Below are 72,089 nucleotides of genomic sequence, written 5' to 3'. Positions count from 1 at the left end.
CTTCACCCTTATATCATGATCCTTATGATATTTAGTTGTTTGCCTATCTACCTCGCCATTTACTGGTGAGACCAGGGACCCAGACTTGGTCATTTTGGTGTCGGCAGTGCATTACTCTTTGCACAGAGTAGATACTCAGTAATTGTGGAATTGAAGAAGGCCTCAGGAGGCGGTGGTTGTTTTTAATCCACACTGAAGAGGCCAGGGTGGTGTGTTTTCTTAAGGGTGAGAGCACGCAGAGAGGAGCAAACAAATGCCTGAGCATAATCCAGTGTAAGAAGAGAAGCAGGCTTCAGCTCCACCGTGTTTCTATTTTTACAGAATTATTTTCCTCCAATTTATGTTAAAAACTATTTTTTTCTGTTGGTTTGAACTTCCTTTTACCCAACTTTGACTCCTTTCAGCTAGTGAATGAGTCAATTTCTTTGGTTCCTAAAATATTCTATATTACCTCCTTCATCAAACAAATAGTAGTACAGATTCAATTTTGAAAACTTCTAGTATACCCTTTTGGTTCCCATTCCTCATGTTTCCTCCCAGGTAATTTATTAAAATATTTTACTGTTGTCGGGTAAATGCTTTGGGCTCAGAGGGAGCATTTCCTTAAAAAGAAAAAAAGAGAACCTAGTATTTAGGAGTTTTTTACATTTAATTTTTATAGAGATTATACAGTCACATAACTTAAAAACTTGAGAAAGTACACAGTGAAAACTCCTTCCTGTTCCATCCCCTCCCAGGTAAACTTTATTATTAGTTTCTTGGATATCATTCTAGAGTTTCTATCTGTGTGTAAGCAAATACAATATATATGCATGGCTTATTTAAAAGGATGTCTTGAAAATAAACTGCTCATAAGGTTGATCTGTGTGAACATGCCCAGTGAGCTTATAACTCCTAATATAGTGGAGTATAGCATATTTTTCTCTGGTGGTTACATCCAAGGTCTTTTCATCAGAGCTTGTAAAAATAGAGGGTCAGTAACCCTTGTGAAATTGCTCATGGTCATAAGTAAATTAGTAGAGTGCCTTGTACTTTATTCATCTTTAAGCAGTTATGTTCAGATGAGGAATTAATAGTATGAGTCTTTAATCTACATCTCTAACCCTTTGGGCCTTTATTTGACTTTGAAGTGTATGGGTTTTAAAAATTGCATTCTGAGCATCAGAATGAGAATTGCTATTTGTTTACTTTTAGATGCCTGTCTTAGATGTCAAGCTGAAAACAAACAAGAGGATTGTGTTGGTATGTTGTAATTTTGTTCTCTTGCTTTTTCAACTGAAGGTTTTCTCTCAGTGGGGATGTTTGAATTTGCAATTAAGATTGACTTTATCAATACACAAAAATAAACTGTAAAGCAGTGATCCATTATTAATATAAAATGTGTTGGTTCTCAAATGGTCTTAATGGAATTAATCTGTAAGTCCTTCAGTTGCTTTAATTGAAGAGAATTGGTTATATATTCTAGACATGGGCATGGTAAACATTTTGATAATCAAAAAAAAAATAATTCTTTTCTATTAAGAAGAGTATAAAATAAGGAACTTGCCAAAACATCCTCCAAGTTTTGAGTATGTTACAGGTTAGTTTTGGTCAGTCAGGATTTTATTCTAACAAAGCATTTCAGTATTCAATATTCTTTTATCATCCGGTATTTAACTTTTCTACTGAGGTAAAAACAATTCTAAATCTCAAGATTTTTTTGGATGTAGTTTATAGAAAGTTTGTTAAATGTTATTTACATCTGGGACTACAGAAGTTGTCTTAGGGCAAATATTTAAGCAACTCAAAGGTTTTTATGTCCCAGTTCTTGAGGTCATCACTTCTAGATTGCTATATAAAAGTGTTTAAAGATTTTCCTGAAATGAAAGGTTACCTTTGTGTTTGTGTGATTTACATACAGCTTCTTAATGATTTATGTAGTTTTGATAAAATCCTGTTTCTTCCTCCCAAAAGACTTAGAATGAGTCCCCTAGCTTCCTACTCCTACAACCAATTTTCACAAAAAGGTTTGTTTCCTGTTTTTTTTTTCCTATTTCTTTTATTGTTCTGTTATAGCTCAGTTGGTCAAGCAAGGGATAAATGAAGCCCATGTTTGAGATTGTATCCCAGATTATGGGTGATTTCCCTTGGTTAAAATTTTTTCTTCGATTCTGTTTGTTTTAAAAATTTTCATTTGGGAATTGTGAGGTGTAGGCCAGCCTTATTTGATCATAGAGAGACCCTTTTCTTGAAAGAGACCTCTCTTTCAAAGCCAGCCACTTTGAAAATTCCATTCTGTTTGTCACGTGAGGAATTGCACTGCCTGTGGATGACTTGACACAGATCCTCACCACTTCCAGAAAACAACTCATTAGAGGTACAACTAATAATGTTTAGAAGCCTGTCACCTGTTTATAATAGCCTGCTATGAGCTAAAAACATTTAAAATTCATTATATCTTGCTAAATAAAAATCAGGAGGACATTTTTCAGTAAAATAAAGACCCACAGGTCTCCAGAGTCAGTGCCTGACTGAGGTAGTCTGGGATCTAAAGAAGGCTAAAGTCTTTTAATCTCCTAACTTGAGAAAGACACCATGTGGAGCTATGTAGGAACTGGGGGCCACCACAGCACCCACAGATTCTAAGCAGTGATGGAAAGTTCCCAAGCACAGTGGTATATCTCATTTCTTAAGTGTAATTTACATATGTAAGGTTCTATATCTTTATAGCTAGAAAAAATTATTTTGACCAGTTAAGCATCTTTGTTCAATATTATGAACCCTAATTATTACATAATCTAAAATAAGCTAGAATTTTGAGCTCGGTAATTTAAATTGAAATATGTAATGTCACATATTCTTTTTTTTCTTTCAGTCGTCTGGGGAGAATGTAATCATTCCTTCCATAACTGCTGCATGTCCCTGTGGGTGAAACAGAACAATCGCTGCCCTCTCTGCCAGCAGGACTGGGTGGTCCAAAGAATCGGCAAATGAGAGCAGTGGAAGGTGTTCTTTGTGCAGTTGTTCGGAGCCCTGGTGGACCTTGTTATCAGGTGCCCTACAAAGGCTAGTACTCTCCAGGGGGCTAATTCTTTGAATCGGAGGCGCTGGATCTGCGGTCTTTTGGGACTCATCAGAGGCATGGGTTAGCCTTTTTCAGTTTTATTTGCAGAAATTCTCTACAATTAAGAAGATAATTTATTAAAGATGGTTTTTCCTACCTCTGTGGTATGTGTCTCACACACTGCTTATAAGTGCTATAAAGGAGAGAACTATAAATTGAACAACGTTTATAATTTACCTACTGATATCCAAGGAGCTATGGAAGCAGTTCCGTTCAGAAGAGAACTTTTTGCATGCTTATGGTTGATCAGTTTTAAAAAAAAAAACAATGTTATAGTAACAAATAAAGTGCAGTTTAAAACCCAACTCTTATCCTTAATCTGTTCCTAATATTTATTTTTGGCAGGGAGGGGGATGATTCATGGAATCTTTATTTGATATTATGAGAATTTAAAGTTTGGACCAGTGAACAGGGTAAATAAAATTTAACCTTTGGTTGTATGAGATTTCAGTGGTGTTCTACGTTATCATCCTCTGTCTCTGACTCATCAAGAAAACCTAGATCTGCACTCACCTCACTGTTCAATTACTGAGTGGTAAAGGACAGAAGTATTTTCAAGATCTAGTCATATTGCGTTGTAATTTAACTGTGTTTTAGGTGGAACGTTAATGAGGGGAAAATGTTTACCATTGTAGCATTGGATCAAAAAGTTTATTTTATCACACGATGTTTTAATAAACGGTTTATTCTGTTTACCTCATTTGAATTGTCATTATTGCAATTTTATGCACAACCTTCAACTTAATAAGCTGATTTGTCAAGTGAATGCTTTTGTTTAATTTGAAAAAATATTCATTTGCTCTTTCATTGGTGGTAATAAAATTTTAACTTTATTACCTAGAAACATAAGTGTAAGAAAATACTTAAATTTTATCAAACCAACTCACATTCAGTGGAAGTTATCAAGGAACAATTTGTGAACCACAATTTATGAACCCATGAATTTTTCCATAATAGAGGCTACTGCTATGCATTTAAAAAACCAAAATCTTAACCATTCACTTCTGCAGTTTCAACGTTTGCCAATCTGAATCTCTTTGAATCTAAGGAATGTGAATACATAAAAGAATATTAAAAATATAATAATTAGGACTTCCCTGGTGGCACAGTGGTTGAGAGTCCTCCTGCCGATGCAGGGGACACAGGTTCGTGCCCCGGTCTGGGAAGATCCCACATGCCGCGGAGCGGCTGGGCCCATGAGCCATGGCCGCTGAGCCTGCGCGTCCGGAGCCTGTGCTCCGCAACGGGAGAGGCCACAACAGTGAGAGGCCCGCGTACCGCCAAAATATATATATATAAAATTAAAATAAAAATTAGAATTCTGTATGCCTTCACCTTGCCTATTTATTTCTTGTAGATTTTGCTTTATTATCTTTTTTTCACAATTATCTACTGAAAGAATTAATCACAGTATACAAATATGTTTGGACCATTTGAATGTGTTTCTTGTGCAGTAAGCTGTTTTAGCAGCTCTTTAATCTTTTTAAAAGGTTGTGTCTATAAAATGTGAACTAAATATTTGGCTTTGCAATGGAGAGAAATAGAATGTTGAGTTATTTCTGTCAGTATGACAGTATGTAAATGAAATGTAAAGGATGGTGGTAATAAGTTGATTTTCCACACGGCAAAACTGCAGGTCCACCGTCTAACAAAGCTCTGTTTCTATTACACATCAGCATCTGAGGGTAGAAGAGGAGGGACTGGGACAAAGCAGCACTGATCCTATACCCAACCTGGGATGATATCAGCTCATTTGCATAGCCATCTGAAAGTTCAGTACACATTGTTTCATCAGAAGGAAAATGCTGTGACATTTATGAATTCCAATGCAAAGCATTGAACCGGTTTTTCTTTCCATTTGATTAAACAATGTTGAATTTTACTTCACTAGTGTATTGGAAACACATTTGTCATCTTTGGCTGTATAACTTTCCATCTATGCAAGTTGCATTCTTGTATTAACAGCTGACATCTAAGTAAATCTCACCCTACCAAACCCCCTACTTCCTTTTTATAAAAAAAAAAGTCCCATTTACTATCCTGAAGTGAAATTCATAAATATATCTCCACACATAATTAAAATGCATACAATAATAATTGTAATATAAAGTAGAAATAAAAGGAAAGTAATTTATAATTCATTTCTTTTTCAGTATGTAAATGTTTGAGCACAGTTACACCAGAAGACATAATGAAGTAGGCTGATGAGTGCATGCATGTGTGTGTGTGTGTGTGTAGTGTGTGTAATCACTACACGAAGACAGCAACAATGTAGACTATTGTGACTCAGAAACATGAGGAACATTTCCATTGATAAGACTTTTTTTCCCCCAAAATGGTGAACTGTGCTAGTAAAGTTCTGAACAACACAAATTTACAATCTTGATTTGCAATTTAGTTGCATATTTGGAAACCTCAGTGGATTTTAAAGTGATGCAGAAATGTACTTTGTGTTTTTATGGAAAAAGAAGTTAGGTTCTAGGCTCAGATAATAATAAACAGACTTTCTACTACATGAATGAACCTTCGAAAGTCGCTCAGGGTGCTGAACCATGTTTCTTCATGTGAGACTGTCTCACACGTTACAAGACACCAGAATTCCCTGGCCTCTACCCACCAAACACCAGTGGTACCATCAATCTTTGTGCCATCCAAAGAGAACATTTCCGAAACATCCCTTTTAGAGGTAGCATAGGCTGTTTGGGGAGCAACGGTTTAAGTGCTTGTACAGGCAATTACATACTTTGCTGCCACTGTCCTAATCCTAATATGACACACACAATAATTTTTTTTAAGTATAAAGGGTTCAGAATTTTGAATAACTGCTATCCTAAAACGAAGAGTTCATAGAGCCAAATCTTACAGATCTGTGCCCTCTTCTCTAGAGGTGTGAACAGCTGTTAAATTAGCGTTTAATACCTAGGACACACATATGATGGTGAATACTCACTTTAGGCTTAAAGAAGAAGCCTAAAATTGTTTTATAGAACTGAAGCTAATGTAGGAGGCTTTACGATCAGAAAAAAACATTTTTTTAATTGTTCCTTTAGAAGTTTGGTAGACATCTGATAAGAAAGGTAACTGTTAAAACAATGCTTTGTTGCTTTTTTAGAATATTGCCAAGGGCTAAATTTGGGTAATGCTCTGAAAAGAAAATGAGAAAATTTCCATGTTTACTTTAGTAAGCCCTTGTTTTAAAAAATACTTAAAACGTTACTGATTTGGATGTAAGGAAAATTGGAATTAAAGTACAAATAAAATTTAAGCTATTTTATATCGGATGTCTGAATGATGTAACAAAATACATGAGAAATGTTTACATGATCGTTCCTCTTTTGCCATCTTTTTTTTTTTGGCCATGCCACGCGGCATGTGAGATCTTTGTTCCCCGACCAGGGATGGAACCTGTGCCCCCTGCAATAGAAGTGCAGAGTCTTAACCGCTGCACCATCCCTCTTTTGCCATCTTTATGTCATTCCATTTCTACCACGGTTAGATTTTGTTCAACAAAATATGTCTTACAGGAAAAGTATTTTTTCTGCATTTTGCTACTCAGTTTAAAGGCTGAGAGCTGAAACTCTAGTGCCAGGATACCTGGATTTGCATCCCAGTGCCACCATTTATTTGTGTGACCTTGAAGTTACTTGACCTCTCTTTACCTAAGTTTCCTCATGTACAATGTAGATAATAATAATAATACCTACCTTACTAGATCATTCTGAGGATTGAAGATGAAATGGATTAATACACACGTAAAACTGACAACAGTTTCTGGCACATAATAAGTGCTACTGTTGTTACTTCATTTTAGTCATTTTTGGAAGCTCCTCTAATAGAAGTGGCACTTTAAAAATAATGTGTTTTTAGTTATGGGGTAAAGCACTCCTAACTCTGCTCAACAAAAGTTTTGTAAGAAAAAGTTAATTGTAAACATGTTAGATTACTTGTAGCGCTATGAGATTTTGTGGAGGATGGTAATGAGGCCTTCATGACTTGCCTGTTACATGTTTTTCTAATCATTCAGTCAACATGATTTCCAGATTTTATATTAAGGAAAGGTCCTAAATGTTGAGCTCTATTTTTAATTTTAGGTGTCCCATCTTAGTAGAAATATTTCATCAGACCTTGCAGATATGAATATAGCAGTACATTTTTAAAAATTTTATTGAAGAATTGTTGATTTACAATGTGTTAATTTCTGCTGTACAGCAGTGATTCAGTTTTATATATATATATATATATATATGTATGTATAAAGTTCCCTATGCTATACAGTAGGACCTTGTTGTTTATCCATTCTATATATAATAGTTTGCGTCTGCTAATCCCAAACTCCCAGTTCATCCCTCCCCCACGGCAACCACAAGTCTGTTCTTTATATCAAGCAGTACATTTTTTGACCACTTGATTTTGGAGATATCCACATGTTTAGAAAATCAGTCTTTTTGACAGCCCTCGGTTTTTATCTTGAAAGACTTTCAAAGCAGGAATAAGCTTTACAATCAATCTCCTGCTTTCTCTTGTCTACGCACTGGATAAACCTGAGTCCGTGGCTAGAACTCACCCTGCTTTTCCTAGGTTGGCGGCAAGCAAGCTGTCCTAAGTGACTATAGCTGCCATATAGCACAGTAGTAAGATGGCAATTCTGGAGCCACTCAGCCTGGCTTGGAATCTCAGCTCCATCTGTGTGATATTGCACAAGGTCCTTAACTTCTCTGTGCCTATTTCCTCAACTAAAATGGAATCATAATAGTATCTACCTTATAGAGCTGCCATGAAGATTAAATGAATTAGTGCATGTTAACTGCCTAGAATGATGCCTGAAACAGAGTAGGCACTCAATAAATGGTAGCCATCATTATAGATCACTACTGCCACTGCCAATCTCTGGCTTAATTAGAGAATGGCCTTTCAGAAAGGTATATTGCTTGCAGTGATGCTTCTTGTAAGAATCCTGATGTTTGTGTGCACCTATAACCTGTAAAGAACTGTCAAGACGGGTTTTTAGGAGAAAGGTTTTCAACCTTTCTTTCTTTTTTTTTTTTTAATCCACCTCAACACATCTGAAAAGCACATTTCCATCAGTAAAAACGGGCCCTCCCACAAAGATTCCCAAAAAAGTGTGTGTATAGCAAACGGGCAGGGAGGAGAGTTAGAAACAACTGCCCAGATGAAAATCTCAGGTAAAAAACTTGGAACTATTTTAGCACAGACGAAATGTTCTATGCCAGTTGCATTTTATCCTAGACTCTAAGGAGAAGCCTACTAACTATCTAAATTTATTGGAACTTATATCGAATATGTAACTAAATTCTCTCTACCAAAATTTTAGTGTAATAGAATAATCAGAATTCTTGCCAGACCACCAGGGCTGTGACTTTATAAATCCAAATACTACATAGCATAGAAGAAGCTTTGCATGGTTGGTATACAGTCATCTAAGAATTGTAGCGATTCTTAGACCCTCCTTGTAAATTAACCCCTGCAGTGCTAACCCCTGCTCTGCTTTTTCTACTTTTATAAACATTATATATATATATATATGACATTACATATTGATAGTAAAATGGGATTATTTATTGCTTGCCATAACAATAGAAGGAATTTGAATACAAAGAAGTTTGCTGTCTTCAGATACGACAGGGCCTGTTAGGGAATGTTCGATTTACAATGGAATTGTGGAGTGGAATGTAGTGAGCCTTCTAAGAGACATGCAGTGCTCTGGGAAGTAGAAGGGACAAAACACATTCTCCTGCAACGTATACAGTACAGTCAGCCCTCTGTATCTGCGGCTTCTACGTCGAGGATTCAACCATCCAGGTCAAAAGTATTCTCAAAAAAAAAAAAAAAAAAGGTTACAGAAAGTTCCAAAAAAGCAAAACAAATTTGTCATGCACTGGTAGTTATTTACAAAGCATTCACATTGTGTTAGGTAGCATAAGTAATCTAGAGTTGATTTTAAGTATGAGGAGAATGTGTGTAGATTCTATGCAAATACCACACCAGCATCCTCAGATTATGGTATCAGGCGAGGGTCCTGGAACCAATCCCCAACAGATACTGAGGGATGACTGCGTATGCCTATGAGGATCATTTCTTGTGTGGATCATGAAAACACATTTCTCTTTTATTTAACAGTATATGATACGTATGAGCTCCCTAGCATTTCTGGGGCAAGAACAGGCGGCCCCTTAAAGTAGTTGTTCATATTGCCGCCACATCCTTGCCCACCAACCTTGCCGTCAGTTCTATCAACACCCCACACACCCTCATGTTTGCCTGGTGGTACCCTTCTAGGTAGGGCAATGGGAGAAAGGGGCCTGCCCATTGACAAAAAGACTCCCTTAAGGAAGAAAATAACATGTAAAATCATTTCTTTCTTGAAGGGTATAGATCTGTGTTATTGAAGAGTGTAGCCACTAGCCAATAAATTTAAATTAATTAAACTAAAATTTAAAATTCAGTCCTTTAGTTATACTAGCCACATTTCAAGTGCCCATCACATGTGGATGGTGGCTTCCATATTGGATATCACACAGAACATTTCCCTCATGGGAGAAAGTTCTGTTGGACAGTGCAGGTGTAGATCATCCAGTTATGAGGTATTTCTATCAGAATTAAGGAATAATGGGAGCTTCAGGCATATCAAATTCCGTTTTAAGTGACCTTCCACCTTCCCTTTAAAAGATTATCTCTGGGGCTTCCCTGGTGGCACAGTGGTTGAGAGTCCGCCTGCCGATGCAAGGGACACGGGTTCGTGCCCCAGTCTGGGAAGATTCCACATGCCGCGGAGCGGCTGGGCCCGTGAGCCATGGCCGCTGAGCCTGCGCATCCGGAGCCTGTGCTCCGCAACGGGAGAGGCCACAACAGTGAGAGGCCCGCGTACCGCAAAAAAAAAAAAAAAAAAAGGATTATCTCTGGAAACTAGAATGCTGAACATGAACCTTATTTTACTAACTAAATCTTATCCTTGACAAAGAAAGAATTAAACATTGTTTTTAATTTATTTTATTGTAGTTGATTTACTGTGTTATGTTAATTTCTACTGTACAGCAAAGTGATTCAGTCATATATATATCGAAAATATGAAATATTTATATATATACATATTCTTTTTCATATTCTTTTCCATTATAGTTTATCACAGGATATTCAGTATCGTTCCCTGTGCTATACAGTAGGACCTTGTTGTTTATCCATTCTGTATATAATAACTTGCATCTGCTAACCCCAAACTCCCACTCCATCCCTCACCCATCCTACCTCCCCCTTGGCAACCACAAGACTGTTCTGTATGTCTGTGAGTCTGTTTCTGTTTCATAGAAAAGTTCGTTTGTGTCATATTTTAGATTCCACACATAAGTGATATCATATGGTATTTATCTTTCTCTTTCTGACTTTGTTCACTTATATGATAATATCTAGGTCCATCCATGTTGCTGTAAATGGCATTATTTCATTATTTTTTGTGGCTGAGTAGTATTCCATTGTATATATGTACCACATCTTCTTTAACCATTCATCTGTGTTTTTTTAATAAATTTATTTATTTCATTTATTTTATTTTTGGCTGCGTTGGGTCTTCATTGCTGCATGCAGGCTTCCTCTAGTTGCGGTGAGCAGGGGCTGTTCTTCGTTGAGGTGCATGGGCTTCTCATTGCGGTGGCTTCTCTTGTTGCAGAGCATGGGCTCTAGGCGCATGGGCTTCAGTAGTTGTGGCTCGTGGGCTCCAGAATACAGGCTCAGTAGTTGTGGCACATGGGCTTAGCTACTCCATGGTATGTGGTATCTTCCTGAACCAGGGCTCAAACCCATGTCCCCTGCATTGGCAGGCGGATTCTTAACCACTGCACCACCAGGAAAGCCCCTAACCATTCATCTGTTGACAGACATTTAGGTTGTTTCCATGTGTTGACTATTGTGAATAGTGCTGCAATGAACATTGGGGTGCATGTACCTTTTCAAATTATAGTTTTCTCCAGATATATGCCCAGGAGTGGGATTGCTGGGTCATATGGCAACTCTATTTTTAGTTTTTTTGAGGAACCTCCATACTGTTCTCCATAGTGGCCGCACCAACTTACATTCCCACCAACAGTGCAGGAGGATTCCCTTTTCTCCACACTCTCTCCAGCATTTGTTTTTTGTAGACTTTTTTGATGATGGCCAAGAATTAAACATTTTTAAACCTTTAGCTGGTCAATTTATTGTACCTAGGGGGGAAAGACCCAAATACAGAACTTCAAAATTATTTGAAACACCCCAGTATTAAGTATAAAAAAGATTGTTGACAGTTTCCTGTTCTTTAAGTTTTGTAAGAGTTTCTTATACCTTCAAAATTACAATATTTTAAACTATAAATTCATGTAGCTGCTTTTGTGTCCTTGACAGAGTTATAGCAACCAATCAACCAAGGGTGATTTTGCACTGTAAGGGACATTTGGCTATGTCTGGCGACATTTGTGGTTGTCACAACTAGAGACGGGGTGCTACTGGAATCTAGTGGGTGGAAGCAAGGGATGGTGCTAAACATCCTACGGTGCACAGGACAGCCTCCCACAGCAAAGGATTATGGGGCCCCAAATGTCAATAGCGCTGAAGTTGAGAAATCCTGGTTAATGCTAATTTATATACATTTTTATAATATTTTTGAGAAGTTGGAATTCCCTATTAGAAACTTACTGAAATATGGTCAATAACAATGATAAAACTTGCCTAGCACTATGTACCAAATTCTCTTCTAAGAGCTTTACATGTATTAACTCATTTCATCCTCACAAAAACTCTTTTCCATTATCATTAACTCTTTTTACAGCTAAGGGAACATAAACACAAGAGGCTAAGTAACCCGCTGCTATGGACTAAATGGTGTCCCCCCAAAAAATTAATTTATATGTCCTAGTCATATGGGATTGATGGTCTTGTAGGAAAAGAAAGAGATCTCTCTTTCTCTCTCTCTATCTGTGTCTCCTTCCATCCTGGCACCCCATATGCACCGAGAAAAGACCATGTGCACACACAGCAATGTAGCCATCTGCGAACCAGCGAGAGCCCTCACCAGACACTGACCCTGATGTCACCTTGATCTTAGACTTTCCAGCCTCCAGAACTGTGAGAAAATAAATTTCTGTTGTTTAAGCCACCCAGTCTATGGTATTTTGTTAAGGCAGTCCAAGCTAAAACACCTGCCTAACTTTACAACACTAGTAAATGAAAAGCAGGATGTGAATCCAGGCAGACTAGTTCTAGAATCTGTGTTTCACCACTAGCTTATATTGTCTCAAAAGAATACTTCATTTGAATATATTTTTCTCCAAAATTGCTTTTGTAAAGTTTTTTCACATATTTCCGTTTTCAGTTCTGTGAAGACACACGCATACGTCTTTATTCATAGTTGTAGTTTAGAGCTGTATATTCTGTGTTTTCAAGTACTGGCCAAGCCATTTCATTGTGTTCTGTACCATTTCATAATGTTCTATACCATTTTATTGTGCTCTGTATCATTTTACTGTGCTCTAGTATACTGCTGTAATATCTGATCTAAATTCAAACATTCAAAAGAGGTACAACTATTATGTATAAAATAAGTTGCAAAGATATATTGTACAACACAGGGAATATAGCCAATATTTTATAATAACTATAACTGGAGTATAACCTTTAAAAATTGTGAATCACGGGACTTCTCTGGAGGCGCAGTGGTTGAGAGTCCGCCTGCCGATGCAGGGGATATGGGTTCATGCCCCGGTCCGGGAAGATCCCACATGCCGCGGAGCAGCTGGGCCCGTGAGCCACGGCCGCTGAGCCTGCGTGTCTGGAGCCTGTGCTCCGCAACGGGAGAGGCCACAACAGTGAGAGGCCCGCGTACGCAAAACAAAAACAAACAAACAAACAAATTGTGAATCACGGACTTCCCTGGTGGTGCAGTGGTTAAGAATCCGCCTGCCAATGAAGGGGACACGGATTCGAGCCCTGCGCTGGGAAGACCCCACATGCCATGGAGCAACTAAGCCCGTGCGCCACAACTACTGAGCCTGCGCGCTAGAGCTTGTGAGCCACAACTACTGAGCCCATATGCCACAACTACTGAAGCCCACACACCTAGAGCCCATGCTCCTCAACAAGAGAAGCCACCACAATGAGAAGCCCGCATGCTGTAACTAGAGAAAGCCCGCACACAGCAGCAAAGACCCAATGCAGCCAAAAATAAATAAATGAATGAATAAATAAATAAAAGAGTAGGTGCATATGACAAGATCATTGGTTAAAAAAAAATAATGTATTAAAGTGTTTGGTACATTTTTCATGAATGCTCAAACAATACTGAAGCAGGTTATTACTAGATTTATCAATGTTTTAAAATTTGGTTCCCATAGTAAATAACATGGTGAAAAATGTTAAGCCCTTCTGTTCATGTAGAAGTATAATTATGTCTCAATACTTGGAGTTCCTTGAAAAACTTATGTCGTTAATAAAGGCAGTTTCGATAAACAGATAATGGTGCAAAATATAAAGAATTAATTTCATGTTTGGTCTGGTATCCTCTTTTAAACACTAGTGAATCAGCTGGCAATACATTTGGCAGCAAATAACAGAAAAACTGACCACACCGGCTTAAAAAGATAGAGGACAACTGTCTCAAACAATAAGAAGCCGAGGGCAGGAAGTCCAGGGCTAGTAGAATGGTCGGCAGTGCCATCAGGAACCAGACTCTCTCCTTTCTGCTCTTGACATCTTCATCTTAAAATCTCATTCTCGGGCTTCCCTGGTGGCACAGTGGTTGAGAGTCCGCCTGCCGATGCAGGGAACGCGGGTTCGTGCCCCGGTCCGGGAAGATCCCACATGCCGCGGAGCAGCTGGGCCCGTGAGCCATGGCCGCTGAGCCTGCGCATCCGGAGCCTGTGCTCCGCGACGGGAGAGGCCACAACAGTGAGAGGCCCGCGTACCAAAAAAAAAAAAAAATCTCATTCTCATGCCCTCTCTTTCACAGTCCCAGGATGGCTGCTGTTTTGTATGCCTCGTATTCATATTTTTGGAGAAATGTGAGGGGGAAAAGGATATTTTTTCTTTAGCAAGACTTTGACTTCTACTCGGGAAGGGCTGTCCTTCCTAGTGTCTTTACTCTATTACTCATTGGCCAGAATTATGTCACACAGCCCCTTCTAGACGCAAAGGGAAAGAGAGATGAAGTTTGGCTTTCCAGCTGTTACAGTAGAGGGATAAAAGAGGAAAAGTAATTGGGAATAGGTGTTGAATGAATCAACCCATATTATCTGCCACGATTCATGTTAGCAAATAACTTAACAATTGTTTATAGATGGGGAGTTGCTGCTACATGTGAAACCATGCCCCATAGGGTTCACAGAAGCTGGGGACTAACAGAAATTCTTGAGCTTGTCTTACAGAACAGCAAACAAGGGAACAGCTTGTTAAAAACCCCTCTGCTTGTAACCTGCCTTTACTGGTTAAGCACGCTTTAGTTTTTTTTCCTTAATTGCCTACCCTCCAAGCTTCACACAGCCTAGGTAACCTATCACAAGAGTCATTAACCACCCCTATAGATAACACCTCTGACCTATGGGTTGCTAGTAACGGGGGCTTAAGTTGTTTTTTTAGGAAATTGGAGTCAGCTCTTGTCCAATTTGAGCCAGATAAGACTGGTTGAGATCACCGACCTCAAAACTGGGCCTGCACGGGTGTCCCATAAATGACCTTTTGATGTTAGAGGGCCAAAAACTCCACCCTCAGACCATGCTAAGCACCTCCATTTTTGATCATGCATCCCACGAAGAAGCATGTAACCCAGATATACCTGCACAGAACACTGATTACCTCACTGTTTCTCTACCTCCAGTCACCTTTCTCCATGCCTAAGACCACTCTGCTCATTTATCCCATAAATATCTCAAGTCCCTCGCCTTCAGGGAGGCAGATCTGAGACTTGTTCTCATAGACTCTCAGAATTGGAAAGGATCTTAGAGATCATTTTCTCTCTGAAATGACATCTTTGTGTTTATGTTTTTGTTGTTGTTGTCTTGTTTATAAATTTATTTATTTTTGGCTGTGTTGGGTCTTCGTTGCTGCACACAGGGTTTTCTCTAGTTGTGGCGAGCGGGGGCTGCTCTTCGTTGCAGTGCATGGGCTTCTCATTGCAGTGGCTTCTCTTGTTGAGGAGCACAGGCTCTAGGCGGGTGGGCTTCAGTAGTTGTGGCTTGTGGGCTCAGTAGTTGTGGCTCATGGACTCTAGAGCACAGGCTCAGTAGTTGTGGCACACGGGCTTAGCTGCTCTGCAGCATGTGGGATCTCCCCGGACCAAGGCTCGAACCTGTGTCCCCTGCATTGGCAGGTGGATTCTTAACCACTGCGCCACCAGGGAAGCCCGTGTGTTTATGTTTTTAGATATGCTGACTTGTAAAGCAAAAAAATTTAATGAGACTTTAGTACATGTCCATTATGACACAAATTTGGATAGTCTAATAAAATTGTATGTCTCAAAAATATAACTCTATAAAAAAAATCATGTTGTACAGGCTGTAACACCACTTTTATATATTTTCCCTAACTTTAATTTTATGCAGAGATTATAGAGTAATTGGTCTTTGTATTTTGAAACTTTGAACTAAAATAGCACATGGAATCTTTTACAAATAAAAACGGTTACTTCTACAGTCATCCTGAGAAATTTAAAGTGTTTGGAAAGATATAAATCTAATGCTCTTACCTAGCTATCTTATTTCTGCCTTCACTGCCTTCCTGCAGAACATTCAGCTTCTCTACTAAAGAACATGACCGGTCAACAGAATACTGCCTGATGAGGCCATATTACCAACAACAGCTTAATTAAGGAGCTGGATATTGGGCAAAATAATTGAAAAGATACTTCAAAAAAGAAGATATACAAATAGGCAGTCAGCACATGAAAATATACCTAACATTCCTCATCAGAAATGCAAGTTAAAATTGCCATGAAATACCTCTACACACCCTGTAGAACAGCTCAAGTTTAAAAGACTGATAACACCATGTCTTGGTGATAACACCATGTCTTGGTGAAGATGTGAAGGCTCTGAAATTCTCCTCCATTGCTGGTGGGAATGAAACATGGAACAGCCATTTTGGAAAACAGAAAGCAGTATCATAAAAAGTTAAGTATGCATCTATCCTACGACCCAGCAATTCTATTCCTAGGTATTTGCCCAAGAAAAATGAAAACATTTGTCCACAAAAAGACATAGATGAATTAAAGGAGCTTTTTTTCATACTTATACTAGCGCCAAACTGGAAACAACCCAAATGTCCATCAACAGAAGAATAATGTTCTATTCATAGAATGAATTGAATAGCAGGAAAAAAAAAGGAAAAACTGATACATGCTACAATATGGATGAATGTCAAAACATTGTGTTGAGCAAAAGAATCCAGTCATAAAAGGGTACTTAACTACGTGATTCTGTTTCTACAAAGTTCAAGAACAGGCAAAACTAAACTGCAGTGTTAGAAATCAGAAGAATGGTAGCTTCTCAGCGGGGCTATTGACTGGAAAAGGCATAAGAAAATTTTCAGTGGTGATAGAAATGTTCTATAAGTTGACTTGGGTGATGGTTACGTGAGTTTATACATTTGTCAAAACTCTTCAAACTGTACATTAAAGATCTATACATTTTACTCTATGTAAAATAAACCCACATGTAAAAAGAGAAATGGGGACTTCCCTGGTGGCACAGTGATTAGGAATCCACCTGCCAATGCAGGGGACAGGGGTTCGAGCCCTGGTCCGGGAAGATCCCACATGCCACGGAGCAACTAAGCCCGTGCGCCACAACTACTGAGCCTGCACTCTAGAGCCCACGAGCCACAACTACTGAGCCCACATGCCACAACTACTGAAGCCTGTGCACCTAGAGCCCGTGCTCTGCAAAAAGAGAAGCCACCACAATGAGAAGACCGAGCACCGCAACGAACAGTAGCTCTCGCTCGCCACAACTAAAGAAAGCCCACGCGCAGCAACGAAGACCAAAACACAGCCAATAAATAAATAAATAAATTTAGAAAAGAGAAAGGGATATTATTATTTAAGATCACAGCCAACACCCTTTTACATTTGCTACTAAGTGGAAAATGCATTAATGGTTGTTCCATTTGTCTTATTGTTCAACTCTTCAAGAAAGCAGTCAAATCAAAATAATTGTGTTTTCTCATCTTGTTCTGGTCCCCTGTGGAGGTAATCTGAGAAAGCTCCTTGGAGTTCATTAGAAGGGCTACATTTTCAAGAAGTTTAGCAAAATGCAGAAGAAATAAGTAAAGCAAGAAGTGATTTTTTTAAAGAGCAAACGTTTTATTCTTTCCAACTCTCTTCTAGAATGTTTCTCAGGGTTTTAAATGTACAAAATCTTAGAGCTGCCCCCTATTATAAGATGGAAATTTTAGGGTAGCCTGAAATTCTTCACTGAACTCTAAACTGAACAACACTAACTCTGAACTTTTCTAACAGGCTTAGATCTTCTTAGGGATAAAGATATGGATGTGCGTCTTTCCCAGACCTTATGGTTAAAATAGCCCTTGACAGCCCTGAGGCTGTAGTTTTGGGTTTCTGTTGGACAGATGGCCCAGAATTGAGGTTTTATGAGTACCTACAGATAGCTAATAAAGCTTAGGAATGCTGAAGTCCCCCCAACTCCTCCACAGCCCTGCTGTTAGGTCCTTTAGGCAGATGCAAAGTCAAAGGAGTTTCCTCTTAAAGTCCTTATGAGGTCTCCACACGCAGCCCTCAAACCCATCGTCTAACCATGTGAATACTCCAGGCCCTCCCAGCTCAGGTCAGACCAACCCCCTGCCAGCTCCTCCTCCGTGGGCCAGGTGGGAGGGGCCCAAGGTCTCCAAATGAGACCTCTCTCAACTCTGGCCACAGTGGTCCAGTGGGAGCTCCAGCTCTAGCACCCTGCATGCACCCCTCCCTGCCTGGAAAACTCAGAGTCTGACCACCATCATCTGCTTTGAGACGGTCAATCTCACCCTGCTCTTCATCCCTAGTCAGTGCAAGAAACCCAGGCTTTCCCAGTCACCTCGCATTCTCTGAAATCTAATCCGAAGTAGTTCTTTTATTGCAGTACGCGGGCCTCTCACTGTTGTGGCTTCTCCCGTTGCGGAGCACAGGCTCCGGACGCGCAGGCTCAGCGGCCATGGCTCACGGGCCCAGCCGCTCCGCGGCATGTGGGATCTTCCCGGACCGGGGCACGAACCCGTGTCCCCTGCATCGGCAGGCGGACTCTTAACCACTGCGCCACCAAAGCCCCCGAAGTAGTTCTTTAAATTCCCTTTTATTCCTTCGTCTCCCACCCCTCCCCAACTTCGGAAACTCTTCCTCTGTGCCCTCTGATACTCACACCAAAAACATCCTCCATCTTCATCCTTCTCCAAAAGTTCCTTTCACTTTCTTATTCTCGCTTAAACCTGCTTCTCCCCCGAGAACACTGCTCCTTCGGCAACCCTCCTGGTCCCTCATACCGCTGGACCTGGCAATGTGGGAGATGTCTTCATTTCTCTCTGTTGCTGCTTCCCTCCCTAAAACCACCCAGCTTGCACTCTCATGTCATTAGACTCCACTGCTCACTAATGGCCTCACACTGTCACTCCCCTTTGTTGGATGAAGATGCTAGCTCCTGGCTCTCTGTCAGTCTCTCCATCACTGCTCTTTGGATAATTCTTGGTGATCTCATCACTCACATGAATGATGCTTGTAATACCCTGGTTTCTCAACCCCCTGACCTCCTCTCCTCCAGTGATCGTGTGCTCTCCACCCCTACCTTGGCTTCTCACTCCAGTGGTCACACCAGAGCAAAACTCCTCAAAAGAGAAGCTTACGCTGCCAGCTTCCAATTTATCTCCTTCCATTCCCTATTGAACTGACTCTAATAAGGGTTTCATCACATCACTCCATTGAAACTGCTCTTGCCAAGCTCCCTAGTGACCTTTAAATTGCAACATTTTTTGTTTCAGTATTTTATTAAAATAGCATATTTAATTGCTATTAATCAGAACTGTATTAACTTTGTCTCCCTCGCCACCGCCCCCAGCCCCCCGCCAGAAGATGTAGCACAACACAGTAGTGATTGCAAATATCCTTGATCATGATAAGCAACAGAAATATTTCAAAGTCAAATCTGCTAGTAAAAACTAGACCTTGGAAAAATTCTGAATTAAAGCTCTCTTGAACAGAATTCATTTATCTGCCCAAAGAATCAATGCTGGTGTGCCACCCAGCTGACAATACTACTAGGTTAGTTGGTTGGTTGGTTGGTTGGTTTTCCTTTATACATAGCATAACTTCTCATTTTTAAGTACCCACTTTTATAAGTAAAGTCAGTATCTTTCATCCCACTTAATATTCCTTTTCAGCTTCACAAAGAAACCAATAAATAAAACTGTCAACGACAGTCAGTTAGTTCTTCAATCCTTATCTCGCTTGGCCTACCAGCAGCATTTGTCACAGCTGATCACTCTCTTCCGGGACAGCCTTTCTGCACGTGGTTCCTGGGTTAGCATCCTCTGCCGGCTTTCCTTCTTCCCCACTGCCCTCTCCCCCTCCCCCCCCCCCAGGGCTCAGTCCTCAGCCTTCTTCTCTGCTATTACCCCAGTGTGTTGCATCCAGTCCCACGGCTTTACATGCCCTTTATATGCAGGGTGACAATGAATATCTCCAGCCCAGGCCTCTCCCCTGCACTCCAGACCCATAGATCCAGCAGATTAAGATCTCCATTCGGATGCCCCATAGGCAGTTCAGATTGAACAGGTACAAGACTGAGTTCTTCATCTTCCCTGAAACCTGCCCCTCCAGAGGATTTTCAGCTGAGTTTAGGGGAAATTCATCCTTCCAGTTACTCAGGCCCAAAACCCCAGAGTTCACCCTGTCCTCTGTCTTTCTGCCACACCCCACATTCAACTCAGGAACAAACCCTCTTACGGCCTCAACTGACCTCTCATCAGAGCTACTGCCATAGACTCCAAATTGATTTTGTTTTTACCCTTGCCCACTTCAGCCTATGATCCTGTTAAAACGTCCATCCACCATAGCATTCCTCTGCTGAAAACTTCCAGTGGCTTCCAGCTCTCCCACCTGAGCTCAGCCATCTGCCAACCCGCCAGCTGAATTCAGCCACTGAGTGAGACCAGCAAAGAGCTGCCAGTCAAAGCACAGAACCCTGAGAAGTTCTAAGTCATTATTTTAGGCTATGAAGTTTTTGGGTAGTTTGTAACACCACCATTTAATATATTATATATTTTACTTATTTTGTTTATTGACATTCTCATCCACTAAAATGTAATGTCCTTATGGACACTATTTTGTTTACTGCTACATACCTAGTGCCTAGAACAATACTTGACATATGTCCTATCTATCTATCTATTTACCTATCTTCTCCCTCTCTCTCTCTCTCTCTCTCTACCTGTAGGATGAATGAATACACAGATATATAGGTGATCTATTATACAATATTATATAAGTTACAGGGGTACAATAGAGTGATTCACAATTTTTAAAGGTTATATTCCATTTATAGTCATTATAAAATATTGGCTATATTTCCAGTGTTGTACAATATATCTTTTAAGCTAATTTTATACCTGATAGTTTGCACTTCCACAATAGTCTTTTATGTTCTACTAAAAATAACTTTGACTTTTACTCCCTTGTTTCACTCTTTATAACCACAAGAACTTTTTCTTGCTGTTTCCCACATTTCCCTCACTTACCAAATATACGTTTAGTGGACTTTATTTTGCTTTTTTTTTAATTTTTTAAATTTTTTTTAATTTATTTTTTTTTTATTTTGCTTTTTCTTTGTTAACATTATATTGTTTGGTCTTCTCTAATAATCTCTTAGCCTTCTTTAATAAAATCTCTCACTCTCTGGAAAGTTGTTTATAGATGTTTAAAATCTCATTGTGTAAACACATACAGTTCATTTTCTTTTGTCCATCTGCCATGATCCATTTCCAAATCGAACCTCTATCGGGAAGTATTTTCTATTTCCTTCAAATATACCAATTACTTAATTTTCTCTCTCAGCTATTATGGCTCTTTAAGAATAATATCCTCTGTTATGGGTGTGTAGTCATTATTAGAACAATCAGATTCTTGTTTCGAGAGGAAGATATTTATGTTATACCAGATTACGGATCCTAAGGTTCAATATTTATGAATTTAATTTATGATAAAAACAAGAGACCTTAAACAAGGCCTACAGATTCTTTGGGCCTTTTGCAACTTCTTCTATCCTAAGTAGACTCAAAAGCAAGATTTCTTGGTATGGCTTTTAAAGAAGATCAGGATTCCCGTTGATGAAAGGATTTTTTCCTTCAGATGCACAGTGACTGTTTCACTAACAATTGCAGTAGAGCTGAACTAAATGCTTGGTGTTATACCATGACACCATGTAAGCCTGAGAACTAGAAAAGCTGCCATTTTGGCAGGAAACAAAGCACAAGGATCATTTCTGTGTGAAATCCTAGTTTCCTCCAGTCCAGAAGATCACTGGATCACTTCACACAAATGGAAAATCACGTGGTAAATTTCGCCTTCCTCACTAGACGATAAGTTCCATGGGGGCAGGGACCACATCTGCCTTGGCTCTCCACTGTGGCCACAGCCCCAGCACAATGCCAGGCACATGGGAGACCCCAATAAAGACATGCTGGAGGGAGGAAGAAAGCAGGTGGCAGGGACCTTATTCGTCATTGTACCCCTACAAACTGGCTGTGATTTCTGACACACAGTAGGTGCTTATTCAATACAATTCACAATAATGTTCACAGTAGGTGAACATTATTCAGTGTTCTGAACAAATGAATGCAGGCACAAATGTTTTAGAATAGCAGTTGACTAGGAGCAAGCAGTAATACATACAGGCGGATAAACAATTTTAGGATAAGCTAAATTGGGCTGGGTAATAAAGAAACTCCCCAAATCTCAACAATTAACACATAAAAGTTTGTTTCTGGATATGACATTGTATCAAGGAACTATTGGGAACTGTGTTGGGGGGACAATGGCATAATAGTCATGCTGACCATCGACCTGTTTGTTCTCAGATATGTCCTCTGACTTTGCCCTTCTCTGAATCTGCATCTCAGGGGGCTCACCTCCCAGCCTCCCTTGTTGTATCAACCTGCTAGGACTGCTAACAAAATACCACAGAATGAGTGGCTTAAACAGCTGAAATTTATTCTCTCACCTTTCCGGAGACCAGAAGTCCAAAATCAAGGTGTCAGCAGAGTTGGTTCTTTCTGAAGCCTCTGTGCTGTGCTTCTCTCCTAACTTCTGGTGGTTGTCAGCAATGTTCCTTGGCTTGTAGATGCATTACTCCAACCTCTGCCTCTGTCTTCACATGGCCTCTTCTCCATGTGTCTCCTCTGTGTCTCTGCATCCAAATCTCTTTCTCTCTCTTTTTTTTCTTTTTTTTTAAATAAAGATACCAGTCATCAGATTTAGGGTCAACCCTAATCTAGTATGACCTCATCTTGACTTGACTGCATTTGCAAGCTCCCTATTGCCTAATAAGGTCACATTCACAAGTATTGGGTTTCAGGACTTGAACATATCGTTCAATCCACTATAGTTCCCCTCATGGTTCCATGGCCCATTGGGTGTTTGTGGCCCTAGGCTCTGAGAACACACCTCCTCCAGCCCTAGGGGTGGAACCAGCCTTCTGTTAGAGCTAATCTCTGAGCTGCTTCACCAAACCCTGTTTGTTTATGTTACACAAAATACATAATATATATGTATGCGTATGTACCTATATAAATGTATATTATATATACCAAAGTATTTACAGATACAGTGACATGGGATTTTCTTTAAAATACTCCAGCAAAAAAAAGGGCTGGGGAGAATCCTAAGGTAAGCTGTGGACTTTGGAGGATTATGATGTGTCAATGTAGGTTCATGAATCATAAGAAGAGTACCACTCTGGTGGTGGGATGTTGATAATGGGGGAGGCTATGCATGTGTGGGGACATGTGGGAACTCTGTACCTTCTTCTCCATTTTGCTATGAATCTAAAACTGCTCTAAAAAATTTAAGTATTTAAAACAAAACAAGGGGGTGTTAGATGAAAGTGAAAGAATATTGGGACAATGCTAATAATGCTGATGATAAAGTTGAACGCTGAGCATATGGGAGTTTCTTTTACTATTCTCACCACTTTTATGCACATTTGAGATTTTCCAAAACAAAAAGATCTCTAAAAATGGTGTGATAAAATGGTGATTTATCCCTTATAGAATTTTTACACTTAGTTCTATGAAAATATCTTGTGTATGACTCCTTTCTCACTTCACTAAGAAAACCTCAATTGTCTGTAGAACTCTGTTGAAGGCAATTCAGTAGGCCTACCACTGGTCTTACTATTCAATATTTCAATCTAAAAGACAAGGTGCTTGAAAACTAAATTTCTGTGTGAAAATTCTGTGACTACATTGAAACAATAAAGTTTATCTAGCTCCACCTCTTCTCTCTTTAGTATCTGTGAATTTTAACAAGCAAGGGATATCCTTGATTTCTTCAAATTAGTAAATGTGAAGTGTGGTCAGCTGTGGTTGGAAGGATAAGACCCTTTTGCTTTTTCTTCCAGTAGAGGGCTGCTACTGAACAAAAAAAGCAAAAATCTTTACTATGGAAGGATTTCAATCAGAAGTTGAAGAACAATCTGGGTTCTTTGGGTGTCCTAATGCTAACATATTCATCTGCTTCAGAACTTAACACTGCTCAAAATACCTTCTGGTTCTGAGACCACATAATACCAAACTCTATAATTTCATAATTCTTGAACCTCAAATATGTGCTATTGGACCATGCAGAGAATTGTGCATTGTAAAGGATGGTCATGTTCTTCCTAGAAACCTAGCTTTACATTTTCCTCAACCTAAGGTGTATTTTCAAAATTAAAAATCCTCAGAAAGAGAAGCAAACCAAGCACACCCTATTACTAACCATTAACCTAAACTTCCTAAAAAATGTTCTTTGTGTTTCAGATGTTGTATGACATCAGAGCATTTTAAAATGTAAGAACATACATGTCATAAATAATGCTTTAAACCACATGATACAAAATGTAATGGAAGACCTGGCTGGGTAAAGAGCATTTTTTCCTTTTCTTTAGGTTACAAAATTAGACATAAAAGATACTAAAATATTTTCATTGTTTTTCTTCCTAGCATCAAAGTTGTTTTTTCTTTCAAACTGAAATATCTCCTCTTTTCACATGACAGAGTTTAGTCTTCCTTTTTATGGCAGAACATAGTAAATCGCTTAGTTGCAATAGTTTGTTGTTCTAAGTCTTGCATGTCACTTAATGAATCTGATCTCCCTGTCTTCCTGCTCCACGGGTCCCCACAGCTTTCCAAGGTCATGTGAGACCCTGAGTTGGCAGCTTTATGCTAGATGGGCACGGAACCCACCTTCTTCCACATTGCTTAGGTATCTCCTGTCTCCAATCTGCATATCAGAAAAGCATAATTCTGGATCAGGTTTTGATGATTGATAGTCATTATTTAAAAGTGAGGGACTTCCCTGGTGGCAAAGTGGTTAAGAATCCACCTGCCAATTCAGGGGACACGGGTTCAATCCCTGGTCAGGAAAGATCCCACATGCCGTGGAGCAACTAAGCCCGTGTGCCACAACTACTGAGCCTGCTCTCTAGAGCCCGGGAGCCACAACTACTGCAGCCCGCGCGCCTAGAACCTGTGTTCCACAGCAAGAGAAGCCACCGCAATGAGAAGCCCTTGCACCACAACAAAGAGTAGGCCCTGCTCACTGCAACTAGAGAAAGCCTGCGCGCAGCAACGAAGACCTAACGCAGCCAAAAATAAATAAATAAATAAATTTATTTATTTATTTTAAAATAAATAAAATAAAAGTGATACTTTGATAAAAAGTATTTTATCAAATATTTTTTGATCACTTCTTTGTGCCAGGCACTATTTGGCATTTAATTCTCTCAAGAACTTACTCAAAACTCAACACTGATATAAATGAAGTATAACTTTTAAAAATTGTGAATCACTATATTATACACCTGTAACATGTAATATTGTACACAAACTATAATTGAAAAAAAAGAAGAATCAACATTAGCTCTGTTTTCACATAATGAGACTGAGACTCAGAGAAGTTAAGTAACTTGCAGAAGGTCACACAGCTAGGACTCGCTAGAACCAGGACTCAGCTCTCCCAAGCAGTGCTGGAGTTAGTGCTTATAACCATAGGGCCACATCTCCACTCCAAGATTTCTGATATTTTTCCCCTTTGGCGCAGGGTATCCTGAATGTGCCCAGCACTTGGCTGTGCTTCTAAGCTAAGTATTCAGTGCTGTTCTTTAACTGGACCTAAAATTACTGTTTCATCAAGTTGGGAAAAGCCCTGGACCCTAACTGTTAGTAATCACATAGAGTGTTCCATTTTAAATAGACTTTTTTTTTTTCAGGTGGGTAAAACTTTGAAAATAATGCTACTCTGCTTAAAATGGCCGGTGGTCAATGTATAACCATTTTATAACTTCTAAACGTTGTGTCAGATATTATTTAAATTCTGTTCTCATCAGTCAGATCATTTTTAATTACTAAGAGAGTTTTTTTTTTTAACCCAGATGGTCTATGGTATTCTGATTAGAAAAAAAAAAACCACGAGAAAAACTTTCTCTTATTTATGAGTGACAAAGCTACATCCAAAAGGTTTGTCTGTGCCGTCCAAAAAGGTAGACACTGGCCACATGTGACTACTGAGCATTTCAAATGTGTGTGGCTAGAACTGGTAAGTGTAAAATGCAAAGCATATTCTGAAAACTCAGGACACGAAAAAGATGCAAAATAGTCCATTAGCAATTTTTATATCAATTATATATTGAAATGATAATATTTTCCATATACTGGGCCAAGTAAAATATATTTTAAAGCTAACTTCACATGTTTCTTTTTACTTTTTTTAATGTGGTTGCTAGAAAATCTGAAATTCCATATGTGGCTTTGCATTTATCTATTGGACAGTGCTGGGTGAAGTGATTACTCGGGGATAAAAGACAGTATCAGTGCGAGTGGGATCAAGCAGCTCATAGAGGATATGGTCATCAGTGAAAAACGTTCTTTTTTCAGCGATAAGGTGAAGTAGTCATGTGATGACCATTCTACCATTTTCTCAAAGTTCTGCCCTGTTGCCGCTGTATTCATAAGAACCCCAGGAAAAGGCATTTCCTCCTTAGGAGAGAGTCTCAGACTGATTTTTCTCTACTCAGAAATGTGGGCCTGGAATGACATATCAAGAACAAAAAATGTCCCAACATTTCTAGCGTGGGTTGCAAAGCAGATGGCATGGTTCCGAGCGGTGGTCCCTCGTGCAGATCCCCCACCTCTGCCATTGCGCTGAGGGTTTACAGCACAGCAGTGCAAAGCCAAAGGGCACCCACGAGTTCATTACATAATTCTTGGTAGCATGTGGCCAAGTGCGTATCTGCTCTGGGGGACGGTCAGCAGGCTCTGTCAGGCAGACCACGGCCGTCACGATGATGTTTTGACAGAGTGTGCTACAGGTTGTTTGTTTGGAAAAAGACTCACCAGGTATTTTTCCTCCCCTTTCTCCTTCCTCTCTCTCTCTCTCTTTTTTTTTCCCCTTTGAAACACTCTGGCATAATACTGAATGACTTTGTTTTTAAGCTGCCTTAGCCTTGCTTTGTGAAGAAAAAGCCTGAGTGTTCTTTCCCTGTAGGACACAAGTGTTATTTTTGGAGCAGAGATCCTTAGCCTGATCTCTGTCTAAACCAATTTCTGTTCTTTGTGAGGTCGTGGTCTGGGGCGGCTCTGAGTGATCTCTGTGGAGGGAAGCTTCCTGGCTTCATGAGGGAGCCTGGGCCGAGGTGTCAAAGGGCCACGCCTGGAACTTCACGGCTCGGGGTCTCCACACACAGCTCCTTCACCTTCAGATTCCCCTTTTAGGCTTGTCCCCTTGGAATAGTCTGGACCACATGATGTGAAGTGGTGTGATTTTCCTGCTGATGTCATTTCACGGGATGTTTTGGGTCAAGGTGACCCTCCCCTTTTTAACTGGGTACTGTAGGTCACAGACTCCTCAGAACTAAGAAAGCCATGGCTGGAGGATCTCTGTAGGCTGTAGAGGGTGTCGCCGGCTATGGGAGAGCCACAGCCCACTCTGAGGGCCACGACCCGGGTTCCCAAGGGCCTCTGGGAACATGTCTCGTGACTCACAGCTCAGAGCATCCCCTTCTGTAACCTGCTCTGGATCACGCTGCTAAACACAAGGAAGACAACCTCTCCAGCTTCCCACAGCTCGTCTTCCTGACCTGTCATTCCTAGGAGTTTACTCACCTTGCACCTGCTGGGAAATACGTAAAATCAGACACAGTTGAAAACACTGCTGTCATCAACAAATAACACACCACCTTTCCTTTGGAAATTGGTAGCTGGGGATTCAGGGAGCAGGTGTAGATGAGAAAGGCCCCGTGATGAACAGTAGACCCTGCAGGTGTCACAGACTGCTTTCCCCTCGGTGGGTGACCTGTGAGGCGCCCTTCCCTGGCCGGCTATACATAGCCAGCAAAGCTTCTTACAAGAGAAACCTCTTTCCTCATCCTCCATCAGTCCCACCCTCAGACCCGAAGCTTCGCTGTAAATCCCGCAGAAGTCGCTGCACCTTGGACCAGACAGCAGCCAGCTGGCCCGGGCCTGACGGCGTCCCCGCCACAGCCCTCCATCCTTCCTTTTCTGTGCCGAGGGAGCACGACTGGTGCTCCGCCATGGTCGACATGGGGGGCCTGGACAACCTGATCGCCAACTCGGCCTACCTGCAGGCGCGGAAGTCCTCGGATGCCGACAGCAAGGAACTGCAGCGCCGACGCCGGACCCTGATGCTGCCCGGGCCACAGAGCTGCGAGCAGCTCCGCCAGGCGCCGCCCAACGACTTCCACAGCCTGTGCGAGCAGCAGCCCATCGGCCGCCGCCTCTTCCGGGACTTCCTAGCCACAGTGCCCGCGTACCAGGAGGCCGTGGGCTTCCTGGAGGAGGTGCAGAGTTGGGAGCTGGCCGAAGAGGGTCCCGCCAAGGGCAGCACGCTGCAGGGGCTGGTGGCCACTTGTGCGGCCTCCCCGGGGCACCCACACCCCTTCCTCAGCCCAGCTCTGGTCACCAAGTGCCAAGCAGCCACCACGGAGGAAGAGCGAGCATCCCTGGTGGAGCTGGCCAAGGCTGAGGCCATGGCCTTCTTGCAGGACCAGCCCTTCCTAGAGTTCCTGGCCAGCCCCTTCTATGACAAGTTTCTGCAGTGGAAAGTCTTTGAGATGCAACCCGTGTCAGACAAGTACTTCGAAGAGTTCCGGGTGCTGGGGAAAGGTGGTTTTGGGGAGGTAAGTGTTTCAGAATAGCCAGGCTGGAAGACGAAATAGACAGCATAATAGAGTTTTATTTCACCTCTTTTTTTTTTTTTTCCTTTTTAATCTCAAGGGAACTTAGAACTAATCTCAGTGCCACATGTGGAGAAAGAATTCCTAACTTGCTCTCACGTCTTCTTTCCGGTCACCGCGTGAAATAAAATGAGAATGGCATAGGAAAAACTAACAAAATGTGGAACTGGCCAAGAATCTTTATCCTGGGGTCTACAACAGGCAGGCACACACTGAAATGCCCCTCTGGTGAATGATAGCAACAAACAATGGGGGATCCCCCTTTCCCCTTAATTGTGGTAATGGAGGTAATTTGAGAAAAACTTCAGAGAGCTAAGAAAACACTCATCTTGAATTAAAGCCTGGAATTCCTTTTGCACCAATGCTGTGCTCATCTTTCTTTTTTTTAAGTTGAAAACAATTCTTTAAGGTAAAAGTCACATTAGCCGTTAACCATTTTAGAGTATATAATTTAATAGCATTTGGTACATTACAATCTTGTATAACTATCATCTCTATCTAGTTCCAAGATATTTTCGTCACCCCTACGCCCATTAACAATTACTACCCATTTCCCCCACTCCCCCAACCCACCCAGCCCCTGGCGACCACTGGGCTGCTTTCTGTCTCTGGATTTGCCGATTCTGGTGTGTCCTAGCAATGGAGTCACACAGTATTTGAGCTTTTGTGGCTGGCTTCTTTCACTGCGCGTAAGGTTCAGAGGTTCATTCACATTGTAGCATGTATCAGTACTTCATTCCTTTTTAGAGCTGAATAACATTCCGTTGTACGGGAATACTACATTCAATTCATGTATCCATTCATCTATTGCTGGACAGTTGGGTTGTTTCCACCTTTTGGCTGGCGTGAATAGTGCTGCTGTGAACATTTATGTACAAGAATTTGTTTGAATACCTGCTTTCATTTCTCTTTCATATATGTCTAGGAGTGGAATTGCTAGGTCTTAGGGCAATTCCATGTTTAACGTTTTGAGAAATCACCAAACTCTTCCAAGTTTTAAGTTCCCACCAGCAACACGTGAGGGTTTCAATTTCTCCACATCCTTGCCAGCACTTGTTATTTTTCCTTTTTTTTTTTTTTTTTAATTATGGCTTACATAGTGGGGGTGAAGTGATACCTCACTGTGGTCCCAGCTCTATCTCAAAGAATCCTTCTCACTCACAGCTTCTCTTTTCTCAGAAGCCTGCCATCTTTCCACCTTGGTGGTTTTCTGCTCCTCCACCCTCTGTATCCCCCTTCCCCTTCCTGTCTCCAGTACTGTCTACTTCTTCCTCTCCCTTTCTTTCTCTCCTTAAGGTATGTGCTGTCCAGGTGAAAAACACCGGCAAGATGTATGCCTGTAAGAAACTGGACAAGAAGCGGCTGAAGAAGAAAAATGGTGAGAAAATGGCTCTCTTGGAAAAGGAAATCTTGGAGAGGGTCAGCAGCCCTTTCATTGTCTCTCTGGCCTATGCCTTTGAGAGCAAGTCCCATCTCTGCCTGGTTATGAGCCTGATGAATGGGGGAGACCTCAAGTTCCACATTTACAGCGTGGGCGAGCGGGGCCTGGACATGAGCAGGGTGGTCTTCTACTCGGCCCAGATGACCTGCGGCGTGTTGCACCTCCACTCCCTCAGCATCGTCTACCGGGACCTGAAGCCCGAGAATGTGCTTCTGGACGACCTCGGCAACTGCAGACTGTCCGACCTGGGGCTGGCTGTGGAGATCCGGGATGGCAAGCCCATCACCCAGAGGGTGAGTGGCTCTTCGTGGGCCCAAAGGTGGGGCATAGAGTCAGAGAGGAGGGGAGAGGGCCGTTCTATTCCCAGGACAAGCAGAACCTTGGACTTAATGCTTTTAATTTCCTTGTTCTTAAAGCCCTTGTGCTGTCATCTTGCCTTAAGTGGAGTGGTGTAAGAGGATTAGCTCTTTGGGGCCTACTTTACTTTCCTCTCACTGGAAGCAGAGGGGAGCCTTCTTTGTGAGCTGGAGATGATCTGTGCCTTCACCGTGCGATGGTAAGAGCTGAAGCCCTAGCCAGGATCTAGGTATGTCCCACCAATAACCACCTCCCTGGTGCCATGTTCCTGAGTCAATAGAGCCTTGGTTTCCTTTTCCAGAAATTTTTAGGGGCTGGACCCTAAAATTTCAGGATTCTAGGAGGTAAAATTTAATAGGATAAGAAATAGAAGAAACCCCAGCATTTAGCACATTAAAGTAAATATCTCCTTTTCTGTTGAGTGCGCACTGGGGGAATGTTTTACGTTGGACAAAGGTGAAATTTTCAATGAAAATACATATACAAGACAACAAAGGCAATTGATGTTTATTTTGATCAACTTGGTTCAAGGTGATGGCAGAGAATTCTTTGATTAAAAAAGGAATTATAATTAAGCAATTATGTTAAGTGAACAATACAAAAATCTCTCCGATTCTGACAGTTCTTTACCACTGAGTTTCTGTGCACAAAGGTGGGAGAATTCCCAGGAAGATAAGGGTCCGTCAGGTTCCTAAATATCCACTTAAAACTTTGTTTTTGCACAGTTTCCAGCTTACAGGTCAGAGAGGACAGTCAGGCAAGGATGTGAGATGTGATTTCATGGCAAGTTTGGGAAACCACAGGTGAATTTATGTGGCTATAATGTAAGGAATGTTGACAAGATGTGTAGGGCTCAGATCATGCAAAGGCATTGGAATTCTTTCTTGTGAGGGACCAGAAGCCATTGAAGGGTTTTAAGAAAGGGAATGGTGTGATTAGATTTGCATTTTTTTTTATTATGTTTTTTTAGCGGTACGCGGGCCTCTCACTGTTGTGGCCTCTCCCGTTGCGCAGCACAGGCTCCGGACGTGCAGGCTCAGCGGCCATGGCTCACGGGCCCAGCCGCTCCGTGGCACGTGGGATCTTCCAGGACCGGGGCACGAACCTGTGTCCCCTGCGTCGGCAGGCAGACTCTCAACCACTGCGCCACCAGGGAAGCCCTAGATTTGCATGTTTTTAAACACCAATTTGGATTGTAGATGAGAGGCAGAGGAGCTAGTTAGGAGGCATATGCGGTGGCTCAGGAAGAGATGATGAGGCCTGTATAAGACAGTAGGATTGAAGAAGTGGGAATAAAGTGGAGCTGTTGGAAAGAGACCTGATGGGACTTCAGGACCAGCTGGGTATGAGGGTAAGTGATGCGGAAGGTCTCTAGCTCCAGTGACTAGAAGGAGGAACAGAGTTATGGGAAAGCTGGTTTAATTGGGAGTGTAGTGTGTATGAGGCTCCTATGTGACAGGCAGGTAGACATTTAGATAAAGATCTGGTGCTCTGATGAGAGGTCAGAGCTAGACATTGGAATTTGGAGTCATCATGACTTGGGAAGCAGCAGACACCACTGGGTTGTTTGGGAAACAGTGGAGGAAGAGGACCAGGGATGGTAGCTAAGGAACATCAACATGTAGGGGGTGTTGAAGCAAAGGGGCCTTGAAGAGGTTAAAGAAGTAGGACGAGAGTGACAGAGTCATGGGAGCTGTATCAGTTAAGGGTTGATTTCAGCAGCATATCATAGAAAACCCAAATAATAGTGGATTAAACAAGAGAGGGGGTTATTTTTCTTATGTAACAAGTAGTGTGGCGATAAGCATGGTTGGTATTAGTTCCGCAGCTCCAGGATAACGGGATCGACATCTCTGTCATTTTGGCCTTTTTGACATGTGCAAGATGGCTGCCCTAGCCCCAGCCATCAGGTCCATGTTCCAGGCAGGAGAAAGGAGGAAAGGTCAGGAGTAAATAGGCAGGCACGCACCGACCGAATATGTCTCCAAATATGAACTTCCTTGGAAGGCCCATCTGACAGCTTCCATTTAAATCTCATTGGCTAGAACTATTATCTGGCCATCCCACCTGTAGGGGAAGCTGATAAATGACTTTTTTTTTTTTGGAATGAGAAACACAGGATATGGAGCAGGTAACTGGCAGCCTCCTCCACAGGAGCCAAAGGAGAAGAGGATTTAAGGGAGGAGAGTGATCAGCACTGTCGAGTGCTGCCAAGAGGTCAGCAGGGGATTTGACAGTCAGGAAACCACAGTGTCCTCAGGAAGAGTGATGTTCAAGGTCAGAACTCAGACTGTGGAGGTTGGATTGACCTGGGAGTAGAAAGTGAGACAAAGGAAGGAGGGAGACTGGTCACTACAGGAGGACACAGGGAGGAGGATGGAGTTTTAAGGAGGGGAGATTTAGATGCTGAGACAAGAATCAGGAGAGAAAGTGCTGGTTCTGTAGGAAGGAGAGGCTGAATGAGGGTGGAGAAACCGAGGAAGAGGTGGGGATGGGATGGAGGACTTCCATATCACTGTCTCCTAAGTTGGGGTGGAAGAAGCGGGAAGATGGCGGGGAAGCAGAGTGTTCGCCTCCGTGGGACTTTGCTGTGAAAACAGAAACGTTGTGGGACTTCCCTGGTGGCGCAGTGGTTAAGAATCTGCCTGCCAGTGCAGGGGACACGGGTTCGAGCCTTGGTCCGGGAAGATCCCACACGCTGCAGAGCAACTAAACCCGTGTGCCACAACTACTGAGCCTGAGCTCTAGAACCCGCGAGCCACAACTACTGAGCCCACGAGCCACAACTACTGAAGCCCACGCGCCTAGAGCCTGTGCTCCGCAACAAGAGAAGCCACCGCAATGAGAAGCCCACGCACTACAACAATGAGTAGCCCACGCTCGCTGCAACTAGAGAAAGCCGCACGCGGCAACGAAGACCCAACGCAACCAAAAATAAACAAATAAAAATAAAGTTAAAAAAAAAAAACGGAAACGTCGTGAATCCATGTCTGTCTATGCATGGAAAAACCAAAGTGTATTTCTTCACTTATTGTCATAAGTGACAATGAATTCGCATTGTCACTTATGCAGAGGAGACGTGTTCCTTCTGAGTGTCTCATAGGCATGTATCATGCTAATCGGTGGTACATCTCCACCTTGCTGAAGGTTGAGGAGACACATAGCTCTGTCTCTTGTAAATCCTTTCTCAGTCTTCCTCCAGCTCTATTCATGGGCCAAGAGAATATTTAAGGACAGTTCCTTCAGTGGCTCCTGTGTCCAGCTGCCTGACTCTTTTGGAAACTGGAGGAAGCTTTCCGTGCCTCCTCAGTATTGTCCACTATAACGAACGCAGTTGGTGGAGAAGTTTACTCACTGAAGACCTCTCGCCCTTTTGCCTTTCCTGAGTCCCTCTTTGTCCCATGAGACCAAATTTCTGGGTTTAGACCACTTGCCCCAGTCCTCAGACCTGCCTCCAAATCCCAGGGGACCCTCAGGAAGGGTGCAGGGTGGGGAGGGGAAGAGTCAGAGAGAAAGTTTAGAAGCCATAAAAAGAAAGACAGGGCTTCCCAGGTGGCGCAGTGGTTGAGAGTCTGCCTGCCGATGCAGGGGTCGCGGGTTCGTGCCCTGGTCCGGGAAGATCCCAAATGCCGCGGAGCGGCTGGGCCCGTGAGCCATGGCCGCTGAGCCTGCACGTCCGGAGCCTGTGCTCCGCAGCGGGAGAGGCCACAACAGAAAGAGGCCCGTGTACCGCAAAAACAAAACAAAACAAAAAACAGAAAAAAGGAAAGCATCCCTCTTTCACTGTTTATCCCTCCACATAGCTAAGTAGAGCCCCTCGGTTTCCTATGTACTGTAGCTCCCACACATGTAACTGGGCCCCCAAGTGGATTTTAAGGTCATTATACTCACAACATTTCACAGAAGAAATGAAAAGGAACATATTTACAGGGCTTCTGTAACCACTAACATTGTTTTGATGTCAAGATACTGTATAAAGAAGTACTGTGAACATTATGAAGAAGGTGTGAAGGAAAAATCACCCTGATTATGAAGGTTGATACCTGCCTGAACTCTGTGCAATCCTTCCAGAAAAGTTAAGGCATCGTGGCTTTGGAGACATTGCTAGCTGCTTCTCATTCAGCTACTCATTCAGTCTTTTGTAAGCTAGCATTGCTTTCTGCTACATATGAAAGAATGCCAGATTCTCAACAATTTCAGTGCCAAGGTCTCTGTGAAAATCTCCTGGCCTTTTCCTCCTGTCACAAGATGGCTTTTGCAGCTCCAAACATCAAGTCCACATTCCAGGATGGAAGAAAGGAGGAGAAAGGAGAATGTTAACAGACTCTGCTTACACCCCGTTGGCCAGGACCATGCCACATGTTCACCTCTAGCTGTAAGGGAGCCTGAAAAATAGTTTTTCATTGTCCAGCCTCTATTGCAGGGGATGATAAGGGAGATGGGGAGTGAGATCAAGTGTTGGATGAGCTGACAGCATCTGTCACCAGCCCCCAGGAAAAGAATATTGAAAAAGATGAGGAAATCTGGTTCAGTTTTTAACTCACACAGGCATTAAAATTCACAAATAATTGTTACAGTGGTGTGGTAGGTAGATTCTAAGATGACCTCCAATGACCCTTGCCCCTGTATAATTTTTTTCCCATTGACTTGTGGGCAAGACCTGTGAATATGGTGAGCCATCACTCGCATGATTGTATTACATTATAAGGCAAAATGGATTTTGAAGATGCATTTATGGTTACTAATCAGTTGATTCTGAGTTACTCAAAAGAGAAATTAACCAAGTGGGGCTGACCTAATCACGTGAGTCCTTTAAATCTGGGTATAGAGGTCAGAGACAGCAGAACTCAGAAACTGAAAGCATGAGAGGGCTTCAACACACCATTGCTGGCTTTGAAGATGGAGTGAACCACATGGCAAGGAATGTAGGTGGTCTCCAGAGCCGAGAGCTGCCTCTGAATGACAGCCAGAAACATAGCAGGGACCTCAGTCTTGCAACCACAGTGAACTGAGTTCGGCCATAACCACATGAACTTGGAAGAGGGTCCTGAGCTCCAGATGAGAGTGCAGCCCAGCAGAATCTTGACTTTGGCTTTGTGAGATCCTGACCAAAGAACCCCTCCAATGCTGTGCTCAAACCTACAGAACTGTGAGGTAATAAATGGGTGTTTTTTTGTTTTTTTTTTTTCTTTTTTTTTGCGGTACGCAGGCCTCTCACTGCTGTGGCCTCTCCCGTTGCGGACCACAGGCTCCAGACGCGCAGGCTCAGCGGCCATGGCTCACGGGCCCAGCCGCTCCGCGGCATGTGGGATCTTCCCGGACCGGGGCACGAACCCGTGTCCCCTGCATCGGCAGGCGGACTCTCAACCACTGTGCCACTAGGGAAGCCCATGGGTGTTGTTTTAAGCTACTAAGTTTGTGGTAATTTGTTACACACCAATAGAAAACTCATTAATAAAGGAAGATAGCCAATGGAAAGATGAAAAATGGCATCAACATTAATGGTGACGATAGCAAGGTACTGGACACTGTTAGAGGGACGTTTTCTTTTCCAGCAGGGATCAGTGCACCTACCATCTACTACAGACATACCACAGAGATATTGTGGGTTTGATTCCAGACATTTTTTGGTTTCCCAGTGTATATAAAAGTTATGTCTACGAAGTATGCAATAGAATTATGTCTAAAAAACTATATACATACCTTAATTTAAAAATAATGCTATTGGCAGAATGGTACAACAGACTTGCAGGGTTGCCATAAACCTTCAATTTGTAAAAAATTCAATATCTGCAAAGTGCAGTAAAGCAAAGCACAATAAAACGAGGTATGCCTGTATAATAGAACTTGAAACTCTTAATTGAATTTGAAACTCTGGAACTAATTCTTCCCAGTGGGTAACCCTTCCCTAGGTATGAGCTGAGCCTCCCTGGAGGGACACAGGCCCTGTCAGGCTATTTCAGGACACCAGGTGAAATACTTTGGACATTGCTTTATAGGCAGCAAGGAGCCATTGAAGGTTTATCAACAGGAAATGGCATGACCAGAGTGATTCTTTTTTTTTTTTATTGAAGTATATTTGATTTACAACGTTGTGTTAATTTCTGCTGTACAGCAAAGTGACTCAGTTTTATATATATATTCTTTTTCATATTCTTTTCCATTATGGTTTATCATAGGATACTGAGTATAGGTCCCTGTGCTATACAGTAGGACCTTGTTGTTTATCTATCCTATATATAATACTTTGCCTCTGGTAATTCCAAACTCCCAGTCCTTCCACCCCCTTTCCCCTTGGCAACCACAAGTCTGTTCTGTATGTCTGTGAGTCTGTTTCTGTTTCGTAGATAAGTTCATTTGTGTCGTATTTTAGATTCCACATATAAGTGATATCATATGGTATTTGTCTTTATCTTTCTGACTTCACTTAATATGATAATCTCTAAGACCATCCATATTGCTGCAAATGGCATTATTTCATTCTTTTTTATGGCTGAGTAGTATTCCATTGTATATATGTACCACATCTTCTTTATCCATTCATCTGTCAATGGACATTTAGGTTGTTTCCATGTCTTGGCTATTGTAAATAGTGCTGCTATGAACATGGGGGTGCATGTATCTTTTTGAATTATAGTTTTGTCTGGGTATACAGAATGATTCTTTAAGGAGATGACTGAAACTATGATGAATTCAAGTAGAGGGAGCCTGGGGTTCAGGAGAAAGGGGGGCCAGTAAGGAGCTACTGTAATAACTCCCACATGAGGTAATGAGGGTTGAAGTAGGGCCCAAGGCTCTGAGCAGTCTTACATCCAGAGCTCAGCTGCCTGGCTTCACCTAGCCTCCATCAAGACCCACGTCTGTACTCACCTCTCTTAAATCACGGCTGTCCCCAGTGGAGGGGACGGGGTTGTGGAGAGAACAGAGCCACTTCTAGAAGGTGGTGCCTTTTGCCCCGTGGAGCCCCTGGCTGCTGGTAATTGGGCAGTGACTCAGGAAGGAAAGGCGAGGGTAGTTCTGCTCGAGTCTAAAAAAGACTGAGACAGACACACGACAAGAGGCGGGGAGGCTTAAGAACACTGGCCACGGGCTTCCCTGGTGACGCAGTGGTTGAGAGTCCGCCTGCCGAGGCAGGGGACACGGGTTCATGCCCCGGTCCGGGAAGATCCCACATGCCGCGGAGCGGCTGGGCCCGTGAGCCATGGCCGCTGAGCCTGCGCGTCCGGAGCCTGTGCTCCGCAACGGGAGAGGCCCGCGTACCACAAAAAAAAAAACCTCTTACAACAGTAAGAGGCCCGCGTACCACAAAAAAAAAAAAAGAACACTGTCCTGGGAGGCAGAAACCCTGGCTTATCGCTGACTCACTGTGTCTGGCATCTCAGGCAGGCCCCAGAACATCCTTAATCTCTAAGATTTCATGAGTCTATGAGATAGTCTTTGAATTATTTGTAGGAAAAGACTCGCAAACGCCAAAGGTAAACACATGGCATACGTTTTACTATGATTTACTGGGATATCAGTAAGGGTTCTTACCGGACAAAGGGAAGTTACTTAAGAAAATGAAATTAATGGTTTACATAACTAAGAAGCCCAGAGTGATCCAGGGTCTGAGCAGTATCAGCGGGAAACTCTCCTTCCGTGCCCCAGCTCTGCTCTCCTCGGCATTGGCCTCACTCCTGCTCTCAGGGGCTCCTGAGTGGGGGCCACCGACAGCTCCACGCATATCCTACCAACCAAGCAATCCCGTGGAAAGAGAACAGTTCTTTACGAACAGTTCCTTCAAATTCCCAGGGAAGACCCTCAATGGACAGCTCAAGTCACATGCCCAAGCATAACCAAGTCCATTAGCCAGGCTAGATCTCTGCTGTGCTCAGGGACCAGGGACACGTTCTGTCCTATATATATATATATATATATATATATATATATATATATATATATATATATATATCAGGAACTGAGGGCAGAGGAACGTGTTCTCCAATGGAAAGTAGGGATGGAGGGACTTCCCTGGTGGTCCAGTGGTTAAGGCTCCGCGCTTCCAATGCAGGGGGCGAGGGTTCGATCCCTGGTGGGGGAACTAAGATCCCACATGCTGCGTGGCGTGGCCAAAAGAAAAAGAAAGAAAAGAGGGGTGGAAGAGAACGGTGAAATGGAATTCAGATAAGCAAAAACAGCGGGTACCCCTAATAACTGCTGTTATCTCAATGGTTTGAAAAGTTTGGAAGAGTTCTGACCTCTTAATCAAGGGATGATGGGATCTAGAGCCTTTCTATAAAGACTTACAAGATAGGGAGTATTATGGAGATGGAGAAATTGAGACTCAGAGAGGTTAAGTGACCCCCCTAAAGTCACATCTCTCATACGTGAGATGAACCCAGGTGTGCCAGGTTCAAGAGCACTTACGGTTTTGACTCCACCTTGTCAAGTTCACACACGGAGCAGCATGTGGCCTCTGGTCTGTAATGCTATAAAAGGCCCTCCACTAAGTAAAACTCAGAATGAGTGCATGTGGTGACACAGCATATCTTCCTCAGTCTGGTCTGATATGGACCTCAACCTCAAGCCTAGCTGAACCTCTAATGGAGTTAAGACTTTGGAAAAGGATTGGCCCAACCTTTACAGGGAACGATGTGACTAATGTCTCAGTCAGCCTTCCCACACCCAGGCACAATATCATTAAATGTGGTCCCAGCCACTGTCAATATTCACCTTTAATAGATGTGATAAGCGCTCCTGCCTGTTCTCAGCTGACATCCACGTGCACACAATAAAACTAACTCAGCATTTTTAGAACTGCCAGGTGAATATAACAGGAAAATTGGGCAATGGGACTCGTGCTGGGACTTTTCAAATTCAACCATCTATGTGGAGAACAGTGACCTTCAGATATTGTGGAACATGAGTGAGTCCTTAAAACTTGCTATATTGTCAGGAATTGGAATGAAGTTAGTGCAGTGACCCAAAAGCTTGTGATATGTTTGGTTACCATGTCCTGCCTCTAACCAACTCCTCACATTCAGAGGGATAATATCATAGAGTTTGGGCATAATATTTATTTTGAAGCTTCTGTCATGTCGACTACAATGCTAGTGACACACTGAATAAGTGATTTTGTCTATTTATTTTTTAAATTTTTTTATTTTATTTTTGGCTGCATTGGGTCTTCATTGCTGCACGTGGGCTTTCTCTAGTTGCGGCGAGCGGGGGCCACTCTTCGTTGCAGTGTGCGGGCTTCTCATTGCAGTGGCTTCTCTTGTTGCAGAGCATGGGCTCTAGGGCACCCGGGCTTCAGTAGTTGTGGCTCGTGGGCTCAGTAGTTGTGGCTCGCGGGCTCTAGAGCACAGGCTCAGTAGTTGTGGCGCATGGGCTTAGTTGCTCTGCAGCATGTGGGATCTTCCCGGGCCAGGGCTCAAACCCATGTCCCCTGCATTGGCAGGCGGATTCTTAACCACTGTGCCACCAGGGAAGCCCTGAATAAGTGATTTTAAAAAGATCTCTGAGTGTGTTTCATCAGAAGTTAATACCTACATACATCACAACCATTATGACCCTGCTCCAAAAAATTTTCTCTTTGAGAATTTACTTCTGAGAACCACACAGGACAGGCATTCTGGCTACTTCACGGTCACATATTGGTCTCTACCAAAATCCTAACCAGCGGGCTTCCCTGGTGGCGCAGTGGTTAAGCATCTGCCTGCTGATGCAGGGGACACGGGTTCGTGCCCCGGTCCGGGAGGATCCCACATGCCGCGGAGCGGCTGGGCCCGTGAGCCATGGCCGCTGAGCCTGCGCACCCGGAGCCTGTGCTCTGCAACGGGAGAGGCCACAACAGTGAGAGACCCGCGTACCGCAAAAAAAAAAAAAAAAAAGTATCACTCCATCTGAAGTGAGAGCAGATCAGAAGGGATTCGGGTGGATTGTGGTCATTTGTAATCCAGGTGAGAGATGATGGCAGCTCAGCCAACAGGATGGGTGGTGGAGCCAGAGCACAGTGTTTGAACTGGGAAGAGATTCCAGAATGACTGGGCCTCAGTGATCGTTTGGACATGGGCTAAGGGAGAGAGGGCTGTCGAGGGTGATTTACTAGGTGAGGTCATGTCACAGGTACAGACTTGGCCCTGAGTACAACAGGATACCAGGCAAACAAATGCCTGCCTTCATGAAGCCGAGGACAGGGAAGAGACTGATAAGTCAAAGGGCCCTGACAGTACAGCAGTCAGACTGTCCAAGTTGAGAGCATAGGAAGGGCACCAGCCCGACATTGGGTCATGGGGTCAGGAGGGGCTTTCAGGAGGAAATGACAACTGAGTCGAGACTTACAAGGCAAACAGAAGTGAGGCAGGTCATCATCAAAATATCTAGAAACAATAAATGCTGGAGAGGGTGTGAAGAAAAGGGAACCCTCTTGCACTGTTGGTGGGAATGTAAATTGATACAGCCACTGCAGAGAACAGTATGGAGGTTCCTTGAAAAACTAAAAATAGAACTACTGTATGATCCAGCAATCCCACTACTGGGCATATACCCTAAGAAAACCATAATTCAAAAAGAGACATGTACCACAATGTTCATTGCAGCTCTATTTACAAGAGCCAGGACATGGAAGCAACCTAAGTGTCCATCGACAGATGAATGGATAAAGAAGATGTGGCACATATATACAGTGGAATATTACTCAGCCATAAAAAGAAACGAAACTGAGTTATTTGTAGTGAGGTGGATGGACCTAGAGTGTGTCATACAGAGTGAAGTAAGTCAGAAAGAGAAAGACAAATACCGTATGCTAACACATGTATATGGAATTTAAGGGAAAAAAAATGTCATGAAGAACCTAGGGGTAAGACAGGAATAAAGACACAGACCTACTAGAGAATGGACTTGAGGATTTGGGGTGGGGGAAGGGTAAGCTGTGACAAAGTGAGAGAGTGGCATGGACATATATACACTACCAAACGTAGGGTAGATAGCTAGTGGGAAGCAGCCGCATAGCACAGGGAGATCAGCTCGGTGCTTTGTGACCGCCTGGAGGGGTGGGATAGGGAGGGTGGGAGGGAGGGAGACGCAAGCGGGAAGAGATATGGGAACATATGTATATGTATAACCGATTCACTTTGTTATAAAGCAGAAACTAGCACAACACTGTAAAGCAGTTATACTCCAATAAAGATGTTAAAACAAAAAAAGTGAAGCAGGTGAAGAGAAAGGAGAGTGGGCTTGGCACAGGGATCAGCATAGGGTGGTGGTCCTCAACTGAGGGCGATTTTGGCCCCTAGAGCCCTTTGACAATGTCTGGAGACCTTTTTGGTTGTCATGACTGGGGAGTTGCTACTGGCATCTACTGGGTAAAGGCCAGGGATGCTGCGAACGTCTTACAACGCACACCACAGCCCCTCCCCACAAATAATGATCCACCGTGTCCGTAGTGCTGCAGTGAAAACCCTGGCCAGAGGCCTGGGGCTCGGCCGAGGACAGTGTGACTCTGCAGCTGTCTGGAGGTGGAGTCACGGGCTGTGAGGGAGACAACAGGTGCTACCGAGAGCGGAGCCTGTGTCAGGCCCTAGGAGGCTGCAGGAGTCAGACAAGGGCATTCGAGCCCAATGCCAAGGGTGCTGGGGAGCCACTGAAGGTTTCCAGGCAGGAAAGTGACAAAATCAGCCTTGGAAGGGCCAACAGGAAGAGGGAGTTGGTATGAGGGTAAGGAGGAGAGGAGTGCAATGTTCACGGCAGCAGTATTTACAATAGCCAGGACGTGGAAACACCCATCAACAGACAGTTGGCTTAAGAAGATGGGGGTATAATATATATGTAAAATGGAATATTACTCCTTCATAAAAAGGAATGGAATCCTGCCGTATGCAGCAACATGGATGAGCCTAGAGAATATTATGCTTAGTGAACTAAGTCAAAGACAAAGACTGTATAATACCACTTATATGGAGAATGTAAAAGATAGTACAAGGGAATGTATATGCAAAACAGAAACAGACTCACAGATACAGGAAACAGAGGGGAGAGGGAAGAGAATCTGGCACTGCGCGTGGCTCGGTGCGCGGAGCATGGGTTGGCCCTCCATCTTCCGTGGGAAGTGCCAGGCTGGCACATTGTCTGTTGAGTTGTGGCAGTGAGGAGAGAAGGAGGGTCGTGAGGCTCGCGGGGTGTGGCAGGAGAGGGCTGTCATGCACGATGATGTGATCCAGGGAACAAACGGTTGCCGCCTCACCTGATTTGAGGTAAACACGTTGGAAGCTCAGAGCATCCTTTCAGATCAAGTGCAGCTGACGAAATACGGTCCACGGGATCAAAAAGATGGAAGGAGAGTGAGTCTGCCAATCTGGTTCTGCCACTTACTGTGGCTGCTGTGTACAGACGCACAGGCTGACCACAAACCCAGGCGGAGAACCTCCTTCTAACTGGCCCAGATGTGCCGCTTAGGCTCGCCATAGCCCTGCATGTGACCCCAGACAAGTCATGCCTCTTCTCTGAGCCTGATTGATACTGCTCCCCTCTGAGGACCTTTGCTGCCATGCTCTGTTCTCTGAGGGACACTAGGAGCCAGCAGGACCCCGAGGCTGCAGCCGGGTGGGCAGTGGATGAAGGCGCAGCTCGCCTGGAAGCTGAGTCGAGCAGCCACGTGCTATTGTCTCACTTCCTCACAGCCACGTGGAGCTTCGTCTGTGATTTTATTCTGAGTGTCTTCGAGTCACCATGGAAAATAGGCATCAGCCTGCTGCTGGACAGATTCGCAGAATGTGAAACCACCGAAGAACACACTCCAGTGGAAGATCCCAGCTATTGATCTCTGATGATGTACCAGGCCCGTCTTTCAGTCTGATGGAGTCTTAGAGGCTTCTGGGTTTTTCTTTTTGCGTAGCTGCCCTGCCTGAGACAACCAGAGCCTGGCTTGGTGACCAGCGTGGCTAACCCCTATTGAGGGCCTGCTGTGTGCCAGGCTTTGGAAAGGCAAGCCGTGTGTCTTATGGCTTTAATCTTCATCACAGTCCTATGAGGTAAGAGCGGTGAAGCTCAGAGAGGTTGAGTAACTGGACTGGGGGTGACCAGCTAGTAATTGGGAGAGCTGAGATCTGCACCAGAGCAGACCGATGTCAGACCGTATAGCTGCAGAGTTCGTTCTTGCAGGGATCCCTCTTTTGGATCCCCTCTTCCCAGGGGTGTCAGGGAGAGCAGGAAAGCCCCTCTGGTGAGGCTCCCTCTCCTGCCCAGGAAGCGGCTGGCAGAAAGCGACGGGGCGGGAGGGCAAGGAGCAAAAGTTAGGTCCGTGTTCTGGAGGCTGCAGCCCGGGGCTGAGCACACAGGGCGGAGCCTTGGAGCAAAGTCCCCTGGGGTCCCGGGCCGCATTCCTCTGAGGTCTGCAAAGGCCACCGCTTAAAGGCGCAGAGGAGCAGCTGGGAACGAGAACAAAGCGGCCGGGCCCCCCTCGGAGGAAGGAAGGAGCGAGCCCCAGGAAACAGCCGATAGCGCTAAGCTCAGCTTGTTTTTTTCCTCTGCTCAACAGTTCTCCTGCCACGGCAAACAAAAGATGTACATTCTGATTCCCTCTTCTGTTTGGATTGTGCTGTCGAGTGGATCTGGTTTGTGATGAACTGGGGGGAAGAGGCATCCGCGGGCGGTTTCTTGCTCCGCCGGCCAGTTTGCTGGGCCATCGGGAAACGCAGAAACAGCTTCCTTGACGGCGTCTTTCTCCCCACGCGGCTCAGTAAATCCAGCCTGGCCTGGCCACACCAAGGGCACCAGGATACAGGCATTTCCTTTAATGATGGAATTTAAGGTTGCCAACTTTTCAGGTTCACTGGGACCTGGAAGTGACCTTGACCTTGAAGAACCTGCACATACACACGCAAGCATGCGCGGGGACACGCACACTTCTTAATGGACGTTTAAAACTAGTCGGATGAGAACTATGCCCTCTGAGCCCCCCACTGAAAGGCCACACCCTGTTCTCATCACTGCGGATGAGGTCACAGTTCACTCCTGCCCAGAGCCACACCTGGCTACTCAATGTGCAGACCCCGCCCCGCCTGGGCCCTGCCACTTAGCTCCCATGGGCCCAGGGGTGAGAGTGACAACAACTGTAGGGTCAGTTTAAGCCAGCATCCAACAGCAAGAGCAAGGAAGGGGGTGTCCACACAGGTCCCCACGAGCTGGCTCTGATCCACCTTCCTCAAAGTCTGGACACCTGTAGGTGACAGGTGGCCCTGATGGGACTAAGCAACCCACATGTGATGACAGTGGTAGATGGACTTCTTGCTGTCCACCGGGGGGAGGGGTTTGGACCCCATCTGGCCTCCTGATGCTTGATGCCCTGAATGCTGGACATACTTTGTGTTGCCTGACCAGGTGCTGACGGAGTGGACCCACCAAAGGGCGCTCTAGAACCAAAGCAAAACAAAATGAAGCAAAAAAAAAAAAAGTTAAACTCTACACAAAACCCACCACGGAGTTCTGTTGCTGCTGACGCTCGAGTGATCCCTACAGCCCTGGCAATGGCAGTTCCTGGTCTCACGATCTGAAAGGGGTTGTTTTGACGCCACAGAGACTGACGTGCGGGGGGGCCCTTTGTAACTGCAGGAGTTAAACTGAGCCACGAGAGGTCAGCGTGGTTAGACCTTGCCCCATGCTGCTTGGCCCGTTCTCTCCTCCCACCCCACTCTGAGGAGGCAGTTCACATGCCGAAGACAAATGGCATAAAGGGCAGGCAATTCATTTTTTCAGCTGGAGGCCGCGATGGAATTTGGGCGCTTGGACTCTGGCGTACGCTGCTAATTCCATTCTTCTCCTCTGTGAAATACCTCCACTCTTCAAGGAGGTGGTGCCCTTCAGAATTCCATCACCGACATTTTCTGTCTTTAGGGCCAAGAGGTAGAGTCCTGATAATTATTTGGAATGAATCTGAGGTTACCCTGCATGCCATTAGCGCTCTTTCCAAGATTCCAAGGGGTTATAGTGCCATAAAGACGGCCGGCGATTCTTCACTTGTTTCCTGGGGGTGGGACCAAGTTGGTCCCAGCATGGCTCAGGGTCTGGTACCCACCGACCAGCAACCTCTGTGGTGTGGAGCAGGCTAGCCAGCTTGCCTGAGCAGTGATGCCGGCAAAGAACAGAGAACTTGTTGGGAAAAGAAGAGAAGCAGCTTAAGCAAGAACGGACCAAGATGAGGACTTAGTACCTGGCAGATGGGGAGAGGGAAGGGGGATACTCTAGAGGGAGAAAAGAAGTCCTGAAGGGAACTTGGAAGGATAAGAAAAGGCTACCTCGCCTGTTTCCGCAGAGGCAGTGTAATGTAGTGGTTCACAGTGCAAGCCTGTGCGTGAATCTTGGGTGGGTGACCTTAGGCAAGATTTAACCTCCCTGTGGTTTAGTTTTCTAATCTGCAAAATGGAGGATAAAATAGGCTCTATCTCATAGGTTTATCATGAAGATTAAACAAGAAGTTCACGTTAAGCACTTGACAAAATATTTAGCATGTAATAAACACTCAATAAGTATTGCCCATTATTATTTCCAATTTTTCTCCCGGTGTGTGTCTCACAATCCTTTGTTCACGACTGGCATATGCTGCCCACTTTGTACCCTACACCTTCTACTGAGCAACTGATGTCTATCCAGTGTCCTGATTAGCGATTTTAATCCTTGAAGTCACTCGCCTCTGAAATCTGCTCGCTGGAAACTTGCCACACACGGAGCAAGCTCACAGTAAATGTGGCTGAGTAGAACTTACCAATCACCACCGTCTGAAATGCAATGGGATGTTGTTTATAGTCTTTCTTCATGCCTCTCCCACCCCAGCTCAAGAGACTGAGCCAGGGAGAAGCATGACCCAGGAACATATAGCCCAACTCAGAGCTGTAGAGAATGAAATACTACATACAGGGAGACCCTCAGCCCCTTTCCCATCTCAGCTCCCACAGTGAGGGCAAACAGACTGACACCTCTCAGGTGGGATGTTGGAGGATCTCCCTCTGGGGAAACTGAGCAGCCTAACACAGAAGGTCTACAGATACAGGTAGGGTCCCCAGTGACAGGCCTGGCATAATCACCCTACAGTGAAGCCCATCAGTTGACCAGCTTCTTGTCAGCATTTTGGTGTCACACTCTTAAATACAAACAGAGAGTCAAAGATCACTTGTCATTTGAAAAAACCCTCCAAAATGAAAGACAATGCCAAAACAAACAGAAGAAAGAAATTGTAGGAAACAGGAACAATGCGGGGAGTAGAAAAGAACAATTTTTTAAAAACCTACAATTAATATCTTTTGAGATTTAAGGGAAGATACTGCATCCATGAAACAAGGACAGATGTTGTAAAACAAAGAACATTCAGAGAAGAACAAGGACATTTGGAAATTAAAAATATATAAATATGTTTTCAGAACAACGTGGATGAATTTCAAAAACATTATGTTAAAAAAAGGTCAGACACAGAAGAGTTTCTACCATACAGTCCCATCTACGTGAAATCCAAGAGCAAACAAAACTAATATATGGTGACGGAAATCAGAAAGTGGTTGCCTGGCAAGAGGGGAGGAGAATGAACCAGAAGGGGCACAAAGGAAATGAATGGAAATGTTCTTTATCTTGTTTGGGTTGTATTTACATGGGTGTAGTCAATTATCAAAATGTACTGAACCCGAAGTATAAGCACATTATTCTGTGTTAATTGTATGTTAATAAAAACATATTTGCAAGAAATGAAAAGTTCAGTAGAAGTTTCTAGATCTAGCTATTTCCTGTAAGTTGATCTAGCTCTCAACTTACAGGAAATACAAAGAATAGAGGAACATGTTAAATAACACCACAGAAATGCAGTCAGCAAAATCTGACTGTGGGAAACTGCAGTTGAACCAGTTTTTTTTCCCAACAAAATCTTGCAGGCGATGAGGAGAGAAAGAGGAAAAACGTATATAGTCCTGAAGATTTAAGAGACATATCAATCAATCACACTGTATGAACCTTACTTGGACCTAAATTTAAACAAACTATTTAGGGGGCAATTGTATAGGACAATTGGGAAAGTATAAATATGTCCAGATATTTGATAATATTCAAGAATTATTGTTATGTTTAAAGTGAGATAATGGTGTTTGCAGTGCTTTGTGTTTATTTGCTTGTTTTTTTAAGTGACCTTATCTTTTAAAGATTCATAGTGAAATACTTACAAATGATATCTAAGTTAGTGGCAGGGGTGGGGGACATTGGGCTTGAGTAGGGACACAGGAAACAAGATTGGTCATGTGTCGATAATTGTTGAAGCTGGGTATAGAGTACACTGGGTTTATTATTCTAGTGTCTTCTTTTGTGTATGTGTGAAATTTCCCATTATTAAAGTACTTTAAAAAAATAGAGGAGTTAGAAGAAAAATTGAGGAAGTCTCCCAGAAAAAAAAGAAAGAAAACAGAAGACAAAGAGATAGAAAGTAGGAGCAAAAATAAGAAACACAAAGGATAAGTTCAGGATTTTAAAAAAGGGGGGAGGGGAGAGAGAAGAAAGAAAATGAAAGGGAGAAAATGATCAAAGAAATAATTTCAGAAAATTTCCCAATACTGACAGCCACTAGTTTCTCGATTGAGAGACCGGCCAGTAGCCAGCACCAGGGATGAAAAATACCTCACAGCAAAGCCTGTCACTGAGAAATTTCATGAAGTTGGTGTACTGGGCCACAGACCTCACACACCCTCTTACATTCTCTCTACGGCCTCATTTCCTCTCTCTCGGGCAACACCCTGTTGACACCACTTGTAGGCCAAGTTGTTCCTCCACTTTTAGAGCTGGGTGAAATATTATACTGTAGTATGATGTGGGACCTGGTTTTCCAGGCAACTGCTAAGGGTCTGGATGACATATCTGGAAATAGAGACAAGCTAGCTTTGGGATAATTCTTTTTTATTTCATGCTTTAACAATTCTATTTTTTATTATTTTTAGTGATGTATAATTTCAATATATGATTAAACATTTACATGTCAGAGAATTCAAAATGACATTTCTCTTTTTTAATTGAAATATCGTTGTACAATATTATATGTTATAGGTGTACAGTATAGTGATCCACAATTTTTAAAGGTCATACTCCATTTATAGTTATTATAAAATATTGGCTATATTCCCTATGTTGTACAATATATCCTTGTAGCTTAGTTTATACCTGTTAGTTTGTACCTCTTAAAGCCCTACCCCTGTACTGCCCCTCCCCACTTCCCTTGCCCCACTGGTAACCACTACTTTGTTCTCTGTATCTGTGAGTCTGCTTCTTTTTTGTTATATTCACTAGTTTGTTGTATTTTTTAGATTCCACGTATAAGTGATATCATATGGGGTTAACTATTGACTAATGGAAGTAGGAGATGGGAGGGAGCTGGGCCGATAGATGCCCCTCCTCTGCTCTCCCCTGTGGTTCTTCCTTGTGACTCTTGCAGAAGAGTTTCATGTGCCTGATGAACTAGCAGCCAGTGTGGTAACGTCTGGCATCACATCCCCCCACCCCTTACTCCTTTTTCCCCTGTGCATTCTATTATGAAAACTTTCAGACATACAGGGAAGTTGAAGGAATTCACAACGAGCACCTGTACACCCATGACCTAGAGTTTACCTTTGACATTTTAAACACCTTTATTGAGATATAATTTAAATACCATAAAATTGACCCATTTAAAGTGTACAGTTCAATGGTTTCTAGTATATTCACAGAGATATACAAACATTATCACAATTTTAGAATATTTTCTGCACCCCCAAAAGAAACCCCCTACCCATTAGCAATCACTCCCATTCCCCTTCTGCCAACCCTAAACAACACTAAAATTGGTTGCATGCAATTTTAGATACTGCATTTCAGTGGAATCCTACAGGAAGTGGCCTTTGGCGACTGGCTTCTTTCACTTAGCATAATGTTTTCAGGGTTCATCCATGTCATAACGTGTCAATACTTCATTCTTTTTTATAGCTGAACAATATTCCATTGTGCATTATTAACGTTTTATTAGACTTGCTTTATCACATGTCCATCCATCTATCCACCCCTCTGTTGATCCATTAATCCATCTTACATCTTTCATGTATTTCTCCCATTTTGTCGTTTTTGTTGAGCACACAAAATTCTGAGTCATTCAGGGTGAGGTTACATAAGATAATAAGAGCAATGATGAAAAATTTGCAGGTCAACATGTGCTTTGACCTTCACATTTTTAATACCATGCTCTCTGACATAAGAAATTTATAAATATATATCTTATTTTCTGGCCTAGTTAACTTTCTTTTTCCTCTGATAAATATTACTTTTTTGCTTTCCAAAGTACTTAAAATTAGAGAATGAGCTTTTAAAAATGAGATATTTAAAAAATGAGTGTGTATTTCTTACATGAAAACTAAACATTATGAAGGACTTACTTGAAGTTTTACTCGTGTTCTCACTGGATATTTCCCCCATTTTTTAAGCTTTTTCCCAACCGTCAGTGCCTTCACCTTGCACACCTCTCAAGTGAAGCTCATATCACATTACCACATGGCCACCCTCGGTGCAACATGTGAGGTCGGGAGATGGAGTGCTTAGCCTTCTGGCTCTATAGTAAAGGGACAAAGGGAAAAGGGAGCCTGGGAATGGACTTTCGCCACCTTGGCAGACAATGTTTCTCAATTTCATCTACATCTCCCCCTCCAGTCTCCCCTCCCACCATTGCATCCCACAGAGCTTATACTCCAGAAATGCCAAATTACTTAAAGTTCCCCAAGCACCCCACATTTTTCCGGACTCCATCTCTTACACATGTCCGTTACCTGGACAGCCTTCTCTTTGTGAGAAGGTTCTTCCCTCATAATTCAGCTCAGCTGTCACTTTTCAGTAAAGTATCCCCAACACACACATTGACACGCGCGCACACACACACACACACACACACACACACACACACACACCCTCTGGCCTCCCTATGTTTGTTTTCCACTCCCATTAAGGCATTTACCCTCCTTTACTGAATTAACCTTTTGACCTGTCTCCACCAGCCTATAAATCCTCAAGGTCAGGGGCCAGGCCTAGTATGTCTTGGTATCCCTAGAAATCACTGCAGGGTGTGGCTTAACAAATATTTGTTGGATAGTGGATGGAAAACATCTAGTTACCATCTTCACTATTGTTTACGTAAGAAACATTTTGTTGGGCGTGCAGCAAAGGAGGCTCGGGGGGTAAATACCCAGTTTGATACAAAGATGAGTAAGACTGTATCCTGGGCCTCAGAGGAGCCTACAGCACCCTTTTGTTTTGGCAGACGTAACTCTGGACAAGATGCCAGGACAACAGATGTAAACTGTTGTCCCAGGCCAACCGGAACATATGGTCACCCAAATTACATACACACTCCTACGAAAACAGCAGTGCCATGCTGACTCATGCCCAGCCTGTCAGACCAAGGTCACTTCCACAATTTTCTTGCTCAAGCCAACTACTCCTCATTAGTGCTTAGGTCATTTATGTTTTTCATTGTTGTTATCCATGTAAAAATCATCCGTGAAATTTAATGTTCCTAAGGTATTACATATATTGTGTACATTAAAAACATATATTTAAGCAACTAGACAGAAAAATAATCACCCAGTAAACAACTAAAAATACTTTCTAACCTTTTTTGATGTACTGAATTCACATTTATAATCAGTATAATCAGTATGCAAAACCCATTACATATATGCACTTCTTGGTATTAACACTAGACTCTAGTCTATTTTTTTTTTTTTTGGTTGCGTGGCGGGCACGTGGGCATGCCCCCTACAGTGGGAGTACAGAGTCTTAACCACTGGACTGCCAGGGAAGTCTCCTGGTCTATTGTCTTTATTGAAAGGCATTGGGTGTTTCCAGCTTGCAACCGTTAAGAATAATGACGCTACGAACGTCGCGATGTAGATTCCTTTCCCTTTCTTCTGAATCAATTCTTTGAGCTACTTGCTCCAAAGTCAAGTGACCTGGTTGAAGAACAGGAACAGTTGATACATCTCATTGTCTATGCTCTGTGTCTTACTGCTCTCCTAAAAATCGGAGTCAAATTACAGAGCACATCTGTTTCTCACAACTCTGCCAATAATTTATGTTCTCATTTTTATGTAAATATTAATAGAAGCTTATTGTCGTTTTACGGTGTTCTTTGCATTTTTAAGTGCTGCAAAGGTTATACATTATACTTTAATCAAAAGCAGCTTAGTTTTTATGAAAACATAATGTAAATATATACTTTATAATTGCAAGATATGTTGCAGGTGTTCATTAAATATCTGTTGAATGAATGAACGTATTGAAATTATACTCAGTTACAAAAGACAGATGCTGCATGATTCCACTTATATGAGGTACCTAGAATTGTCAGATTCATAGAGACAGAAAGTAGAACGGTGGTTGCCAGGGCCTGGGCAGTTGGGATAATGGGGAATTGTTTTTGGGGTTTTTTTTTTTGTTTTGCTTTGTTTTCTTTGGCTGTGTTGGGTCTTCATTGCTTCACGCGGGCTTTCTCTAGTTGCGGCGAGTGGGGGCTACTCTTTGTTGCAGTGCTCAGGCTTCTCATTGCGGTGGCTTCTCTTGTTGCAGAGCATAGGCTCTAGGCTCTTCAGCAGTTGTGGCACGTGGGCTCAGTAGTTGTGGTTCATGGGCTGTAGAGCACAGGCTCAGTAGTTGTGGTGCACGGGCTTAGTTGCTCCATGGCATGTGGGATCTTCCCAGACCAGGGCTCGAACCCGTGTCCCCTACATTGGCAGGCGGATTCTTAACCACTGCACCACCAGGGAAGCCCAATGGGGAATTGTTTAATGGATATAGAGTTTCAGCTTTTAAAGATGAAGAGTTCTGGAGATTCATTGCACAACATAAATGTACTTAATACTCTTTAACTAAACACTTAAAATGGTAAGATGGTAAATTGTATGCTACATGTATTTAAATATATATACATATATATACACACATTAACCCAATGGTCATTTAGTATATATTGCCGGTAGAATTGTGCCTACAATATATAGTCTTGCATGTTAAATGAAGTTCCATGTGTGGAATTTTATGGATTAAAATTTCTGTATTAAATTTTCAGTGCAGAGACAAACAGGCAAAGTTGGCTGATATATTAGTATCATTACATAGCAAATAGAGTAAAAAAATCATAGACTAGATAATATTATGTGAACGTCCAATATTAGCAATAAAGAACTCCACTTAAAAAAAAATCATGCATCTAATTTTCTATTATCTGTGAATAAAAAGCAGAAGCAGGACTTAGGGGATCTTAGAGACAGCCGTGTGAACGTTTTACCTTATAGATGAGGTGAGGGGACTAAGAGAGTCTAGGTGATTTTCCCACTTCAAGATCAGCCGTATCTCTCTTTTTCATAATGCACTCCAACCAAATCCTCTTTATGTCTCATTGGCCAGAATGGATTGCATGGCCCGCCCCGACTGCACCAGAGGCTGCTGGGAAAGCAGGGAATAGAATAGGTTAGGCCACTCCAAGTAAATTAGGATTCCGTCAACAAGGAAAGAAAAGGAGAAAGGGTATTGAGTAGGCTGTCAGCAGTGTCTGTTCAACTCACATTAGTGTTTTTGTTTTGTTTTGTTTTGTTTTTGTTTGGGGCATTACAGGCCGGAACCAATGGTTATATGGCTCCTGAAATCCTAATGGAAAAAGCGAGTTATTCCTATCCTGTGGACTGGTTTGCAATGGGATGCAGTATTTATGAAATGGTTGCTGGACGAACACCATTCAAAGATTACAAGGAAAAAGTCAGTAAAGAGGATTTAAAGCAAAGAACACTGAAAGAGGAAGTCAGATTCCAACACGATAATTTCACAGAGGAAGCAAAAGACATTTGCAGACTCTTCTTGGCTAAGACACCAGAGCAACGCTTAGGAAGCAGGTAACTATCATATAAAGACATGATTAGTGATGTCAGCATTTCCGCAGGGATTTGGAGAATACTTTGGATTAATGACGAAGGCTTGGGATTAAGTAGTAGTAGTATTTTCCTGTTATTATTTGTATATTATGTGGTTAAGTATTTTCAACACTTTCAAACACTATGAACACTTGATATGGAACAATCTCCAAGACGTATTTTTTTAAAAATAAATACTGCAGTTTTTAAATTTTATTTTATTTATTTATTTATTTTTGGCTGTGCTGGGCCTTCGTTGCTGCACGCAGGTTTTCTCTAGTTGCAACGAGCGGGGGCTACTCTTCGTTGCCGTGCACTGGCTTCGTATTGCGGTGGCTTCTCCTGTTGCCGAGCATGGGCTCTAGGCACGCGGGCTTCAGTAGTTGTGGCACGCGGGCTCAGTAGTTGTGGCACATGGGCTTAGTTGCTCCACAGCATGTGGGATCTTCCCAGACCAGGGCTTGAACCCATGTCCCCTGCATTGGCAGGTGGATTTTTAACCACTGCGCTACCAGGGAAGTCCTCCAAGATGTATTTTAAAGTGAAAGTTTCTGCTCCTTTAAACATCTCTGTAAAATATCATTAATCAGTCAACAAATATTTATTTAGTACATATGATGTTGCCAGCTATGTTAAGTACAGTTGAAATTAGTTTTGAGGAAAGTCAAGTTTTATTGCCTACAAAGGAATAATAAGATCAAGATATTTTAGAAGAAAAAAATAAGAAAACCTGATCTATGAAAAGACCCTTGGCAGTGAGTAACTGTGTTATGTAAGGAGAAAAACCAAGGGTTTTCAAGTCACAGACATAGACTCACAACCCAGCTTGGCTACATACTGATCATTTTACCCCAAGCAACTGAATTACTTTCTTGGAGTCTCAATACCCTCATATATAAAATGGGGTTTTTTTGTGGGTGTGATTGTTAATTTTATGTCTTAACTTGACTAGGCCCCAGTACTCAGATATTTGATCAAACACTATTCTAGAAGTTTCTGTGCAGGTATTTTTTAGGTAAGAGTAACACATAAATGAGTAGGTTTTGAGTAAAGCGGGTTATTCTTCATTACGTGGATGAGCCTTATGCGATTTGTTGAAGGCCTTAATAGGAAAGGACTGACCTCCCTGGGAGAAGAAGGAATTCTGCCAGCAAACCACCTTTGAACTTGAACTGTGACTCTTCCCTGAGTCTCCAGCCACACAGCCTACCTTGCAGAATTTGAACTTGCTAAGCCTCCACAATTGCCTGAGCCAGTTCCTTAAAATAAACTCTCTCTCTCTCCCTCCCTCCCTCCCTCCCTCCCTCTCTCCCTCTCTCCCTCTCTCCCTCTCTCCCTCTCTCCCTCTCTCCCTCTCTCCCTCTCTCCCTCCCTCCCTCTCTCTCTCTCTCTCTGTTTCTCTCTCTCCCTCTCTCTCCCTCTCTCTCCCTCTCTCTCCCTCTCTCTCCCTCTCTCTCCCTCTCCCTCTCTCTCTCTCTCTCTCTCTCTCTCTCTCTCTCATACATACACATGTACTGGGGGGAGAGGAAAGAACTTTTCTTCTACCCTCTTAGGTTTAGGAATGGAAGCCTAAAAATTAAACTGCCAAAAGATGATTAACAAGAGAAAAGACAGATTTTTATTTATGTACATACACAAGAGTTCACAAAAAAGTGTAACTAGGGGGCTTCCCTGGTGGCGCGGTGGTTGAGAGTCCGCCTGCCGACGCAGGGGACACGGGTTCGTGCCCCGGTCCGGGAAGATCCCACATGCCACGGAGCGGCTAGGCCCGTGAGCTAGGGCCACTGAGCCTGAGGGCCCAGAGCCTGTGCTCCGCAATGGAAGAGGCCACGGCAGTGAGAGGCCCACGTACTGCAAAAAAAAAAAAATGTTACTAGGTGGCAGTTAGAATTGAGGGCTTATATTCCATTTAATAGGGGAGGGGGATGGGGAGAAGGTCCCTTACAGGAAAACAAATGACTTCTTTGAAATAGTGGGGTAAGGGCACTTATGGGAGAACAGTTGACTTTTAGGAAAGATAAATGGCCCTTAGAAGAATAGATGGGAGATATGATAGCTTTGTGGCAATGTCTATTTAGGTATGGTGCTGAGTTCTGTCACTGGTGATAAGAGTCAATCTTTCCTGGTTCCAAAACTCCTGAAATTCCCGGAGAGAAGATTTATGAGTTGAGTTTTTTTCCAAGGCTCTGCTTATCTTAAAGGCAGACAAAGGGGAGTTCAAAACCTGCATCTGTTGACTCTCAAATAACTTCAGCTCAAAATAATTTTTATGCCACTGTTGTGCATTTTGGACACTTCAGCGCCCTTTTGGTTCTGTTTCTCTAAGGAACTCTAACTAATTCAGTGGGATATTTTGAGGTTTAGATATAATGCTTGCAAAGTTAGATATAACATAGCTTAGGAATCATTCAATGTGATAGCAATTATTATTAATTAGTTCTAAGGGTGATATCAGATAATATTTTGACTAAACTACGAGCTCGTGTGTCTTAAATTACTTGGACTGAATTTTCAAAATCTAAAAATACATACAGAAAGAAAGTTACAACCATAAAGTAATATGACTGATTTTTAATATTACACCAAAACTTCGAGAGGCAAATTACTCTAAATCTTCTGAGTAGTTGTCAGTGGAGGCTGTAGAACAGGGCTGCCTTAGCTCCCAATGTTTACGTATGGAGGCAAGCTTTTTATTTTTGATCTGATTTTTTAAAACAGCGAAACAAAATTCATTTGTTAATGACTTTCAAAGCATTTCAAAGATAGCGAAACTAACAAATGAGTATTTTGAAATGAGATGGAACTCTTCACTGATGTGAAAGTAAAATGTGGAAGTGATTTTCCTGTGTAGATTCCAACATTGTTGTATTAGTGTGGTCAAAATAGGCCGCGTTGTGATAACAGGCAAATCCCAAAGTCTCAGCGGCTTAAAACTAAAGGATTATTTCTCATTCATATGAAGTCCTTTATGGGTCCAGGGGTTCTCCAGGTATCTCCCTTCTGAATGGTGACTCAGAGCTTCAGGCTGCTTCCACCTTTCAGCCCCACTGGAACTGGTGGTTTCGGTTGCTATGGCAACAAGAGAGCATGCAGAGAACCTGTGGAGCTTTGTCCTGCCTCAGACCCACTTTACAGGTCATTTCAGATACACTTCTGTTGGACAGAAGGAGTCCTCGGGCCCTGCCTAAGGGCAAGGGAGCTGGCTAGTCCTGCTTTCTGTCTGTCCAGGAAGGAGAGGAAAGCTGGATATGGTGAACACAGACCATCTCTACCATCTTGGCTCTCAAGCCCATGCGGGGGGAATCAGAGAATGTACCAACAGTGGCCAAGGCAGTGAAAGAAGTGAACAGTCTCTTCAGATGACTTCCCTGAAGGGAACACAACCCACTTGGTGTCTTTGAATAAAAATCTATCTCAGTACTTTATAAGCACACTTTGTTTTTGTTTTTTTTACATCTTTATTGGAGTATAATTGCTTTACAATGGTGTGTTAGTTTCTGCTTTATAACAAAGTGAATCAGTTATACATATATATATGTTCCCATATCTCTTCCCTCTCACGTCTCCCTCCCTCCCACCCTCCCTATCCCACCCCTCCAGGTGGTCTATAAGCACACTTTGAATCTGTAAAATGAAACATTGACTAACTTCTTCGGGAAAACGCCACCTTAAAACACTGGATCATGGCCTGAAGCTGCTCTGTCAAGCAAAACCTTTTCAAAAAGCATTTGTTGTTGTGACTGTTTTGTATAAAAACTGTTTACAACATTAGAGAGAAAGCATATAAAAACCAGCTGTTCAGTGAAAGAGAAAACCTTCCAACGTTTTCATTTCAACTCTTTGTATTTTTTAAACATTCATTCAAATGAGATAATGTTTGATTGCTTTCGTGGGCATCCTCCAAAGCCGAGCAAATACCTAGACAACGTGTTACACAGCGGAGAGGTCAAGTGCCCCCTCCCTGTTGCATTCACGAGCATTTGAAAGAAAGAAAAAAAACCCTTCTCCTTCCTTAGACATCACTGAAGGGAATCTCCTCTTTTGCCTTGATGGGTCTGTGAATTAATTTTGCAGAGAAGCCAAAAGCTTTTCTGATCATCTCACAGGGACTCCAGATAGTGTCAACTATGGCGTGTTCCAATAAAATAAAAGGTGAAGACTTAAGTATTTTTCAGGATTTATTCTAATCAGACAGTGCAGCCAAGTAAGGGCAAATAACCATGCAAGTCTCTGACTTAAGTGCTTCTCAGGCCAATAGCCACTGTTCTTGGCAGACCAAACCCCACAGCGTGGTCCTCGTGTATGGGCAGCTGGTATCTTTCCTTCATTGACTGTTCTTAGAAAATCCATTGTAATCTCTGTGTGGGGTTTGGTAACACAATAGCCCCTGTCAATGCTCTGAAATATATTCAATAAGCAGGAGAAGTCTCCCTGCAGCTGCTGATTTGGCCCTTACAAAAGGTGCTGCCACCCTCCATAGTCTCCCCTATTTGCCCAAGGGCACTGCATGATGATGGGCCAAAAGAGCCCTGAACAAATCTGCCAGGGAAAGGTTCAGGAGTCAAATAACCTTCACTCTAATTACACAACTGAGGTAAGCATGGCTAGTGCAAAATAGCCAAGTGATCAGCTTGCCCGTGGACGCAGAGGGAAAGGAGCAGAAGTTGGAGAGCCTAGTCTTCTGTTGTTAGCATCCGCACCCACAGATATTTATTGGAAAGGGGCATAAGGCACGGGCCCCGCCCTCCAGGGGCATCTAGTTGGGGATGTGGCGGAACATAAAGAAAACCTCAATGTGGCCCGTTTTTCCCCAGTCTTCTGTGACTAGTTGCAAAAAGGCTGCAGTTGGCCATCCCTAATGGACACGCCAAGGCCATCTGGGCCTGGTTGAGATGTTAGTTAAGAACGGTGCCTTTTTTAAAAAGTTTATTCTATTGAAGTAGAGTTGATTTACAACGTTGTGTTAATCTCTGCTGTACAGCAAAGTGATTCAGTTATACATATATATACTCTTTTTTCATATTCTTTTCCATTATGGTTTATCACAGGATATTGAATAGAGTTCCCTGTGCTATACAGCAGGACCTTGTTGTTTATCCATCCTGTATATAATAGTTTGCATCTGCTAATCCCAAACTCCCAATCCACCCCTGCCCCTTGGCAACTGCAAGTCTGTTCTCTACATCTGTGAGTCTATTTCCTAGATAAGAAAACTGTGCATCTTGATGTGAGGACTGGTATGGCAAGTTCCCCACGGTCACCGAGCCCATGGGCACTCTCCTTTATCCAAGTTAAATCTGCTCAGAGTGACTTTAAAGGTGCCCTCTTGACCTCTGGTACAGTGTGTTCATACCTGCCAGCGGCCATCAAGATGGTACAAGCTTCTTCCTCATGGCACCTGGTCCCATTCTAACTCCTCTGTTCTCTTTGAGACACACAGGCCTGAGGTTCATTCCTGATCTACTTGGGTGGAATTTTACCTCTATCCTTGTTCTGACACATTTAAAATCTGGTACCAACCCCCATTCCTCAAATCTTTCTGATACTTTAAAATGTTGCTGTGTAAATTATACCTCAGTAGATCTGACTTTAAAAAAAAAAATCCGTCCTTGAAGTTTCAATTCATCTTAGTAACCCTCCCTCAAGGCTCTTACTCTACAGGATGTAAACCACACAGACATTGGTCAGTAGGTTCCTTTTTTTTGGCTGCATTGGGTCTTCGTTGCTGTGCGTGGACTTTCTCTAGTTGCAGCGAGCAGGGACTACTCTTCATTGCGGTGCGCGGGCTCCTCATTGCGGTGGCCTCTCTTGTTGGGGAGCATGGGCTCTAGGCACACGGGCTTCAGTAGCTGCAGCGTGCGGGCGGGTTCGGTAGTTGTGGCCACGGGATTAGTTGCTCCGTGGCATGTGGGATCTTCCTGGACCAAGGATCGAACCCGTGTCCCCTGCTTTGACAGGCCAATTCTTAACCACTGTGCCACCAGGGAAGTCTGATCAGTAGGTTCTAATAGATTGCAAGCCTGCATTTCCCTTTCTTTCAATTCATGGAGACTCAGTGACTTTGGGGAGAACAGAGTTACCTTATAGTATCTTATGATACAGTTTTCCATACCTCTCTTTTCAGTGGGGTCATAATGGGAAAAGTCCAAAGAGTCCTGGATGGGCCTTTCTGGATGGAGCTAGGCTTGAATCACAAAACAAGAACTGGGGAATTGCTGGACATCAGAAGCCTTCGACTGAGTTTCTCTTTTCCATAATAATATTTGACTACAATTTTTCCTTTGAAAAATTCACCTATATTTGCTGGCTTTCTCAGATACACAGCTATTTATAACTGCAAAAGCAAGTATAAAGAGGTTAAAAGAGGTTTAAAATACAGTTAAAAGACAGATAGGGTTGTTGTGATGGTTAAATGTGACAAAGTAAGTGAAGAGCATAACGTTGTGTTAGCCGAGAGTGTAGCTCTGCATAAATGTTGGTCATTTCCACTTGTTATTAGTAACGTGATTATTGAGTTTAGACTCTAGTCATCTTATTGGACAGAGTCTGCTGCAGTAATCCTCAAACACAGTAGGGAGTCTCTGAAGGGGATGTATGAGGGAAGCTCTCAATCCCTTTCCTAAAAGCTTTCTGATTACTAGAACAAAAATGAAAAAGGGAAGACCGTGAATGTAATTAACTTTATTAAGGTTGATTTATGACAGAAATTGACTTCTTCCAAAAGGAAGACATCTCTTAGTCAGACCAGCATACCTACTCATATAAAAGAAAAAGAGGGGACTTCCCTAGTGGTCCAGTGGTAAATAATCTGCCTTACAATGCAGGGGTCACGGGTTCAATCCCTGGTCAGGGAACTAAGATCCTACATGCCGTGGGGCAACTAAGCCCGCATGCCACAACTACTGAGCTTGTGCACCTCGACTAGAGAACCCACACTCCCTGGAGCCTGCATGCCACAACTAGAGAAGAGAAAACCTGCACACCACAACTAGAGAGAAGCCTGTGCGCCATGATGAAAGATCCCATATGCCTCAACGAAGATCCTGCATGCCGCAACTAAGACCCGATGCAGCCATAAATAAATAAATTAAATAAATAAATGATAAATAATAAATCTTTTTAAAAAAAATGAAAAAGAGAAAAAAATCGTTTGAACCTGATGCCACAAAACAGCCCTCTTTTTATTTCTTTAAAACTTGGACTCAAGAAGAACCAAGAGGAGTGTATGGTAGACCACCCCTAATATGGTCCCCAAAGATCCCTACCTCCTGCCATCCACACCCTTGAGTAACCCCTTCCCTTAAGGATGGGCTGGACTTACTTGTACGTACTTACTTGCTTCTAACAAGTAGAATGTGGCAGAAGTAATGAGATGTCATTTCTAAGATTAGGTAATAAAAATACTGTGTCTTATATCTTGAGCTCTCTCTCTATCTCTCTCTTGCTATGACCATTTGTCCTGAAGAAAGACAGTTACAATGGTATCAGGCAGCCCTGTGAAGAGGCTCACATGGTGAGGGATGGAGGCTTTCCAATAACCATATGAGTGAGCCTGGAAGCAATTTACCCCAACCCTGACCCCCCACCCGAGTCGAACCCTCAGATGAGACCACAGCCTTGACCAATAGCTTTACTGTGATGTCTCTAGAGACCTTGAGTCAGAGGCACCCAGTTAACCCAAGTCTAGATTCTTGCCCCACAGAAACTGTGAGATAATAATAAATGTTTTTGTTTTTTTTAAATAAAGCCTTTTTTTAATATTTATTATTCATTTATTTAGCTGCTCTGGGTCTTAGCTGCAGTACACAGGATCTTCATTGCTGCATGAAGGATCTTTAGTTGCAGCATGAGGACTCTTACTTGCAGCACGTGAACTCTCATTTGCCGCATGTGGACTCTTTCTTAATTGTAGCATGCGGGATCTAGTTCCCTGACCAGGGATCAAACCCGGGCCCCCTGCACTGGGAGCACAGAATCTTAACCGCTGGACCGCCAGGAAAGTCCCAAATGTTTGTTGTTTTAAGCCACTAAATGTTGGGGCAATCTGTTACACAGCAATAGGTAACTAATATAAAAAGTTACACAACTAACTGGAAACACACATTTTCCCCCCATATTCTAAGGCAAATACTAGAATAATTTCTAGCATGGGGAAGGAGGGTTTGATAACAAACAACTGTAGTCTTGAGCACCGAATGTATGCTCAGTTATGCTGCTAAAAATTGCTAATGGATTATTTAAAAGTCTTTAAAGATTACTGTGGCAGTTGAGGGAGGTAGGTGGGGCTCCTAGAAATCATGTCATATGAAGAGTGAGGAGATCTGACTGCTGTCTTTTAAAATGTAAGTGGTGGTCAGGTAAGAAGAGACATGCATCGCTTGTTCTATGTAACCCTGAAGGACAGAGCAAGAGGCAGTGAGCGCCTTGGAAGCTGCAGGCAAGCAGGTTCTGACCCCACTGAATTTTGCTGGTGTTTCCATGAAACACCAAGAACAAAAGTCATGTCAACTACTTCGCTGTTTAAAAATTACATCCAGGGGCTTCCCGGGTGGCGCGGTGGTTGAGAGTCCGCCTGCCGATGCAGGGGACACGGGTTCGTGCCCCGGTCCGGGAAGATCCCACATGCCGCGGAGTGGCTGGGTCCGTGAGCCATGGCCGCTGAGCCTGCGCGTCCGGGAGACTGTGCTCCGCAGCAGGAGGGGCCACAACGGTGAGAGGCCCGCATACCGCAAAAAAAAAAAAAAAAATTACATCTAAGTGTGAAGGTGGTCTACAAACAATGAAAATGTGACTATCTGCATATAGTAGAAGTGTGGGGTAAATTTTTTTTTTTTGGCCATCTGTGGCTCGTGGGACCTTAGTTCCCCAACTAGGGATCGAATCCAGGCCCTTGGCAGCGAAAGCATGGAGTCCTAACCACTGGACCGTCAGGGAATTCCCTGTGGGTGGTTTTGAAAGTTGTTATTTTTCTAAATTGTTCTTCATGTGATATTGTCTCTGCAATTAAAATGAAATGTATTCTAGGAAAAGAAGGCCACATATTTTGAATTGCTAGAACAGTTCCTGTTTGGGTTTGTTACTGTGTCTCAGGCTGGCCATCTCCTTTCTTCACAGAGAAAAGTCTGATGATCCCAGGAAACACCATTTCTTCAAAACCATCAACTTTCCTCGCCTGGAAGCTGGCCTAGTTGAGCCTCCATTTGTGCCAGACCCATCAGTGGTTTATGCCAAAGATATCGGTGAAATTGAAGATTTCTCTGAGGTTCGAGGAGTTGAATTTGATGATAAAGATACGCAGTTCTTCCAAAGATTTGCAACAGGTGCTGTCCCTATAGCTTGGCAGGAAGAGATTATAGAAACGGGGCTGTTTGCCGAATTGAATGACCCCAACAGGCCCGCAGGTTGCGGGGAGGGTAATTCGTCTAAGTCTGGTATATGTTTGCTATTATAAGTTGTTCTCTCTACCACACGGGCAGCAGGAGTCTCAGTTGACATAATCCTCGAATGTTCCTAATACGTGAAAATCTGTTGAATGAGCACTGATCAGTCAGGAAGGGCATTTCAACCACAAAACAGTTCAAAGGATAGGTGAGCTCACCACTAAGACATATTTTCTCTCCTTCCTTCCTTCCTCCCTTCCCCCCTAACTTACTTCCTTTCTTTATTCTTTCTTTCTTCCTTCATAAAGAAGAGTACAGTCTCAGTTTTCACTGAGACCTGGTTGAAAAGGAACCCTCAGGTTTATTTTGCTAAACTAAAAGCATGAGCCTTTGCCATCACGTCCCTGACAATTACACAAAGTCCTAAGAACAGAGAATGGAACTTTGTGGTACGCTCAGAAAACGAGCATTTGCAATTCTTAGTAAACAATCATTTTAGTTTTTCTTTGTTTATATCTTTTCATCCTTTCATCTTTCAGTATTTCTCCTTCTTCTGTACTTATAAAAGGGATTTTGAACGTGGAAATAAATGTTTCTGATTTTCCCCCTCCCTGCAAAAAAGGAGTGGATTGTACTATTTTGGAAATATTTCAGATTACAGAATAATTTTTAATTTATAGAGTCTCTTTTCATTATTTCTGAAATACTCTACCATTATAATGTTGAAGCATGTTAAACGTAAATACACATGAGGTCTGGGGATTAAAGTATTCTGTAAGTTGAGTTCTTTAGGTAGTAGTCTACAAATTGCTTACCTGTATAATTCCGTATGCCATCAGTTCCCAAACTTTGCTGAACTTTGGAATCACCCAGAAATCTTTTAAAATAATAACATGTGACTCCCACTCCCAGATTTTAATTGGTCTGGAGTACAACCTGGGCATCTAGATTTTCAAAATCTCCCCGGGTGATTCCGGTGTGCAACAAAGTTTGGGAACCACAGTCATGCAGATTTAAATGTTATTACATATGGGTCCCTGTTTTGGTTACTCAAAACCTCAGTCTTACATTTTGACAACAACTTTTCAAATACCCAAAAAATGCATAACTTTGGCAATTGCAGTTAAATGAAACTGAAGATAATCCGTATTCATCTTGTAGATTTCCTTGCCCTTGCACACTTTAGTTCTTCACACATATCTTGGGAAGTAGATCTCTTGACTATTTCAAGACCTGAAGGAGACATATGGGCTTAGAAACTGATTTGAACAAACAGTGGCCCTCATTTCAGGTGGCTGCCCAGCCAGCACTTTATAGGAGAATTAGCACTTCTCAAAAGCACAGCCAAAGTGAGAATTTTAAGGCACCCCCCCCAAAAATATATATATATACATATATATGACACAAATATACATCTGGGGTGACCATATATATATATGTGTGTGTGTGTATGTGTGTGTATATATATATATATATATATATTTTTTTTTAAGATGTATGTGTGCCTAAGGAAATCTCTCTTGGCCCAAAGGTGAGAAACCTGGCTGAAGTTATTTTAAAAGTTTTGTCCCTTGAGTAAAGGTACCAAGAATTACAAAAAACACTGGCCAAAAATTTTTTGGTTAACTGGAATCCAGCTAACAGTAATCCTCAACTACAAGACAACATCAACCATATCTGGAGCAAGGAGGAAGAAACCTCCATGGAGTTGAGTCCTGGGTTAGAACACCTGCCACTCACCTGCTCATCCTCCATCCTCAGTGAGCTCCTTGAAGCTCCAAACCCTACCCTAGAGACACTGTAGAGTCCTGAATCACCAAAGCAGAATACAGGTGTGTCCTGCAGATTCTTCTTCCTAAGGCAAGAAAGTAGATTAAAATTTGATAAAAATTTCTAAGTCTGTTTAACAAAACCTAATCAACAGTTAACAGAAATTCAATTAACTAGAGCATTCCAAGAGTAGAGATCTCAGGATTTAGCTTTATAAACATCAGACATTTTAAAAAGTGACTTCTACTTGCATTGGTTCTTTCATGTGAATGCCTACTGCTTTTGATAAACTTTAAATGCAAATCTGTTTCATGTTTTAGAAGTAACTCAGGAAAATAATTGAATAAGATACCTATATTCAAACAGTCACCAAGTAAGTATGTGTTGAGCTCTAGTTATACATTGAGCCCTGCACTGGGTGATGTTGGGGACACAGTAGAGAAATAAGACAACCATCTAAGAAAGGCCCTGTGGTGTAGTGTAGCATGCAGTCTCCTGTGGGTGTTATTATTCACATTTTAAAAGAGGAAACTGATGCCCGTAGATGTTTTGTGGCTTGTCCAAGGTCACACAGCTCTGCAGGGTTGTTGTGAAGACTAGAAATAACGTATAGGAAGCACATAGTGCTTGACTTGCATAGAGTAAGGGCATACTAAATTGAAGATCACGGTCAGTAAGTAGCAGCAGGTCGAATGATTCCTGGTCCAAGGACAAACTATTAAGACCTGAACCTTCATTAAAAGTTCCAGAGGAGGTGAGAGAAGCAAGAGAGCTGCTTCCTGGGGAGTGGTTGAGAAGGAAATTTTTTACACACAATGAAAGAAAAATCTAATTGGAATAAGTGGAGACATGGGGGCCCATCCCAGGTCTCCTGCCCATCATATGCCAGGTGGGAATCCACCTGGGCCAAGTCAGAGTACAGGAGGCTCACAGGGGCAGGGCAGGTAAGGGACAGACCTCAGCATGGAGATTAAATGTTACAGATGGAGAGAAATAAGCCAATGCAAAGGGATTGGCTCAGATTGTGGGTGGGATTCAAGACTGAAATAAGATGCAGCCAGATGTTTTATCAAAGAAAAGAAGTGATTTTTGAAAAGGGATGATACTTGCTTATTTTTAAACAGTTAAAATGAGCTTATGTTTTTAGAGAAAAATTTTATATATAAACAAAATGAAACATCAGGGGAAACACAGACATATATGAGTGAACTATTCAGACAAAGAAGAACCGAGGAGAAGTCATTTTTATTCTTCTAGTTTGTCAGGGATTGTTTGAAATGTTTGTTTCTTAAAGGGGTAGATGGAATTAATAAACCGCTTGAAGGGGCTTAGAAGTGCCTTGCAAAGCAGGAGGTATGGATGATGTTTTCACAGGAAACAGTGATGAATAATTGATTTTAGGTGTAATTTTTCTTCTTTTCTTTTTTCGGCCACACCGCGAGGCATGCTAAATCTTAATTCCCCCACCAGGGATTGAACCTATGCCCCTGCAGTGGAAGCACAGAGTCCTAACCACTGGACCACCAGGGAAGTCCCCAATTTTAGGATTGTAAGCCACAAAGAGTTTAAAAAGTATTCTCAATTGTTTACTTTGAATATCAAATTCAAGATGTTTCTCATTTAGGTGACCAGGCATGAATGTGAGATAATTGAATGATTTAAACTTTGCTTCTTAGGAATTGCTCATTTGAAGTCATTGAGGGAATTCCCTGGAAGTCCAGTGATTAGGACTCTAACCGATGTGCACGTTCACTTTCACTTTCACCCAGTGCACTTTCACTGGGCACTGCACTGGCCTGGGTTCAATCCCTGGTCGGGGAACTATGATCCCACAAGTTGTGCGATGCAGCCAAAAAAAAAAAAAGAAAGAAAGAAAGAAAAAGAAATCAGAGAGAATACTACATCGATTTTTAAAGATCATTATTATTATATTGTGTTTATCATTAAGGCAGTTTAACTGATGTTAATTTTTGGACAGTAAAACATGATGAAAATAGTGAAAATATATAATACTTGCTTCTTAAATGATTGTTCTTGGCAGTTATAAGCCTTAAGAAGAAAAAAAATAGATACAAGATTTTTTTGGTGGTGGGGAGGCCAACCTGGAAGATTTACCATATTAGCCATTTTGATCATCAAAAAAGTAAAAAGACTGAATTTTCTTGGATCATCTGGGAAAAATAATTGCAGTCGTTTAGGTTTAATTATTCTTTCAATAAATATTGGTGCCTGCCATGTGCCAGGCCTCATTTCGGGGAGATATGCTGGGTTTTGCCCCTTTAAACTTTTTAGATTGGAAAGCACTTTTGTTCACCCTGTGTATCACTAAAGTTTTATATCTCTCTGGGTAGAGATGAGTTTTGTTCTTTCCATTTTTTCCTAAGTTTTCTGCACTGAACATATCTTTCTTTTAAAAATCAAGAAAAAATATATATTTTTTAAAAAATGTCATGAAGAACCTAGGAGTAAGACAGGAATAAAGACACCGACCTACCAGAGAATGGACTTGAGGATATGGGGAGCGGGAAGGGGAAGCTATGACAAAGCGAGAGAGTGGCATGGACATATATACACTACCAAACGTAAGGTAGATAGCTAGTGGGAAGCAGCCGCATAGCACAGGGAGATCAGCTCGGTGCTTTGTGACCACCTAAAGGGGTGGGAGGGAGGGAGATGCAAGAGGGAAGAGATATAGGAACATATGTATATGTATAACTGATTCACTTTGTTATAAAGCAGAAACTAACACACCATTGTAAAGCAATTATACTCCAATAAAGATGTAAAAAAAAAAAAAAGAAAAAATATATTTTTTAAAGCAAGGCAGGCCCTGTCATAATTGGAGCTGGATGTGTGCCCAGGCTGGCTCTGGCAATAACCAGACCCTGAGGACCTCCTTCCTGGCCGAAAGACCTGAACAAGCCTGGGTACCAGGAGTAAGTCCAGGACTCCTGGTCTGAGCCAGCAGAGTCTCCCTGGACAAAGCCAGCAGTTGGTGTCTAAGGTTGAGCCAGATTCGTGGTCCCACAATCCAGACCATGAACTGTGGCTAGTTGGTGGCAAAGTTTTTACCAAATCTCAAAGAAAAAAAAGAAAGGACAATGCAGTGAGTCTTTCAGGCGCTACGCTCTTCAAAATATCTTATTTTATCACATAGCTGAAATGTCTTCTTTTATGAAGTAGTTGATATTTGACAGAAGTAAAAATTGAAGACCAGTGACTATTCCTCAAGTATTTTTTTGAAATTTTACTGATGCATGAGATTTCAAAATCTGGAACCCCCTGGACTGGATGACCTTGAAGGACATTCCAACTGTAAGGAAATTGTGCTTCAGTGGGAAATGATACATTTTCTAGAGGAAGATCTACAAACTTTTTCTGAAAAAGACCAGATAGTAAATATTTTAGACTTTGCAGATGACAACTACTTAACTCTGCCTTTGTAGTGGGAAAGCAGCCACAGACAAGGGAAAGGACCAACTCTGTCTGTGTGCCAATAAAGCTTTATTTACAAAAACAGGTGGTGGAGCTGGATTTGACCCACAAGCTGTAGTTTACTGATTGTAGTTGTAAATAAGTCTCATTATTAAACTGGCTGGGTTATCTGATTCAAACAGAGCTATTTTACAACTCTATAAATTATAGATAACTAATTGGGATGTAAATTAATTCTTGTCTATAGATGTTCAAATAACGCTTCCCCACTGAATTAGTTTGTTAGGGCTATGATAACAAAGTGCTGGGTGGTTTATACAACCGAAGTTTATCTCAGTTCTGGAGGCTAGAAGTCTGAGATCAATGTGTCATTGGGATTGGTTTCTTATGAGGCCTCTGTCCTTCCTTGATTTCTAGATGGGCACCTTCTGTCTCAGGGTTCTCCTTCTGTGTGGGTCTGTGTCCTAATTTCTTCTCCTTATAAGGACAACAGTCATATTGGATTAAGGCCCACCCTAATGACCTCATTTTAACTTGATTACCTCTTTAAAGAACTTATCTGCAAATACAGTCACAGTCCGAGGTACCTGAGGGTTAGGACTTTAACACATGAATTTGGGGAGACACAATTCAGTCTATAACTCCTCTTAAGCCAATTTTATGTCCATTTGCTCGTTCGTTCCAACATTCCTTTACCCCATATAAATCTGTGGGTTTTATTGCTTCTCTGAACTGGTTGAAATGCCAGTTTCCTCCTTAAAGAGTTAAATAAAATCTTTAACATGTTTTCATTTATTTCTGTATGACAGTCATGATTTTACCCTTTTTTTTGAGAACTATCCATTAACACAAGGCAGAATGTCACAATGCCATCATGGAACCTGGGGCACATTTTAAAAATTCTGCTTCCATAAACAAAAGTTCTCAGCAAGAGCCCTCTGTCTTTTTGTTCTCTTATGAAACACACAGCAGAGAGCAGAGCCCCTAAACAGAGGGCTGGTGGGAGCGGTGGTGAGGCCGGAAAGCCACTAGCATTTCCCAGGGAGTTTGGTTGAGGTGCATGGGGCCAGCTGACTAGTCTATATTTTTAAACCTATTCTCCTCAACCCTGCCTCTCCTGTCTGCATGGCCAGCTGTCACACACATTCCTGCCATGCCCACAGTTCCTGCATACAGCAGGGGATGCTATCAGGGAAGAAGAAGCAGGGAGGAGAGAGCCAGGAGCCACAAGAACCAAAGACAGCTTCAGAAGTCCACCTGAATCTTTTCCGACAAGTGCATATGTGTGCTGTATTTCACCTAAAGAGTTGGCTAAGCGGCATCGCCAGCATCACCACTAATAGTAACACAATAAAGACTCCCATTTATTGAGCACTTACTATGTGCCGGGTGCTGCACTTGGCACTTTTTGTATATTACTCCCAATGCTCACAATCATCCTGTGAAGTGGGTATTCTTATCTGCATTTTATGCATGAAGAAGGAAAGCTCCGGAGGTTAACGGACTTATCCAAGTACACAGTAAGTGCTGAGTAAACCCGGGTCTACCTGACAGCTCTTGGCTGTGTGGTCACTGGTTTCCTAGGTAAGAACAGCCTCTGTTCCTATTCCCTAAAACATCTCCTGTGTTTCAGAGCAGAGCTAGTGGACCAAGCCCAAAGGGGAAATAATTTTTTTTAAATATATTTTGTCAGTTCTAAATGGACTAGCAGGGCGGGGATAGGAGTGAGGTGAGTGAGGCAGTAGGGCACAATATTTAGGACATGTAAGATGACACTCACTCTCAGGATCATGCCAGTAAGTGCAGCCTTGAAACTTGCATAAAACTGGAAGTGAGTGCCTCCTTCAGTTCTGTACCTTAGACCTTTCATTCCCCTCACCCTAACTCTGGGCCTGTGTCCTAGGCAGCTCAGGTGTAGATGCTTAGCAAAATCCTTTCGAAGCTACATTTCTTTATTTCTCTGCATCTTCACAATCATCTACATTCATTCATACAACAAATTCTAATTGAGGCCTTACCATATGCTAGGCCTTGTTGTAGGAGATGGGAATACCACCCAAGACAGACCACGCACGTCCAGAACATGTCCCCTTTTGGCTGGATCTCTATTAGGCAATATCGATCAATATATTTTTTAATTTTTATTTATTTTTGGCTGCGTTGGGTCTTCGTTGCAGTGTGCAGGCTTCTCACTGTGGTGGCTTCTCTTGCGGCAGAGCACAGGCTCTATGTGTGCAGGCTTCAGTAGTCGTGGTGCGTGGACTCAGTAGTTGTGGCGCATGGACTTCGTTGCTCCGCGGCATGTGGGATCTTCCCAGACCAGGGATGGAACCCACGTCCCTTGCGTTGGCAGGTGGATTCTTAACCACTGCACCATCAGGAAAGTCCCACGATCAGTAATTTTTCTTCCTTCTCTTATCATACTTTAACTGATGCCAAGGACTCGGAAGCACAATGCCCAGGGGGTAGGTAGTTAAGAACTGAAATTCAGTTTCCCTTCTTCCTTTCCTCTTTAAGAAATTTCTCCCAGGGACTTCCCTAGTGGTCCAGTGGTTAAGACTCCGAGCTTCCACTGCAGGGGGCACGGGTTCAATGCGTGGTCGGGGAACTAAGATCCCACATGCTGCGCGGCGTGGCCAAGAAATAAAAAAATAAAAAATAAAATTTCTCCCAGGTTTATGCTTTAAAATCCTTGTCCTTAAAAAGCTGTGAAATCAAGACTTGTAAACTCCTCATTACCTCTCCCTGAAAGTGGAAAGTTACAGGCAGGCCAAAAGACACATCCAGATCAGATCTTGGTGAATGTTGTTTTAACAAATGCCAGTGGAATGAAGGGGGCAAAGCCTGCTCTGGCACGTGTCATAACTGGTAACGAGGCGAACAATGGTGAAACAGCAGCTCAACCAAACAAACATTCGGATGCCCTTGTCTGCACCTCTCTTCCCAGGGAGCAGGGTGCCCTCCGGCCCTGGCCTCTGCCTCGTTGTATTCCGGGCTAGGCCCATAAAACAGCACAGCACATACCGCAGGGCAGAGCTTGGCCCAGACATGTGGAGTTTTCATGATTATGATGACTTTATGACGATGTTGGCATTTCCTGTCACAGTTGAGTGCTTGATCAATTCTAAGTCACTTAAGACTCACCTGCGGTTTGTAGACTCTCTGGCCACCTTGCCTCTCCCTCCTACAGTGCATTTGGGGTCACTTTGTCACTCACTGTGCCCTACCCCATTGTGTGCAGGGCTGCAGAAAGGAAAAGAAATAAATCCGTTCCATTTTGGAACAGGAATTTAAGAAGAGGGCCAAAGCCATTAACTGGTTTCTGGATTCTTAGCACTTAAATGATGTACTCTATCTGCTCACATCTCCCACCCACCCCTTTCTTTTATGAAAAGATAGCTCAGCTAATTCACCTTAATTTACATGAAGTTGGAATTTTCTTGTGTGTACCACATGAGACACACAGGAGCTGGATCGCCTATATTTAGCCCTTTTCCTCCCTGGCATGGTGACCATCTTGCCAGTAAAAGTGACTATAAGCCAGCATCCCTTGACACAAGGAAGAAGGAGGGACAGTGGGAAAGACTAAAAGCAAAGTGCAATTCCACATCAAAGCTTACTTCTAATCATACCCTGGCACCAAAGACTAACTTGGGGAGAATGTGAGAGCGTGGAAGGTTTCCTTTAGAAAAAATTCCAGAGAGAATGTGTTTGACTAGTTCTTCCCTGTTTTGGAAGAGGCGGACTATTGAAATATTGTGTCATGAGGACATGTCTGCACTGGCCCCGTGGTGTGTGCATCTCTCCCCAACTCCACGGTCTAGGTGACTTCAGTAGCTTGGATTGGACAGCAGTGGGTGTATCTGCCATCACAAAAATTGGCAAATTCTGCAAATCAGGTTTGTTTTTTTCTGGGGAGAGGGTTGTTAAGCATTACCAGCTTTTCACTGACTTGTCCCTGGAACATACTGTGTCTGGTTAAGTTATGACTCTGCCCGGGACCCCACAAGTTCTGCCCCAAGACTTGCTTCCATTTGCAGGGGGTGGGCAAGGCTGTAGGGGAGAAACCAACGAAAGTCACAAGCCACTGCCCATGGGAGATACTCACCAGCCAGAGAAGCTGAGAAATGCCAGGAAAAGCTGGATGCAAGGCTACCAACATCTGAAAGAGGACCATAAGAGAACGTGAAAGAGGGGCAACCACCAAAACCAGAACAA

The 72,089-nt window shown here is 42.7% G+C and overlaps 2 protein-coding genes across 3 annotated transcripts in view; both read left to right on the top strand.

Annotated features, from left to right (window-relative positions):
- RNF7 (ring finger protein 7) overlaps positions 1–3,798 on the top strand; it is a 6,577-nt gene extending 2,779 nt beyond the window's left edge. For both annotated transcript variants that reach the window (XM_030873330.3, XM_030873329.3), the window contains exons 2-3: positions 1,195–1,242; positions 2,855–3,798. In XM_030873330.3, coding sequence (XP_030729190.1) covers positions 1,195–1,242; positions 2,855–2,911 — 105 coding nt within the window. In that variant the 3' untranslated portion in view covers positions 2,912–3,798. The remainder of the gene's footprint in view (positions 1–1,194; positions 1,243–2,854) is intronic.
- Positions 3,799–27,903: 24,105 nt separating this feature from the next.
- On the top strand, positions 27,904–62,737 carry GRK7 (G protein-coupled receptor kinase 7). Its single transcript, XM_030873525.2, has 4 exons — positions 27,904–28,509; positions 29,863–30,300; positions 52,994–53,268; positions 62,401–62,737. Exons 1-4 carry the CDS (start codon positions 27,904–27,906, stop codon positions 62,735–62,737), a joined length of 1,656 nt encoding a protein of 551 aa, XP_030729385.2.
- The last annotated feature ends 9,352 nt before the right edge of the window (positions 62,738–72,089 follow it).

This window comes from Globicephala melas, chromosome 4, assembly GCF_963455315.2.
Source record: "Globicephala melas chromosome 4, mGloMel1.2, whole genome shotgun sequence".
NCBI classification, from domain to species: domain Eukaryota; kingdom Metazoa; phylum Chordata; class Mammalia; order Artiodactyla; family Delphinidae; genus Globicephala; species Globicephala melas.
Note: the sequence above shows the minus strand (reverse complement) of the source record. Positions and strands in the feature narration are given on the sequence as shown.

Bases quoted from the DNA above. Each gene is read 5' to 3' on its own strand.
- GRK7 (XM_030873525.2), top strand. From the start codon at position 27,904: ATGGTCGACATGGGGGGCCTGGACAACCTGATCGCCAACTCGGCCTAC. The intron at 28,510-29,862 runs GTAAGTGTTTCA...TCTCTCCTTAAG, and splicing joins GGAAAGGTGGTTTTGGGGAG to GTATGTGCTGTCCAGGTGAA. The intron at 53,269-62,400 runs GTAACTATCATA...CTTTCTTCACAG, and splicing joins GAGCAACGCTTAGGAAGCAG to AGAAAAGTCTGATGATCCCA.